The sequence below is a fragment of the Mustela nigripes genome, chromosome 3 (assembly GCF_022355385.1).
Source record: "Mustela nigripes isolate SB6536 chromosome 3, MUSNIG.SB6536, whole genome shotgun sequence".
NCBI classification, from domain to species: Eukaryota; Metazoa; Chordata; class Mammalia; order Carnivora; family Mustelidae; genus Mustela; species Mustela nigripes.
The window spans coordinates 163,423,899-163,495,987 of record NC_081559.1 but is presented as its reverse complement, the minus strand read 5'-3'; the positions used below and the strand labels follow the sequence as shown (position 1 = coordinate 163,495,987).

The 72,089-nt window shown below is 42.2% G+C and overlaps 1 protein-coding gene across 1 annotated transcript; it reads right to left on the bottom strand.

Moving 5' to 3' along the window:
* Positions 1-27,146: 27,146 nt before the first annotated feature.
* Positions 27,147-66,748, bottom strand: ATP6V1C1 (ATPase H+ transporting V1 subunit C1). Its single transcript, XM_059394965.1, has 14 exons — positions 66,568-66,748; positions 52,092-52,262; positions 51,027-51,094; positions 46,003-46,088; positions 45,279-45,373; positions 43,566-43,657; positions 42,453-42,551; positions 40,478-40,546; positions 32,989-33,081; positions 32,806-32,899; positions 31,090-31,187; positions 30,138-30,264; positions 28,474-28,565; positions 27,147-27,607 (listed from the first exon to the last, which is right to left on the bottom strand). The coding sequence occupies exons 2-14, from the start codon at positions 52,221-52,223 to the stop codon at positions 27,598-27,600; spliced, it is 1,155 nt and encodes a 384-aa protein (XP_059250948.1). The 5' UTR covers positions 52,224-52,262; positions 66,568-66,748; the 3' UTR covers positions 27,147-27,597.
* Positions 66,749-72,089: the final 5,341 nt, after the last annotated feature.

Here is a 72,089-nt window from a genome sequence, read left to right as displayed (position 1 = left end):
GAGGTCCTGAGGTTGGGTCTCTACAGGGAGTCTGCTTGTCCCTCTCACCCGCCCTCTGCCCTTCCCCCCTCTGTTTCTGGCCCTCTGTCCTGCGCTCCTTTTCCTTCTCAAATAAATAAGATCTTTTTAAAAAGAGAGTGAGCTGTAATACGGTACAAACAGAAACAAATCTTGGTTCTTTTTGACAGCTGCTGCCTTAAGCAACTGCTCTCTGGTTGCTCTTCCCTGTTCCAGGATACATTCTGAGAATTTAGAATTCTGAGAATTTAGTCTCCTTCTTCAGACACTGGAAAGTCCAGGTCAGTCTACCATTGAAGCTATAATCCCCCAACCGGTGTGAAACTTAGGACGGACTTGGGCTGAGGAGCTCTAAACAGAAGAGAGAAGCGTCGTGGACTTCTCCCCCACTTCTCACTTCACTCAAATACTGTTCTCAGAGCAGACTCCGAGCAGGGAGGGGACAGTGGCCAAGGGCAGCCAGCCACAGTCAGGTACTTGATCAGCACAGGCGGTTTCAGGACAGGACCCAGGGTTGTGGCCTGCCAGAACGCTTAGTCTCTCCCACAGGGAGCTCTTGCGGATTCCCAAAGGTCTCTCTGTGAGGGAATATTAGACATTGGGGATGTTCCTCGAGCTGCCCAGTTATAACTGTCCCTGGCCCCTGGTCTCTGATGTCTACCCCATCCTGAGTCACACTGCTGGGGTCACCATGCCTTACAGCTGGTCCTTCAGGCCAGTGTCCCTTTTAAGGTAACCCAGTGGCAGCTCTACCCTGTGGGGGCCTCACGCAGCTGTCAGAACCCTCTGAGCCCCATGGTCATGAGTGCAGTTACTGCCCTGTACCTCTCTCCTTGTCCTGCCACCATGAGCTACTCCAACCGGGCCCTGCATTCGTGGTTTGAAATGTGGCTCAAGTACCAGTCCCCGTATCCTTCCAACTCCAGAGAGCACCTGGCGAGCTTTCTGTGGGCACTCTGAAGCCAGGGTCTCACTAGGCTTATTGCAGGGACAGTAGAGGCCAAGGGGGAGAAGCAGTCCCGCCCCCCACAACAGCTCCCCCACTGAAGAGCTGCTCTCCACCTCTCTCGTGCTGCCCTGCTGCCCCCCAGCCTTGTCTTCTAGGGTCTCCAGGTCGGTGACATGCTGAAGGTCTCAGAGCTAATTTCATAAGCCTTACTGAGTCCTGCATAGATAAGCAGCTGCCTATTTCTCTTTCCCTTTGGGGTCTCTGCCGAAACTCTTGAAACAGAAGGTGCACGTAACATTCTGGTTCAGGGGTGCCTGGGAGGCTCAGTCCGTTGAGCATATGCCTTCGGCTCAGGTCATGATCTCACTGTCCTGGGATCGAGTCCCGCATCGGGCTTCTTGCTCAGCGGGGAGCCTGCTTCTCCCTCTGCCTGCTGCACCCCCTGCTCATGCTCTCTCTCCCTCTCTCTGACATATAAATAAATAAAATCTTAAAAAAAAAATCCTGGTGCATGAGATTCATAAGATGCTTTCAAACACAGTTTCCTCTGTCTCTTGCCAGCACCTGGAGAGATGGGCAGGCCAGGTGTTGTCATGCTTGTCCCCGCCATGTTCCAGACAAGCAAGGTGGAAAGGTGAGCTCCAGAGTGACCGGCAGCCAGAGGACATGGGCCCCAGTGCTCTCTCTCAATCTCAATGCTCAGTCTCTTGAATGGTCTTTCTGTGATAAAAGGTCAGCTTCGGGCTGCGAGACTCGTCCCCACACGCCGCCCGCAGCCCAGCCGGAGAAATGGTGGAGGCCTGCCTCTCACGTGTCACCTCGACCTAGATGGCCTTGCGACCTTTCTTCACACACGCCGGCTCCTCCCCACCAACCCCCCACGCTTCAGTACTAGCTTGTTCGGGCTTCCAGAACAAAGTAGCAAAAGCTGGAAGCCGAAGCAGCTGAGATGTGTCCCCTGCCCACCTCCTGCAGATCTGGAGGCCGGAAGGCTGAAATCAGGTGCTGACAGGTTGCTTCCTTCTGAAAGTCCATGCCACGCCTCTCTGCTGGCTTCTGGTGACAGCAGAAATCCTGTCCCCCGGCTTGGGGTCCATCACTCCCGTCTCTGCTTCGTCCCTTTCTTCCCCCAAGCCTTCCTTAGGCGGATGGAAATCTGACAAATTCACAGAAGCCTCTTTAAAAACCTCTGTAGGATCCCATTCTGGTATCTCCCAGCCTGGTGATGTCTATTTTAAAACAACAAATTACAATTCAGGCTCTTTTTCCCCGCCTGACCCTCGAGGGTGGGAAAACCAATCAGAGAAGGGCCACATCGCCTGTCTTTGCTTGGCCTGGCTCACGGATGAAGAGCGAGGTGGGTTTTCCCTCTGCATTTAGTGACCATGGATGGGCGAGAGTCAGGTGACGCCCCTGTGCCTACACTGTCTTGGTCTGAGGAAGGATTTGACTTAATTAACCCTATAAAACCTGATTGGTATGTCTCTCAAATGAGTCAGTGCAGAGGAGCTGAAATGACATTTCCAAAGAAAAGAAGAAGAAGAAAGAAAGAAATCTGAGGCGCCTGGGTGGCTCAGTCGTTAGCATCAGCTTTCGGCTCAGGTCATGATCCCCGTGTCCTGGGATTGAGCCCCACATCGGGCTCCCTGCTCAGCGGGAAGGCTGCTTCTCCCTTTTCCCTTCCCCTTGCTTGTGTTCCCTCTCTTGCTGTCTCTGTCTGCCAAATAAATAAATAAATTCTTTTTTTTTTTAATGTAATATTGAAAGAGAGAGAGTTTTCTGCTCCCCCCTCTCGTGGGGAAGGGAGCTCTTACTATTCCCCTCAGTGCCACAGGTGGGAACCACTGCCTTTCCTTCCCGCAAGAACACAGTCTCCATCAGAAACCCTCCCGTGGTGGGTCATGGGCTCTCCTGACAGCACAGCTGCCCCTGGAGAGGAGCTTGGGGAATACACCCCTACCAGGGGCGCGGTCCTGTGAGCTCGCCTCTGTTCGCAACTGTGCATAGATCGCACAACCTCATCGTGGGCTCCGAGCCTGTCCCGCAGAGGGGTAGCGTCCCAGCATCCTGGGAACCGGGTCGGTCATCGCTGCTGGGAAGGCAAACTGCAGTTGGGGCACAAAGAAAAATTTATTTTTTTAATAAACTTGACAGAATTTAGAGTTAATGACAGCCGTTTTATGCCTATAGTTCAAGTTTTGACAAAGGGATATACCTGTGCCTCCTTCACCCTAATCAAGAAATAGAACATATCCACCATCCCCAAAAGTTCCCCAGGTGCCCACTTACAGTCAGCCTCTCCCTCCCCCTCCCAACCCAGGCGTGCCCTGAGCTGGTTTCCATCGCTAGAGATCGGTTTTGCTCATTACAGAACACTGTGGAGGTGAAATCACATGGTGTGCGCTCTTCTCTAGCTCAGCGGCATGTTTCTGAGAGTCACTGAAGTCACTGCAGGGACCAGGGGTTGAGTGCAGTGGCTGAGGGGTAGCCCATTGTACAGATACATCGCAACTGGCTTCTCCATTCACCTGCTGATAGGCGTTCCAGTTGTTCCCAGGTTCTGGCCGTCACGAACATTACTGTACAAGCCCTTCAGGGGAAATACGCTCTTCTTTCTCTTACACATGCGTCTAGAAGGAGAGCAAATTACCATTTTTATAGATCTTATTTGTGTATTTGACAGAGAGGGAGCGAGCGTGGGGGAGGTCCCGGCAGAGGAAGAAGCAGATTTCCCGTGGGGAGTGGGGATCCCTATGTGGGGCTTGATCAAGGGACCCTGGGATCATGACCTTAACCAGCTGAGCCGCCCAGGTGCCCCGCAAGTTGCATTTTTAAGAATTCATCAAATGTGATGATGCAGGAACTTGTGAATATGTGAATATAGCAGATGTGAATATAGCAGATGAATAGAAAAGAAAATTACAGGGGCGCCTGGGTGGTTCAGTGGGTTAAAACCTCTGCCTTCGGCTCAGGTCATGATCCCAGGGTCCTGGGATCGAGCCCCTCTCTGCTGAGCAGAGAGCCTGCTTCCTCCTCTCTCTGCCTGCCTCTCTGCCTACTTGTAATCTCTGTCTGTCAAATAAATTAAAAAAATCTTAAAAAAAAAAAAGAAAAGAAAATTATAATATAACACAGTGAAAATCAAGTGGTGTGGGATCCTGGGGGCTGGGGGACACGGCCACAGATCTGGAGTGTCCTGGAGTAACAGGGAGTTAACTCTTCCTTACCTTTCTCCAGTCCCGTGAACTTGGACAATGAGCCTCTTCTGCGACCACCACCAAAGGAAAGTATTTCTATCAGCTCCTTCCTTCACTGAGCTTTAAAATCATCTTCTAGCAAACGTTTAGGTCCTTTTAGAGAACTTCAGCTATAAAAGGCCAAGGTTGACATATCTTGTACTTATAAATATGGACAAAGTGGGGGTGGCCAGACACGGAACAGACATGAGGGGAGACTGGTTGAAGAAATACTCTCAAAACCAAAATCTTCTCTCAACCCAGAAATGCTCTCCACAAAGGGAGTATGGAAAACAAAATCAGTTTTATTACTGAATAAGCACTAAGCCAGAGTGGGAAGGGCAGCCTAGACAACCCACTAGGAATGGCAGAGAAAGCAAGCTGGCTCACCCTGTCACGGACCCACACAGACTCCACCGTTTCATACATTGTCTCAAGATGAACCACTTTTAGTCCTCAAGTGAGGAGACTTCAGAGCACCACTAGTCACACACTGACTTTACCTGGTCATCGAGGACCTTTTGCGCTAGCTAAAGGGCTTTACCCAGAGGACAGACCACCTTCTCCTACCTCATAAAAGGAGGTTATTTTGCAGCTCAGAGGGACGTGCTCACTGGAGTTAGGCTCTTACCCTCCCACCTAAGCTCAGAGACAGAACACTGTCTCCCTTGATGTTCATGTTTCGAAGAGATAATGCCCAGGCCCTGGAGAATAACACTCCTGGGCCATAGCGCTGACAGAACACCCATCTCGTCTTCCAAGCCATCTGTGTATCTTTCAAAGACAAAAGAAGGTACTTACGGTGGCAAGCTTCCTAAAGTCAATGGTTGAGAAAAAAAGAGAGAGAGAGAAAAGCAAATCTTTTCGTTTATTTTTAGCAGAAAGAATTGAACCTGCTTTTAATTTCTATTGGTCCTGACAGTACACCCTGGATGTTCCTTAAAATGATGTACCCAGAATAAATCAGTTTTGGTCCTCACTCCCAGGCTGGAGCCTCTGACTTTGGCCCCCATAAAGCGGAGGGATGCAGCTAAAGGCTTCAAACCCCAGCAACCTTTGCCATGCTGGACTCTGTCGCCGGACTCTTCTCTCCAACCCTTCCTATCTCATTCTTATTCCTTAGGAGGTTGTGCCTAAGAAACCACCCTCCCCTCCTTCCCCCCGCCCCAGCCCAGGGGCTTTGATTTTTGTTGGGTCCCTGGGATCCTCCAGAAGTCCCAGTAAAGTCCCTGATGGACTCCTTGCCTCTGGGGGCGCCCAAGGTTAAGGAAACCAGGAGGCAGGGCGGGGGGCTGGGTGCCGTCTGAGCTCAAGGAATCAGCCTCCATGCAGGTCACAGGAGGAACTCATCAGATGCAAACTCGGCATGACCTGCACCCCCTTTCCTGAGCTGATCCCCCTATTGTTCTGTCTCCAAAGAGACATCTGACGCAGTCAATCCAATTACTGCAGTGTCTTCCTCCCTCCAATGCTAACGATTTCTAAATGTCTTTAACTGAATTTAGGCGGCTTCCCATTCTAATTATCTGCAGGGGCCTCTTGCCCCATGGTGGCAGCTGTAATTAGAGCTCACTTCACTCTGAGAGGACGGTTGAGACTTGGGGGGGTGTACAGAGTCACCTTTTTGTCACCCCTTGTTTATCTGGGCTTGTTTCGGGGGATGGGAAGGTCACCACTCAACAGATGCCCGTCTTCACCCCTGCGGCTCAGAGGGACACGCTGAGATGCACTTGGGTCCTTCCAGGCTTTTCGGTCTCCCACAGAGCGGCTGACTCAGCGGGGGTGTGCAGGGCTGAGAGTTCGTGTTTGGTGATGTGTGACACCGCAGGAGGAGGAAGACGGTTGATACTGTCATTATTTAAAATCACTTCCACCTACTGGGCTGAGTCACTGGCACGTCACTGCCTGGGATTTTGCATCAGTCTCAAAAATACCTCTCTGTGGAGCTCTGTCCCCTCAGCAGCGCGCCTGTTCCCGCACTCAGACAGCCTTAGAGGACGCCTGAGTGGGTCTTGCTCCCAGCCACGTCTCTGTCCTGTGCTTAAATGCTCCCTCTGCAACCTCCTGACAACAGTGACGCGACGTGGCACGTTTGTGCAACACCTGACCTTTCCGACTCGAGCTCTGAGGGCAGCCGTGTGGTCCCCCACTTCCCACGCAAGAAGGCTCAGTGTGGGGGCGGCTGAGGGGCTCCCCCTGGGGTAGCCGATCTGGGGCTGGCCGAATCCTGAACCAGGAAGAGAGGAGAAAGGGGCTTTGGGTCTGACAGCGTGGACCCCCAAAGGGCACCAGCGGCGGGGCCCAGTGAACAGGGACAAAAATCCACTTCAGCTGAAATGATCTGACCACTTGACATGTGATTTCAGAAGACAGGAGACCAGTTTCCGCTTCTTCCTTATACCTCAGACTATGATAAATATTCTGTCCCTGCCCCTCAAAGTCCAAAACAAGAGCTTTCCTCTCACAAGAGTGACTGGTTTCCAGAACCCTTGTGACTATTCATAAGGAAAACAACGATTTCCCAAGCAGTGAGTTCGAATGGTTCTAAGTACACAGTTTTGGGGCTGAAGCCAGCTTGCGTGGCTTTGGACAGGTGACTGTGGCTCTCTACCTGGTCACTTGAGATTATCATCATCACAGGGCTGTCGTGAAGGTGACAGGAGATAACTAAGCACAGAGTCTGGCACTTATTAAACTCTCGTAAATGCTGATGATAATGTTACACATTTTCAATAATTACCTCATGCTACCTATCTGCTAGATACTGGGTACTGTACATAATGGCCCAGTCATACTTTTAAGCAGTTTCTGCAATGAGAGTCCCTTAAGATCTCTTTAGGGAAGGATATTTAAGCATGCGTCTTAAACTCTGTCCAACATGCTACCAGAACAAGCTCCTATAATAAAATGTTTATTTTACATTTGTCCTATGGGTGACTGGAGCCACCTACTGTCAGGGGAGCCCCCAACTACCTGGTTTGTTGTTTTGCTTTGTTTTGTTTTTTATCCAACTTCCAGACAAACTGTTGGGAGCCTCCAAGGACTCCTGCCGTCTCAGGAGGGCTGGCTAACCCACGTGAACAGTTCCCACACTGCTAAGAACTTGAGAACCGCCACCCCTGCATAACAATGGGGCATGCTCGCCAAGAGTGAGGTGAGTTGGGATTTCTCGATGCTTCTTGAATAGTCCAGAGCCCCCTCTCCAGACAGGAAGCTCCGTCCTCCTCGTCTTCTCACAGAGTAAAGCTTCCCCTCGCTGGACCTCTGGAACCGAGGTGTTTTGGGGGTTCTTTGCTCCATGGATGCCAACCAGAACTACTCATGGCAGACACCCCATTGTCCCTGAGGAAGGAATGGGGCTTGGGAGCATCTCCCAGCCTCTGACACTTCAGAAAGGAAGTTCTAAAGAGGCAGCAGAGGGATCTAGTCACATGACCTTAGCATGGGTTGGTGCAGAGATGGGCCCAAAAGTGGCCTGCCTAGAATTCAGACCAGCGCTCCCACCGAGGATGAGAGACTGCTCACATGAAAAGTCCAGGTCCATCCGTCTGATCATTTGGGGACTAAAATAACAGAATCACAACAATAGACAGATTCATAGAGCACTCACTCTGGGCCAGACATGGTTCTCAGCACATTACATACATTACATTAACTCTTTAGTTCTGTCCTGAGGCCCCAGAATGGACAGAAGTCTGCATTCCCTCCAGGTCCCGGGGTGAGGAAGCATGGCAGGTGAGAGGGCTAGGAAAGGAGAGAGCTTTCTCTTTTCCCGAATATCTGCAAACTTGGAATCCCTCCCTTCCCATCTCCTCTGAGATGTTCCTGCTTCACAGAAATGCAGCCTTTCTTCTGTTTCGGAATTCAGGCATCCTCCCCAAACATTCCCCCGCCCTGCTCCCCAGCCTGCAATGCCCGGTCTCCCTCCCCAACACCATCACCAGACCACCAGGTGACCTGAGGTCACACGTGCCTTCTCTGGGCCTCAGCTTTCTAGATCATCACCAGCTTACCTACCCTAAGCAACGGCCATCACATCCTCTGGCCCCAGCAGAACATAAAGATCCTCAGTCCACAAGGGAAGATCCAAAAGGGACCCCTGAACTGGAAAGTAAATGATATTTTGGATCCTTGCAATACCGCTAAAGAAAAAGCCCATGAGTTTCTCCAGGGTTGGAATCTTTTTCTTTGGCTTTCTATCTCCTGCAGCTCCTGTGACCAACACACAGCAGGCACTGAATAAACATCTCCTCAGGAAAAGAATGAATGATAGCATCGTCCTGGTCAGTGCACTCGGACCTCCCTTCAAGAATACCCAGGTTCGGTATGTAGTCCACGAGCCACTGGTGGGCATGTCTAACCAGAACACGAGACTTGTAACCGAGTTGAGAGACTGTGGGGGAATTACAAGTTCCTTATCCATCTGCCGAGACCACGTGAAGGCACAAGTGTTCCTGATAGGGGCAGACACAGGCTGCCCTACAGAAGCCCTGTCAGCTCCAGGATTTTACACCAGGTCAAAGTTTGACGAGAGACTCCATGATGGGTCAGTAATAAATGGTGGGAAAAGATATTAGGCTTGAGGGGTGGCTGGGTGGTTCAGTCGGTTAAGCATCTGACTCTTGGTTTCTACTCAGGTCATGACCTCAGGGTCGTGCGATCCAACTCTGGCTCCATGCTCGGTGGGGAGTCTGGGCCAGAAGGAGCACTGCCCACCCCCAGCCCTGAACCCATCTTCTTCAGTCAGACCCCCCCAGCTGCCACCGACATGCCCATGAGAAAGACCCAAGGAAGAAAAGTGCAAAGGGAGAAACAAACCAGGTAGAAGGCAGCAGGGTTACCTGCACAATCTGTTCCCCTGAGAGGGAGGTTGAAGAGTCACCCGAAGGGAGCTCATGTAGGTAATGGATGCTTCGAGAGAGTTGAAGGTGCTGGAGGGGCCAAGTGCACTTTTAAAATAACTGATAATACATGAACAAATGTTGTAATACATTGATCAAATGTTATTTTAACAAGTTTTTAAAAATGCAAACTTCAGCTTCCTTTAAGAGAGTCCCAAATATTCAGTGTCATCTTGCCTTTGGGGAGGGGGAAATGTCGCTGACAAAAATGTACCAGGGCCTGAGTCCAAATGAAGCCAAACAAAATTCCACGGCCTGGTAGGTGAGGGTATGCTTTTTGAATTTTCAGGATTTTCCAGAAATCCATGCACATGCGCTGGATGACTTGCAGGTAATTTGAAAGGGAGTCCTCCTCCGCTTTGCTGTCTATCCCGGCACAGGACAACCCAGGCAGGTGGGGACCCCTGACAACCGATTACAGGACGCGGCAACTGCCAGCCAGGCATTCCGAAGGGCATCAGGAAAGAGGCACCGCTCCGAAGCGGGGCCCTCCCCCGTCTGGCTCCCGCGAGCTCTGAGCCGGGTCTGTTCCTACTTTCACCCTCCATCCCTCCGTTCCCGCCGCATGGACCTGACTGTCTTCATCCCGGCTGAGCCATCTCCTGCCTGAATCTCCTGCCTGAGCTGCTCCCTCTGCTGGGAGGCTCCCACCCCCCCGCATCCCTAGAGCTGGCTGCCTCCTTATCTCCTTTGTTCACATCTCTCTTTCTCAGGAACCCCGACCCTCCTACTGAAAACTACAAATCCCTCCCCCGATCTCCATCCTCTTAGACTCTCCGTTTTCTTTTATTGCCTGTGGCCTGTCCTCCCCGACTACATGTCAACTCCTTGAGGGCAGAGACTTCGTTCTTCCTGTACACTGACTGCTCTATCCCTAGCACCTAGATCTTGGCTCTGAAAATACCTCCTAAATGGATGAAGATTATGTATCAGATTTGAAGGTCACTTTGTCTTTTTGAGAGATTACAAAAGAGCAAAGTTGAAGAGTTTTAAAATATTATTCGTGGGGCGCCTGGGTGGCTCAGTGGTTTAAGCCTCTGCCTTCAGCTCGGGTCATGATCTCAGGGTCCTGGGATCGAGCCCCACGTCTGGCTCTCTGCTCAGTGGGGAGCCTGCTTCCCCCTCTCTCTGTCTGCTTCCTCCTCTCTCTGCCTGCTTCTCTGCCTACTTGTGATCTCTCTCTCTGTGAAATAAATAAATAAAATCTTAAAAAAATAATAATAAAATATTATTCGTGATTTTTTTTTACCCATGTCCTCCTTGAAATACTAATACTATGAGTGTTTATCACAAGCATCTCTAAAAAGGCTAGAGTTTTGGGATGCCTGGGTGGCTCAGTGGGTTAAAGCCTCTGCCTTCGGCTCAGGTCATGATCCCAGGATCCTGGAATCCAGCCGCGCATCGGGCTCTCTGCTCAGCGGGGAGCCTGCTTCCTCCTCTCTCTCTCTGCCTGCCTCTCTGCCTACTTGTGATCTGTCTGTCAAATAAATAAAATCGTTTAAAAAAAAGAGAGTTTTTTTAAATGGGTACAAGCCTTAAAATATTAACTAATACTGTTTTCTGTTTGTTTTTTTTCCTTCCTTCACGTGCCGCATCCTGTCCACCACTTCGCTCCACCCCAGTTCTGCCTTCCCCTACAACACATACACGTCCTTTTACAGGTTTCCCCCCCCATTTAAGTATCTAGACCATTTTGTAAAGTGAAAAATGCTACAGTGGGAGGAGAGTAAAGGAATATTTTTAGCTTTAAAAGCCTAGACCCTGAGAAAATTCAGAGTACAGAAAAATCAGGGTGAACATAGGCCAGATTTACATACACTCAGATTAGAAAAAGATTCTCCAGGCTTTGGGGGGCAGAGAGTAGGAGGGCAACAGGAATAGGGAGAAGAACCCAAGACATGGGGCCCTTGTACCTGACAGGGCCTTTGGTTGAGGAGCTAAGTCACCATCCTCAGCCTCTACCCCACTGGCCACCAGACACACCAGGGCTGGGGAGCTCACTGGATGTTCTTCTAATTGACTTCCTGTTACAATACTTCTGGCTGAAAGTAACGCATCTGTCTAAAGATAACATAACAACAGAGACAACTAATCATCTTATACAAAGTCCTAAGAAAGAAATCTTAAGGTTCGCTTGGCAACATAATGTTATTTAAAATCCAGGCTTTTTCTTCTCTTACCTCAGAAGACTGGGCAGTTTTGTTTTCTTTTTTTTTCTTTTTTTTTTTTTTCTTTCTTCCTTTCTTTTTTTTTTTTTTTTAGGCTTGTCACCTCATGGATGCAAGATGGCTGCCATAGCTCCAAGCATCATATCTCATACAACTGCATCCAAAGATATAATGCAAGGAGACAGGAGAGGAAGATTCTTCTGGTGTATATTTCTTTTTAATGGAGAGGAAAATCTTTCCTACGTGCTCTTCAGCTGACTTCCCTTTACATCTCGGTTATAGTGAGGACACTCGGTGGTCACAAATCCCACTGAACCCTGCTAAGGCCAAAAAAGGGAATTTATTGATATGTTATAACTTAAAAGTCGAGGTACACATCAGGCTTCAGAAAATTCTAAATCCAGGGTCTCAAACTAGGTCAGCTGAAATCTATTGGTTTCCATTTTTTCAGTCTGCTTTGATTTTCCAGGCTGGCCTCATTTTCTGGCAGGCTCTTCCCTCTCCTGCTCATGTCAAGATAATCACCTCTGTCTACGGGCGGCCATTCTATCCAGTCATCTGTCCCACTGGAAGGAGAAAGGCCTCCTGACCAATGGTTCCAGCAAATGTCCCAGGTCAGTGTCTCAGGGGCCTGAGGTGGGGCGGGTCCCCATCCCTGACCCCATGGCTCTTAAGCTGTGTCATCAGCTGGCCGGCCGGCTCTGCAGCGCCTCACACACACCGAGAACAGGGGCTGGAGGACCGGGGTATCGTTACCCAAAGGAGGAGGACCAGATCAGGGCTATGAAAAATGATCAACAGACACCTTACTCACCGTGTGGAGGATGAGCTGTCTGATACTGCAGAACAAAGGATTCTTTGGCAGACAATGACCACGGGATCGTCACGAAGGGGAACAACATTCACAGTGATATTCTAGGGAGTTAAGAGGGATGACAGGTGTCCCAGGCAGAATAAGGGCCCCTCAAAATGTCTGCACCATAGTCCCTGGGACTGTGGATATGTTGTCTTACAGGGCACAAGGGCCTTTATGGATATGATGGGTCGGGGGTAGGGGCAGTGAGAAGCTGTGCTGTCCCGTGGCTGGCACTGAGCTCTAGGGAGCCCCACGCAGGGACCTGAGACAGACTGCTATCTGCTCCAGGGGGGGCCCCAGTCAACAGCCAGCAAGAAAATGGGAATCTTAGTTGTACAACCTCGTGGAAGGAGATTCTGCCGACACAAAGGGGGCGAGGAAACTGATTACCCCCCAGAGCCTCCAAGACACAGCCCTGCAGACGTTTTGCTTTCACTAGGTAGGTGAGGCTGCGGCCGACTTTTGACCTACTGAACTGTAAGATGATCAACCCGGGTTGTCAAAACTGCTGAGTCTGCAGTAACTGGTTATGGCAGCGACAGAAAACTAATATAACTGGAATGGCCCTGGCTAGCGCCTCCCGGACGGGAAAGGCCTAGGGGCAGCGGAGAGGCGCAGGGGCGTTTTGCCCACCGATTCCCCACTGAGAACTGCAACAGGTGCCTTAATGATGTGATCTCACCCGAGCCAGGGAGGCCGAGAGGAGAAGGCAAACACTACTCACGAACAAAGGGGCTTCGTGCCAACGTCGCACGCCCCCGCAGAGGCTGAGTCAGGATGCAGCCCGCGGTGTGTGTCGTGGGAAAGCGCCCGAGCTCCTTCTACCACACCATGCTCAGCAAGTGCAGGAGAGACCGGAAATGGGCTGAAGACAACACACATGCCAGAATACACGCATCCCACAGCGGGGGCCGAGGGCCAAAGGAGGCACAGGGGAAAGACTTCACGGGGCAAGAGAGAGGTTCATTTGACCAGGCCTAGACGGAGCAGGCCCTTCCTAGGCAAAAGAGAAACATGCAGATGTGAAGGCGGCGTGGAGGCAGTGAGTCCTTCAGAGAGAAAGAGAGAGAGAGAGAGAGGGGGGACACAAGCTGGGGTGGGGTGGGGGGGAGGTGGTGAGCAGAAGAAGCAGGTTGACAGACAAGAGTAAGGCTGGAAAACGGGGTTGGAATCGTATTTCCAAGAGGCTTTGTAGGCCATGCTTAGGAGCTTAACTGTATGTGCAATGGGTATCCACGAAGATTCCTAAGCGGAGAGCGGCCTGGCCGGGCTATGTTTTAAGAGCTCCTTGGGCAGCACCCAGCAAGGGCTGGGGCTCGGAGACTGGAGGCAGGCAGGGGGGGCCCCTGCACCAGTCTAAGGTGGAAATTACCAGGCCTGTAGAGAGAGCCATTATTTGCTGAGTGTCCTGTCTGTGTCTGGGGAAAGTGCTTGGTACTTGCCACCAATTCCCACAATAACCCTATGAAGGAGTTACCTTATTTTTATGGATTGAAGAGACAGACTTAGAGAGGATAGTTAGCTTGCCTAAGGTCACACAGCTCCTAAATGGCCAAGTTAGGATTTTAATTTGAACTCCTGTCAAGGAGCCAGATGTTAAAACCTGAGCTTTTCACCACAGAAGAGGGAGCAGAATTAAGAGCTATTTTAGGGGTGCCTGGGTGGCTCAGTGGGTTAAGCCGCTGCCTTCGGCTCAGGTCATGATCTCAGGGTCCTGGGATCGAATCCCGCATCGGGCTCTCTGCTCGGCAGGGAGCCTGCTTCCTCCTATCTCTCTCTGCCTGCCTCTCTGCCTACTTGTGATCTCTGTCTGTCAAATAAAAAAAAAAAATCTTTAAGAAAAAAAGAAAGAGCTATTTTAGAAATAAATGGATGGAATTTGATAACCAATTAAAAGGGAGGAAGGCTGAGGTAGAAGCATGAGGTCTCTGCTTGTTTGATGAGGCTTGGGCTAGAATACAGGAGGTGCAGGTTGGGGGAACCTAGCGCTTCCCAACCAGGGGCAGCAGCACAGCCCTGGGGGCATTTGGAAATGGGCAGGGGTGGGAGTTGTCTAAGTGGTTCCAGTGACTGGGTGGAACCAAACATCCTTCCTGCCAAAGGACTGTCCTACTCAGCAGAGAACGGTTATATCCCAAATGCCAAAAGTGCCCTTCCAAGAAATACCAAAGACAATCTCAAGGCACATCTACCTCCCAGACCAGAAAGATGTGGAAATGCAGTCAAATGCTCTACCACTGAGCTATACCCCCAAGATGTGGAAATGAAAGACTGAACTTCAGAAAATCAATGACACCAGAATGCGTGAGATTGGATGACACTTAGGAGAACTCACAATGAGAGAATGTTCTGGAAAACCTGCAAAGTCAGTATCAAAGTGTGGTCTCTAGAGCAGCCGCAGCATCACCTGGAATCCGGTTAGATGCAAAAACCTGGGGCCTACCTAGACCGGCATCCCCGGGGTGGGGGCACCAACTGGGGTACCCTTGGGGTGATGGTCGTGCAGCCAAGCATGAGAACCGTGGTGGAGGGGTTGGGCAGAAGGTGGGGGAAGCAGAGGAAGAGCAGAGAAGGAATGAGAATTCCTGGGGGAAGAAATGGTCAGCAGTGACAGATGCTATGGAGTCAAGCAGAGCGTCCACGACACGGGACGGAACACGATGCTTTCCACGACTTTGCCAAGAATAGTTTCAGTGGATGGGCAGAAAGTGGCAGCAGCTTGGGTCTCAGCAGGCTGAGGACTGTTTGGAGTTAAAAATAAAGAATGGGGAGTAAAAGGAAGAGAAGGGATCAGTAGTAACTTGAGAGGGACACAGGGTCAAGGGAGAATTTTTAAGGATGAAACAGAATTATATTTTTAATGCCTCAAATATAAAGGGGAAAAATAAACAGGGGAGAAACGTATAGGAGTGCCAGAATCTGTGCACTGAGAAGTGGGCACTAGACAGTAAGATCTGAGCAGTGCTGAATGTGGAGGGGCAGGGAAATACTGCTTGGAACAGGGCACACCCTTCCAGAAATGGGAAGGACGGAGGCATCAAAGCTGGAGACATTAAGGAAACAAGGTCATTTAGCACTTGGCATAATGCCTTGTGCCCTGGGGGCTCCCAGGACTGACAAGGCCCATTGCCTCAAGTTCCATCTGAGTTTGCCCATTCAATAGCCCTGTGACCTTGGGCAAAGTAACAGACCTGTCCAAGTGTGTGTCTCCTGTCCATGAAAGAAGGGGCCAGATCTCATGCAGGGAACAGAGGGGCAGGAGTTAGGAAAAGACCTTGAAAAATGAGGAAACTTAGAGCAATTCCTGTGATGCACGAGAGGCCATTGACCAGCGACCAGTAAAAAGAGCGTGTATAAAACACGGTAAGAGGGTGCATGACCAGAAATGTAAGAGCAGAGTGGTGTCAAACTACAAAGTGATGTCCCAGCTCTGACCAGAGGCAGCTTCTGTATGTGTCCAACAACATACAGCTCCCCCACCCAGGAGCTGCCATGATGGTTAATTTTAGTGTCAATCTGACAGCGCCCACAGGGTGCCCACGGTTGGTCAAACACAATACTGGGTGTTTCTGCCCAAGATTAGCCTTTTAGTCGGTGCACTTGTGTAAAGCAGATTGCTCTCCCTAGTGTGGGTGGGTCTCACCCAATCAGTTGAAGGCCTGAATGGAACAAAAGGCTGACCTGCCCCAAGTCAGACAGAATTCTCCTGCCTCATGGCCTTCCAGCTAGGACAGCAGCTCTGGTTCTACAGCACTTCTGGCCTCTGGACTCAAACTGGGACGTGGATCCTCTAGATTCTGTACTTTCCAGATTCCATAATCCTGTGGACCAACGCATTATGATAAATCCCTTTTGTATATGCACACACACAGTTGATTTGGACTGCATAGATCCACTTACATGGATTTTTTTATAGTACAGTATTATAAATATATTTTCCTTATAATTTTCTTAGTAAGGTTTCCCCTAGCTTACTTTATTGTAAGGAATATAGTACATAATCCATGTAACATTAAAAAAAAGTGTTAGTCAACTGTTTATGTTATCAACAGGTTTCTGATCAACAGTAGACTACTAACTTTTTGGGGAGTCAAGGTTATATGCAGGGGGCACTTGGGTGGCTCAGTCAGTTAAGCCTCTGACTCCTGGTTTTGGCTCAGGTCATGATCTCAGGGTTGTGGGATCGAGGCCTGCATCTGGCTCTGTGCTCCCTGTGGAGTCTGCTTATCCCTCTCCCTCTGCTCCTCCCTGCTCTGCCCCCATCTCTCACTTGCAAATAAATTATCTTACAAAAAAAAGAAAAAAAAAAAAAAAAGCTATGCACAGATTTCCAGCTGTATAGGACAGGGGGTCAGTGGCTCCAACCCCTGCATTTTTCAAGGATCACCTGTATATCACATTGGTTCTGTTTCTCTGGAGACCCTGACGAATACACCACCTAATGCATGATCTTATCATTCATTCCCTCGGCTTATGAAAGGATGTGAAATGGCTGTATAGCGACATGAAGTTCCAGGCAACTCAGCTTTCTTTTCAACGGCAATCCTTGTAGGAGGAAGAAGCAGGTTCATGGGAAAGGGGTGTTCTGAACCGAAGAGCGAAGACAGAAGAAAGAATAAGCAGAGGAATTACCAAAGTGGGACAGTCCAAAGGGAGCCCAAATGTTAAAAGAAAGATTTTGACCAAACACAATTAAGAAGAAAGAATAGGGGGTAAAACCAGAAAACAACAAAAACAATTAAAAAAGCAACAAACAAACAAACAAACAAACACCAAAAAAACCAGTGGCATCAAAGGCAGGGGAGGGGGAAGAGAAGTCTAATCAACGTTGCTGTTGCCCTACAATTTTAATGTGGGGTTTTAATGAGTTTTTGGAAGCTGATGAAACCAGGACGACGCCGGGCACCGTAGCACAGCTGGAGAGTTCACTTTCCCAGGCAGTAGGAACTGTAGCTCTGTGTCTGGGTGGCAAGATAAGAGCGTTCCAAATCATTTATTTTAGAAAATAAATTCTCACTCAGGGGCAAGCAGCCAACTAAGTTCTGGAAAGCTCGGACTATGGAAAATTTGACACTTCCTTTCAGCGTAAGTACCTACGACACAGGCCCCGTTCCAGAACCAACACGCACACTTCCCAAGCGGTCCACGCGCAGGGCTCCCATCTCTCCAGAGATGTACCAGTTCCCCTGAGGAATGTGGGGGATCTGCTGTAGCCAAACGAATGCCTTGAATGACTGAAGAGGCAGAGGAAAGACAGAAGATAGAGCGGTGGCAAATCACGTGATAGATTTTCACTTCCTACATTAAGTTAGTGGATGGCGATCACAGCCTCTGGTCTCCTAGGAAAAGGCCCGAGCAGTCTGAAGCCAACAAAAGGACAACTTTTCTGAGGCACCTGGGTGGCTCAGTCTGTTAAGCATCGGACTCTGGGTTTCTGCTCCGGTGGAGATCTGAGGGTCCTGAGACAGAGCCCCACATGGAGCTCTGTGCTCAGCGTGAAGCCTCCCCGATAGTCTCTCCCTCACCATCCCCCTGCTCGTGCTCTCTCTAAAAGAAATGAATAAAATCTTAAAAAAAAAAAAAAAAAAAGAAGAAGACAATGTTCCCCTTGAAGGAGTGTGGAAGCAAGAAATTCAAATATTGGAAAAAATCAGTTAGAACCCAGAGCAACCCTTCCATCCCCAAAAGCTCTGCTGTCATGTTGGCTCTCAGCGGAGGACGACTCTGCTGCTAGTTACCAGGTGCCCAGTTAGCCAGTTATGTATCAAAGATGATTTAAAATGCCAACTTATTTTATAAACATGCAATGACCGTCATTCTGAAGACATCAGGGAAGCTGAAAAAAAAAATCAGTAGTAAGTGTATAAATTGTTAGGTCCTGGTATCTTCACGGACATTCGCAGGAGAGTATTAAGTATGTTTACGAAACACTCTTAAGAGAGTGACAAGGGGCGCCTGGGTGGCTCAGTGGGTTAAAGCCTCTGCCTTTGGCTCAGGTCCTGGAATCTCAGGGTCCTGGAATCAAGCCCCCCATCAGGCTCTTTGCTTGGCAGGGAGCCTGCTTCCTCCTCTTTCTGCCTGCCTCTCTGCCTACTTGTGATCTGTCTCTGCCAAAGAAATAAATAAAACCTTAAAAGAAAAAAAAAAGTGGTTTAAAAAAGAAAAAGACAGTGACAAGGGGTGCCTGGGTGGCTCAGTGGGTGAAGCCTCTCCCTTTGGCTCAGGTCATGATCTCAGGGTCCTGGGATCGAGCCCCCAATCGGGCTCCTTCCTTAGCGGGGAACCTGCTTCTCCCTCTCTCTCTGCCTGCCTCTCTGCCTACTTGTGATCTCTCTCTCTCTTGCTGTCAAATAAAATCAATCTTAAAAAAGAGAGAGAGAGAGAGAGTGCCAAGGTGAAGAGCTTTTGGGGGCAGCGTCGGGCACCTCTCTGGTGTGGCAAACACCCCCACAGGCCCCCCCACAGGATGAACCAGCACCTGCTATGAATGTGCCAAACATGACAGGAGAAACTGCGGTTATAAACACATGAGTAAGCCTGCTGCTGGCGTGATCCTTGAGAAACGTCAATTAGACCTTACAAGGGGTTCCCTTGTAGAACAAAGTCTCAGCTCACCACATTTGTACTCCCTGCTCCGCCTGCACGTGTTGCCCTTTTGACACCCCCTTGGCTCGGGAAGCTTCCGCCGCGATGACCAGCCATGTCGACTCTCTGAGCTAGTTCTCTCATGGGGCACTTTGCATCTGCTGTTTCTTCAGCCAGAGATACTCTCCCCCTGTTCTGGCCAGCTTCTCCCCCCCCACCATCTGCTGTAGCTCTCCTGACCCCCTCCCCGCCAGGTCACTCTCACCTCCCACATTCAGAGGTGGCCGGGTCTGTTGGCACCAGCCACCAGCAGGTGAGCTCCCCTTCCTGCTCACTCCTGCTCCTGTTCCTGCTCCGGCAACTGGTACTGAGCAACAAGAGTGGGCGGGGGGGAATGAGGACTGTACCCTCAGGAACTCACAGCGCCCGAACGCATCAGTAACTGGCTGTTGAAGGAAGGAGTGAAGGAAGAAAGGATTCTTTTATCTAGACAAGTCATCGGGCACATGTACGCTAAACCAGGCCAGTGAATGGACCTTTTCCTCGGAGACTACTGGAAAGGCGGGCTGAGCGCTGACACGGTGTCCGGTGACATCAGAGTTCCCTGAAGCAGCTGTGTACCCGCCCTGGAAACAGAGGAGGGCTCTGGCGGCTGCTGCAGCCTCGTCTCACTGGATAAAGAGTGGAACGAAGGAAAGCACTAAAGATAAACCGAGATTAACAGAAAGGAGACCATAAAACCTCCCCATGAATAGAGAGGCTATAGAAAGGAGTAAAACCCTAAAACAGCAAAGGGAATTCAAATTAATTTTAAAAACTACATTGACATAAACGTATGAGCCAAAAATTGAGAAAATTTGTTAAAAATTTGAGTTTGTGCTTTGTAGGTTTTTTGAAAAATAATACATAGATCATAATTTATTCTTGATAATTCAGTGACTTTTGGTATATCTACAAGGTTGTCCAGTCATCACCATTATCTAATCCCAGAACATGTTTATTCCTCCAAAAAGAGACCCTGCATCCATTAACAGCTGCTCTAAATTCCTTCCCTCTCTGCTCCCCACCAACCACTCATCTGTTTTGTGTATCTTTGGATTTGCCTAATCCTACCATCTCATGTGATGGGAATCAGACACTGTGTGACCTTCTCCCTGGCTTCTTTCACTCAGCACAATGTCCTCAAGGTTCAGCCATGTTGTGGCATGGATCCGGACTGCATTCCTTTTCATGGCTGAGTAATATTCCCTTGTAGGGACATACCATCTTTTGTTTACCCATTTATTCATCATAGGTGGATGGCCACTTGGGTCTCCACTTTTCAGTTATTATAAATAATTCTGCTACACACTTTCATGTGCAAGCTTTTTTCCTTTTTTTTTTTTTTTTAAATGGGCTCACAAGAGTTCAGGCCACATTTTTTTTTTTTTTAAGATTTTATTTATTTATTTGACAGACAGAGATCACAAGTAGGCAGAGAGGCAGGCAGAGAGAGAAGGGGAAGCAGGCTCCCTGCTGAGCAGAGAGCACAATGTGGAGCTGGATCCCAGGACCCTGGGATCATGACCTGAGCTGAAAACAGAGGCTTTAACCCACTGAGCCACCCAGGCACCCCCATGTACAAGCTTTTGTGTGAATCTCTGTTTTCAATTCTTTTGGGGAAACACACACACACACACACACACACCCCTTGGAATCTGCCCATCATAGCTATTATCCTGGTGGGTTTTTAATGAAGGAATTTGCCTTCTAAATTGATATAGTTAAAGGGAAACTAATTTCAATTCGCATAAGCTAGAGAAACCAAGAAACAAAAGAGAAACAAAAATCAAGCAGTATAAAAAATAACTACTAACAAAAGTGGCCGTTAGCACGTTGAACCCCCTCTTCGAGGCATATATCTTGTCAAAAAATCTGAACCCACCATGAGGTTGAACCCTCACAATATTCCTGCACCGTCACCCTCACCCCTCTGCTGTAAATGAGGAAATGGAGTCAGACCCAGGGTGGGAGGCTGCCTAGATCCCAGTCGGACCCGGCCCAGCAGATAGGGTCTGCTCCAAGGGGCCAGAAGAGAAAGGCAGACCGTTAGAGCACTCAGAACAATTACCCATGGTCTAAATTCCCCCATTGAAGAAACTGTAGACAGAATTAAAAACAAACATTGAACAATATCCTTTCAGAAAACACACAGAGAGGCTAAATTAAAAAGAAGGGAACAGCCCAATTTGAACAAAGGGACTTTCTTCTGTGGGTAAATGAGGAGGAGCTCTTCAGGCTTTGTGAGCAGTGACCTGACAGGCCTCTGGCAGCGGTGCGAGGTGATAGGAAGGTTAGTAGAGAGAGAACAAGGCCAGTTAGGAGGCTCTCAAAACAAGCTGGGGAGAGAAAGGCCTGGGAAGGGCAGACAGGAGAGGAGCTCCAGAAGGCCTGAGTGCCTGGCCGCAATGAGACAATGTGGGAGAGACAATGAGCACACAGCAGAGGCGGAGCCCAGGGTTGGGAGTGGGGCTGGCTTTTGACCACGCCCCCACCTCCTTGGGCCAGCTGTCCTGCAGAGCGCCGCCAGAGGCAAGATCCGGGCCAACACACCACCGACGAAAACAACCCGCAGATGGGTCCTATCCTTTCACATACAACTCTCCCCTTTCCGAGATTCCCTGTAAATTGTCACTCTTCTTGCTAGGGAAGTTTCTAGTAAGAGCTTCTAGCTTGGACCTCTTCCCTAGTCTATGAACTTCTTAAATTCCTAAGGGAGTCAACAGAGACGGAACAGATGTCGTTCAAGAACGTGTGCTGAGCATCTCCTTGAAGTCTCCCTACAGAGCCTGGCGAGCGAATGCCTTGCACACAGTGAGTGCTCAGGGAGCACTGACTGATGGGAGAAATTACATCCCCTTCAGAACCACACAGCTGTGTTTCCAATTCTGCGGATTCAATATTTCCCATCAGAAACAGCTTTTGGTCTTTCAATATTGCAACCAGTTTACCCTCATGCACATAAAGGCATAAAGTGTATGTAGTCGTCTCTTGTGACTGAAGTGAAAGCTGTCTGTGTAGCAATCTGAGCCCCATCAACAGTGATTCAGAAAGCAATCCCGTCCTCGTGTCTCAGGCTGGCAGGGAAATCAAATCTGGCAGTCAGGGTGAACAGAAGCCAGGCTGGCTCTTCCAGTTACGGGAACATATAAAGCCAAAGGACATGGGGCATATTGGGAACTCAAAGGCAAGGCAGCTCACGACTCAAACTTATGACCAGCTAGGCCTGTGCTGGCCAGTGCAGTAGCCACTGGCCACAGATAGTTATTTGCATTAATTAAAGATTAAGAACGCACTTCCTCAATCACAGCAGAGACATTTCAAGTGGACTACGGCCCCATGTGGCAGAGGCTACCACAGTGGGTGGCAGAGATACAGAATGTCCATCATCATGGAAAATTGTTTTGGACAGTGCTGAACCAGGCCAACTGTAGGGTTGTATTCGGGGCTGGGGAGGGAGGGTGTAAATAAAGTCTATTCTTCACTCACTGATATTACAGGTTGACTTTCTGGAAAGATATCCTCAGGGATGTTTTCAGACATCTGATTTCACAGGTCACTAATTACAGTATTTTTTTCTCATTTCCCACATCTCACTGTGCCTTTTAACTGCTCAGCATCACACCCCCAGTAACTGAAACTATGCCTGATTCATAGTACGTGCTCAATTTGCTGAATAAATGAACATAGGTGCACACAGATGGACAGACATGTCGATGTAGCCTTACTTTTTTCATTTTGTCTTTGGGGAAAACATCACTGGCTAGCACCAGTGTTTGGGTTCTAAATATTGCTTCTATGCACACAGACACACAGGCTGGAGTAAGTCACAATGAATAGAAGTTACCTAGAACTTTCTGAGAACTTTATATTAGTAACATTAATTTATAACAAAATATCCCGAATCAGAATACTATTTGGTGTTTGTGGGCTTCTCTAAATTGACTGTTTCATAACCAACCACGAGGGAGCGTGGGGGAATAAACTACCTGTTTGCTTCTAAGTGGCACGAGGGCGCCCTCTTGTGGTGAAATGTAGACCCACGAAAACACAATTCCTTTTTAAAGAAACAAGTTAACTTCATGCTTCTAGCAATTCATTAAAACCTGTACTCTGAGAATCAGCTCAAATATGCACCTAGTTAAATATAAAATCTGACAAGTTGTATTGGTGAAAAAGATAATTAAAAATGATCTGTCACAGGATTATCCAAAGAGGTCATCCACATATGACTAGAAAAACCGTGAAATACATCAAAGCTGCTCTTTGGATTTGATATTCTGGAGAGATTCTGTTCATACTCTGGTTTAAGAAAAGATGATTTGCAAGTTCAAATCTATACAGTGTTTCCTTTTTTGACCTAACATCAACAATAATCTTTGCTGCACCCAACCTTTTTCACTTTTGACTTAATACCCCTTTCTTTCCTCATGCAAACCATTCTTCGAAAATCTGCTCTTGTTCTTTTCCACTTTTATAAGCAAAATAAATCATACCCAAACTGGGTTTTCAAAAAAGGATAGGAATGTGATTTTGGTCACTTTAGTTTTTGCAAAAATTACAATTTGATATTCTACGGCCTTGCAAGGGTAGAGGACATCTACGCTGATGAGTTTCTGCTGAGGCAGAACTTTCTGGTTCTGTTGATTAATAATGTAGAATGCTTCTTTAGGTGGCAGAGCTGGAGAAGCTGATTTCTTCATAATGATCCTACTGAACGCCGCCTGTGTGAATGAGAAATCACTATTTGAACGAGACCTCAAGATGCTCCCAAATCCTAAGCCAACGACCCTATATCTGGGGGTTCAGGGGAAGATTCTCTCAAAGGCGTCTCATTTAACTGGCTTATCACCAGCATCTGAATCTTCTGGGTGTTTGTTTAAAAATGTAGGTTATTCCTTCGATCTACACAGGACTTACAAACCACATCCCTGTGGAGCTGGGCAACGAATCTGCATTTTTATTAAATTCCCCAAGTAAGAACCACTGTAGATCTAATCAATTTCAATTTTAAACTGTCGGAAAATCTGTTTGTGTTTGCTCATGAACTTCTTTGTTTTAAATTTTCTTCTTGCATTATCTTAACCATTCCCAGTGTGGAGGATGTTGTCCTGCTTCTCCTGTTTCACTCTCTTCTCCAACTAAACCATCGCTATTCCTACTGCTGATTACTTCCATGGTTTAACCTTGTTCCCTTTTTCTCCCACAAGTCATGGGGCCCAGATCCAAAACTAGTTTAAAGGTGAATGTGCTGGTAAATAAAAGTCTTGGTGGGCAAAAAAACCCCACCAGAATTACATTCATATATATATATTTTTTTAATTTTATTTATTTGACAGACAGAGATCACAAGTAGGCAGAGAGGCAGGTAGAGAGAAAGGGGAAAGCAGGCTCCCCGCTGAGCAGAGAGCCCGATGCGGGGCTCGATCCCAGGACCCTGAGATCATGACCTGAGCCGAAGGCAGAGGCTTTAACCCACTGAGCCACCCAGGCGCCCCAAAGACAGAAACTATTCTTTTTTTTTTTTTTTTTCTGTCAGAGAGAGTGAGCACAGGCAGACAGAGTGGAAGGCAGAGTCAGAGGGAGAAGCAGGCTCCCTGCGGAGCAAGGAGCCCGATGTGGGACTCGATCCCAGGACGCTTGGATCATGACCTGAGCTGAAGGCAGCTGCTTAAGCAACTGAGCTACCCAGGCGTTCCACATTCATATATTAATCTAAAGCTATCTAGGTTAGAAAAATAAAGACCCTAAATAAGTTTACATTACTGAAATGGGTAAACTTTAGATTACAGACAACTAAATTAGGGAAGTTTTCAATGCACTTCCTTTAGAACATAATACAGTTACAGACCTAGGATAAACCATCTTTCACTGATGTTAACAGAAAAAAGAAACACTTTTTTTCCTAGACAATAGCAAGGTTCTCATTATTAGCTATTCTATATTTGTATATGTGGTCTTTAACCAAGTGCATCTGACACTCTGATTTTTTTAAAGATTATCTTAGAGAGAAAGAGAAAGAACAGGGGTGGGTGGCAGGAAGGGGCAGGACGGGGGAGAATGTCTTAAGCAGACTTCACGCTGAGCGTGGAGCCCAGTACAGGGCTTGATCTCACGACCTCAAGGATCATAACCTGAATCGAAACCAAGAGTCAGAGACTCAACTGACTGCACCACCCAGGCACCCTGTTACTCTAAGGAAAAAAAAACAAGGAAAGAAAGAAAGGAAGGAGGAAGGGAAAGAGGAACGAGAGAGAGGGAAGAGGCAAGAAGAGAGAAGAGCTAAGAGGAGAGGGCAGAGGAGGGGAGAGAGAGGAGGGGAGAGGAGGGGAGTGATGGGAAAGGCAGAAGCAGCTGAGAATAAAAATAAAAATACAAACATCTAGATCAATTTATATTTTATTTCTAACATTTGGAGTATTTAAATTTGAAGTGACAGCAAAGAAAAGTTCATGTTTGCAGAGTACCTGTGATGCACAAAGTATTATTCGAAAGGTATTACTTGATATATGCTCGTTTGCAAAGCTACATGGGGGGCGCGTGGGTGGCTCAGTGGGTTAAAGCCTCTGCCTTTGGCTTAGGTCATGATCCCAGAGTCCTGGGATCAAGCCCTGAATTGGGCTCTCTGCTCAGCGGGGAGCCTGCTTCCTCCACTCTCTCTGCCTGTCTCTCTGCCTACTTGTGATCTGTCAAATAAATGAATTTAGGAAAGACAAGAAAAAAAGAAAAGAAAAACTACATGGGAGTCTTCCTCCCAGACCACACAGTGTCTGTCCAAGAGCAACTTCAGGAGGCAGGAAAACGCTCCAGGTTGAGGAACTTGGGCTCCTGAGAGTAGCAGGCAGCAGGTACATCATCACCCATCACCGACAAGAACATCTGCGCTCCTACGTTCCCTCCAAATACCAGCACAATTTAATATCTCATAAACCACATCTAGTAACTTTTCTTTTCTACATCACGGTCTTTCTTGGATTAAGCTGAAGGAAAAGTGTGAGGCTCACTCATACAGGACACCATAGAGGGCAAGAGGCATGATATGGACAAAAGAGCCCAGCAGTCAGAAACCATGGGTTTGAACACTTACTCTAACCGAAAATCTGTGAGAGCTAAGAAAAGAAACTCACTAAAGTCCTTTGCCCCTAGCCTCCACTAGTAGAGTGGGGACCACCAGTCCCCCCAATACAAACATGGGGAAGGGATGAGGCAATAGGTACTGAGAACACTGGCAGAATGGTCTCGAACAGATGCCCAATAAATGTCTAATGAATCTCAAACTGACCTGAGCCCCATCCTAGAGGAGAACCAGTAGACTCTGAACAAAGCAAGAAAAGTTGGAAGAGTCCCCTTTCAGGAACAGTAGCTCCCATTAACAATTTATATAAAAAATCCAACATGTACTGAAGCTCAGAGATACTCAAACTGCTTTAACATTATGCTACATCCACAAAGTCTACTCTATACACACATCACTTCCTTCTAACCTTCAAACTCCACAATGTCATGAATCTTGATGGTGAAAAGAAGCTGGAGGCACTCATCTAGGATTCTGAGTACACGCTTCAAGCACTCACCGGGCACCATTTCAAAGCACTACACATGCAAGTGGGATCTCTTTCGCTTAGCACAGCAGCCCTGTTGGGCGGGCACTCTGGTTACCCCCGTTTTATGAAGGAGGGCTGGGGCATGGAGATCACAGGGCTCCACAAGAGCTGGACGGCTACATCTCAGCCACTCTGCATCTCTGAGATACTACAGTGAAAGTCCTGACACACACTGGGATTTTAAACTTGAAGTGACCTTACCTACCCGCACTGGAACAATGTTACCATCCAGGTGAAACCCAGAAGTCACCACGCAGCCCACCAGCTTGCTCTTCAATGCCAAAAACATAGCCTCCAGCCCAGATTATGCCCACTATCCAGAGACGAAGACACAAAATATACTTGCAAAAAAAAGACAGAAAACTACAATTTTCTGACACCAAAACCAAAAATTTTCAGCTACCTCTTATCCAAAGGAAAACTGAAAATAAAATCTGCATCCTCAAAATGTCTTAAATTTAGAATTCTGATAGGGAACTTGGCAGTATGTGTCAAAACTTTAAATATGCATACCCTACGGCCTATGAAGCCTGCTTCCAGGGTCCCTCTGACAGAAATACTAACACATTTCCATACTAAAGATACCTGAAGAAGGAGATCTACTGCAGCAGTGTTTGTCAAGAGCAAAACCAAAAAATAACGCGAATATCCAGCCAGTCAGCTATCTTATAGCGGAAATACACGATGGAAAACCATGCAGCCAGTGGCGGGGGAAGAGGAAGCTCTAGATAGACTGCCATCTAGCGATTCTGGACATACTAGCAAGCAAAACAGCAAGTGACAGAATATATGCAGTCTGATCCTACATTTATTTAAAAATAAACTAGGTTTGCACGTGTGTGATATATACATAGAAAAAGGCCTGGAAGAATACATCAACTCCCTTGAGAAGAAATCGGGGGGGGGGGTGCAGGCAGGCAGAATCATCTCTCAGTTTTTACCTTCTAGAAGTCTGAGTATGTTTGAAGTTAATTTCTTTTGAAATAACAACATAAATTTGGAAGTAAAAAGGATTTGGGAGACTAATTTCTAGAAGGAATAGAATAGTTCAGAAATGCCCTTAAAACACTAACTCCCTTCTCCCATCCGCAGGCCTGGGAGTGCACAGAAAGGGAGCATGGTCACAGAACCTCCTGGAAAAGCTCCTTCAGTCGTCCAGTTCAGAGATCTTTACAGCAAACAATGCCTCCTTTCAGACGATGTCATAAATGATATACAGGTCCAAACGAAGGCTTGTCTGGTTAAAAAATCCTAGGAAGGAAACATGTAAAATCAGGACTTACACAAAACAAATGACTGAAGCCGCAAGGTTTCACTACACTTTATTCGAAGTTGGCCCTACTTCCTAATTATTCAAGGGAACTCAAAATCTAGTGTCCAGACGTAAATATCCATCATGTATTGAAAAATAATCTTTACATTTGTGCTGTGACCCCGAACTGGCACACTGACATCCTACGCAAGGCAGACACAAACAGTCGGCCCCCGGTACAGAGAAGAAGTTTGGAAGTGGCCCAGTAAGTGCGCTCTGCTCTCTTTTATAACCTCTCAATCCGGACCGTTATCTTGCGAAGTTACACACACCACAATACACCTTTGCACAGGTAATTTTATTCTCTCCTGTGGGTGTCAACAGTGCTCACAGATTGGAATTTGAAACATTCAGAAAGCACATACCTGAATATCATCACATTTTGTTACATCATGATTCAGTAACTACTGAACAGTTATGTCTACTAAATACAGTGAACAAAATGGTACAAACGTTTACCATTCCCTTGTAAACAAGGCTTTTGTGCCCAACAGTAACAAATGGAATTAATGCATACCACAATATCAATGAAGAAAGACCTTCTCTTTAAATAAACTATTCTGTTTATAAATAAACTCTGATTTTTTTTTTTAGTACACATTTACAGACCTGATCAATAAAAAGAAATAAGACATTTAAGAAGAAAATATTGAGAGATGGACCACTATGAAGAACTCACTAGGAAAAGTGGTCAGGAGCAAGCAAAGGGCAATAGGGAGTTAAAAGTACTGTCATACTGCAGCCTAGTTCTGTTAGATTACACCAACACAAGGACAGGATTGTCTGGGAAGGAGCTTGTTTTTACTTGAATTCCAGCAAGTTGCAATCAATCTTGTAGTACACATAGGGGTAGTATTCCTGTTGACTCAGGTTTAAGCCTGGAATATCCATAGGAGCCTACAGAAAAACAGGAAAGTTATCCAAATGAGTACTGACAGAAATCAAAGGGAAGAAAAAATTAAGTATTACCATTTACCTTCTGACTGAACACCTACGCTGGCACTAGGTGTAGATGTTTATGCTAATTTAATCCGACTTGGGCATTATTACTCCTATTTTGCCAATGAGGAAACACAGTGGGTAGTAAAGCCAGATTTAAGCCCTCACAGACTCCAAACCCTGTATGTGTTTAACCATGACCCTATGATCCTTTTTTATGCATAATGTATAAAATTACTTTTTAAATCTCAGGCTTGGGGTCTTCAGTTTACGGGGCATGTGGCTTCTTAAAATGTTGAATAGAAGAAAACCAAGTACGATTTTAATGATATCACTTACTAACTATGAATGTTTTAAGAATATATTGGTGGGAGGGGTGCCTGGGTGACTTGGTAGACTTGGGTGTCTGCCTTTGGCTTGGGTTGTGATCTCAGGGTCCTGGGATCGAGCCCCAAGTTGGTTCCATGATCAGTGGGAAGTCTGCTTCTCCCTTTCCTCTGCTTCTCCCCTCCACTCATGCTCTCTCGCCCTCTCTCAAATAAATAAAATCTTAAACGAAAAAAGAATATACTTGGTAAGGGAATGCCTGGGTGGCTCAGTTGCTTAAGTGGCTGCCTTTGGCTTGGGTCATGATCCCAGCATCCTGGGATCGAGTCCCACATCGGGCTCCTTGCTCAGCAGGAAGCCTGCTTCTCCCTCTGCCTCTGCCTGCCACTCTGTCTGCCTGTGCTCGCTCTCTCTGACATAAATAAATAAATAAATAAATAAATAAATAAATAGAATAAAAAACTGACCTGGATTAAAAAAAATATATATATATATACTGGTAGGAAATTAGGTATCAGTAGTTGAACCTCATGTATTTTCTTGACAATTACATGAAAATGTAGAAAGTAATTTCCTGCATTTACTTCTATCAAGAAAAACTGGTGTGTCATGGGTTCTAATTAATGTAAATGTAAGGTACTACCATCCTAAAAAGGAAAAAATTCAAGATTATTTGAAATAAAAACCCACTACAGTTTTAAACATCAGCAAGAGTTTGCTTATACTGTCTGAAAACACACTTTGCTTACACCCACCGTCTGAAGTAAGATAGAAACATACCGGTTTAGAAAAATGGTAGCTCCCTTTAAAATACTCCTATACTGACTTTGCTACTTGTCCCAAATACAACTGAATTACCTACTTATTATCTTCTTCTCTGAAATTTATTAACTTTGGTAAACAAGTAGGATAGTATTGCTGCTTGCTTCTTTACTTCTGCAGCTATAAACATCTGATCTATAGCAAGACAATGACTGGCGTAGAAGCAAAAGCACTGCTCTAACTAGTATAAAACACAGTAAACAATGTCAATTACCTGCTGTGTTTATCTAACAAATTAACTGAGGACCTCAAAGTAATAAAAAAAAAAAAAAAGATTTAATAAACAATATTTACTATCCCTTTTCCATTTATCTCCTTCCAATAATTTTTTTCTGAAATTCATTCCAGTTGCTCCTCCAAGGCACCTAAATAAGTGCTTACATCAATAATGGCCGCCGCGCTGCTGTCTAGATGTTTGTACAGTTCGTGTAATACTTCTCTTAGTTTCTTCACTGTTTTCTTATTGGGCTGAAGGAGCATTGCTTGGAAGTTCACTGGCAAGCCATACCTTTTCAGGAAGCAAATGTTCAGTACGTAACACAAGTAAACATATAAAGAGATTTTCTTTTCAAAGTAAATATTCTCGTATATTCTCGTAGTCTTCTTTAATCAGTTAATAGAGAGAAGGTACCTCATTTTAAGGACAAGCTCAACTAATATACAGAGAAACTCAATCTTCTCTGGTCCTCACTGTCCACTAGAAATCTTACCTTAAAATGAGAGCCCACTGCCTATTAGAATTTACTTTTAATTACTCTTCGATTTTTAATCTATGAATACCCTCGGCAATAATATGTACGCTTAGGAGACACCTTCATGATAAGGAAATAATACAATTACATCTTGAAAAGTCAATGAAATTTACAAATGGCAAATACAGCTACAGATTAACTATTTTGAACTACTTTTAATATGAGCAAAATATATAGAGGATCATAAGATGATTGACATTTTTAAGTATCTCAAAATGATAAATGACTCTAGGTTAATATGAAACAGTGATTTCAAATAAACCATTAGTATACCAAGTACCAAACTACATGTAAAGTATGTGAAAGATCTTTTAAACAAATATTAGCTAAATACTTTATAATCTACTTTTAACTTTACACCAGCAACGAACCAGGGAGTATAGTAGTATGGATCCCTTTTTCCAAACCTGGCATCAAGGACAAGACTAATATGAAGGTAGGATACTGACAATCTCTCTCTCATGGTTGTCCTTTTGGTTTCTCTCCATCAATTTCCTATTACGACTGTTGTAACAAAGAGGTCTAATGTAAAGGGATCCATAAACCCTTCATTTCCAAGTTTCTTGATCAACTTTCTTTACCTTAAAACAGACTCAACAAAAACCCTCAATGCTTTCACATGAATCCACGCAATAAACGCCTCACTGAAATTTACTTTCAGCCACCGTACAAGTGGTCCCTATAAAAAGGAAAAAGAAAATCACCACAAATTTGGTCTTGAAAATGGCAATTAGAAATAAATAAATCAAGTATTTTTAAAGGAGTGACTATCCAGTAAGAATTTAGAGGAGAATTAAATCACATAATAATTCACTTTAAAAATGTTTCAAACACTTCACCTTAAATAAGATTAAAAGGTTAGCCACTACACTATAACCTTAGCAGACACCAAAATTCATGGAATCTATTTCAGTACACAGAAAAAGGCATAAATTTTAATGAAAGCAGTTTAAACTGATATACAATATAGGTATGTCCTAGACTTGAAAACCAAAATATAAAAAACTTAGTGCAATACATGCCAGACATTTAAAATAGGATTCAACTTATAAACAACTCCTCAGGGACAGGATAAATAGTGACTTATTAAGTTATTTAATACATATCTCTAGGTCTTAATTTTTTCATACAGTATCAGGCCTGTTGATCTAGATCCCTTAAACCTCTTCACATTCTGAATTTTTAATGATTCTATTATGTAGGATAACTTCTCTTTGAACTTAAAATATTTGGTATAGTTTCCAGTACTAAATAAAAACACTCCTTTAAACAGATTTTAAAATAACTTAATACTGCCTTTCAGTACATAAAAGACATACATGATCAGTTTGGCTGAATTATTTAGTGAACATCGTTAGTTTCATTTGACGTACCAACCAATTAATTTAAGCAAAAAGGACAAGACAATGTGAAAATCTTTGGTTCAAGTATCTGTTCTTTAAAAAGGCTCCGGACCTTCTTAATAAGTTGGTTCTACTGGGCATTACTTGGTTAGGGTTAGTTTTCTCCAATGGAGATGCTATGGTTTATAAGTACTTAGGAATAATTTTAAATGGGATTTGTTTTTATTTTCTCTTGCCTTACAAGAGAAAGAAATTTTCACTTATCACCCCTTTCATGCAAGCTTCTAGTCTTCACAGTAATCCAGCACTCAAAGATGACAAGAGAGTTGACACCACCTTCCCTTGTCATTTCTCCACCTCCCTTCCCAATTCTGCCTCAAACATAGAAACTCTCCAGTGGTTTAAAAAGAAATTGCTTCAGTATCATATTGCAGCATTAAAAAAAATTTGCCACAAGGAAATGAAAATTCTTCCTGAAAGAACTACTACTTAGTTAAAATAATACCTCACTACATTGCATTTAAAATTAATTCCTGATACAGATTTGGATGGAGTAATTACCTTTAAGGCATGGATTTTCAAGATCTAAGTTTGCTTAGAGAAAATTCATTTTGGTTAAGAGAAAAAGTAACTAAACTCAAATGTCTTAAAGTAAAATCAGTTTTCTCTTTTAAATAAAAAGGAAATAGCAATACTGTCTTTTCTTCTGCTTAACACTGATAATACTAAATATTAAGAACACATATGGAGCACCTGGGTGGCTCAGTAGGTTAAAACCTCTGCCTTCAGCTCAGGTCATGATCCCAGGGTCCTGGGGTCGAGCCCCCATCGGCCTCTCTGCTCAGCGGGGAGCCTGCTTTCCTCCTCTCTCTCTCTGCCTGCCTTTCTGCCTACTTGTGATCTCTGTCAAATAAATAAATAAATTCTTAAAAAAAAAAAAAAAAGAACACATACAAACTGCTTTTTCTTGTCGGTAGAAAGCCTGTTCATTTCTTCTTTATCTGCTTTCATCTCCTCTTCATTATACTGGAAGTCACGAACAATGAATCTGAATTTGGAGTGGGGGAGAAACAAAATTGTCCACACTGTGTATATAGGAGATCCAACAAATTAAAAAACAAAAAATAATAATCTTACTTGTTCTCCCTGGCTTTGTGTCTGAAGTCATCAACTGCCTTCCTGAACAAGGTGACATTACAGAGATAACTGTCTTGGTCCTCGGAGAGAACACTATGGGGAAAAAAACCCAAAAAAGTCCATTTAAAGCTTTATATTGATTGCTCTCTTTCACACTGAGGGCAGAATTCACAAACAGGAGGAGGAGGAACAGTAGGGTGTGGCAGCCCTTCCCAAACCACCTCCAGGCTAACTACTTGTACTGCCCTAGACACTCTGGGCACTCCATGTTTATGATATGTAACTTTACAAAGCCTTAACAGCCCTATGCCATCTGCCTCTTCCTAACCCAATGAACTCCAACATTTAATCAAGTTAAATGTCCAAACTCTAAAAACCATGCTTTCCCATCTATCAGTGCCAGGCCAGATGTGGCAAAATCAGTAACTACTTTATTCCAGAGGCTCCCTGCTTCCTTGCTAATAAGTACGTTCTTCTCTTCTGGAAACCAAATTCTCTCTACCTCTCTCCAGCCCAGCCCAACCCTGCCCAGCCCATGAAGGCCTGGCTCACCTTCTCTACACTGCCAATACCTCCTACCTCAGATCCTTCCTTCCCCGCTGCCCCCAACATCCTAACTCAAAAACAGACAAAGGCAACGGTCTAAATATCCTTTGACAAAACACTTTTCTGCATCTCAGGGCTTTCTCCTAGGCTCTAGAAGAATCCCAGCGAGGTGAGAACTTCTATCCAGTCATGGGTCTCACGGACATCACTGGAAATACTTTCCCAGACATAACTGTAGGGAAATTTTAACTGTCATATAAATTCCTATGGGGAAAAGCCGTTTGGAAAGGCAAACCATACTGTTCGTGCATACCAGGACTCCCGCTTGGCTTTCAAGTTACCTACAGCTACCAATGTAGAGAATCCCACAGGCAGGGTCTACAAAGCCATACACTGAATTGTTCAACAGTGATGAGGCTGGGGCAGGAGTATCACTTAATTTTATATGGAGGGGTCTCTTTTCCCTTCTACTTTCCAAGTATTAGGTTTTTTTGTTTGTTTAGTTTTTATTTACAATGTGGAACTTCTGAAATCCCCAAAAATAGTATTTTACAAACCTGAGTGCTTGTGGAATTCAAAGATACTTTACTAAATATGAGGGAGAAGGAAAAAAAAAAGCAAGTTTAGTTTTTCCAAGAAGTCTAAGAACTGCCTGGTTAGCAGTCAATTCAGGTAAATTCAGGAGGCAGTGACAATACTTAATGGCAGAACGGCTGTAAGAACGGAGGCAACCTGGCTCTTGGTCTACCTCTCCAGCAGCAGGACCGGCACGTGCCTCTGGGAGGACTGATCACTGGCATCGCTAACAGAGAGAAACTCAGCTACTCTGGATCTGGGACATTAAAACTTCCTTTTCAAAGAGGTGCCCTCTTGGGCTCCTGTGTGGCTCAGTCAGTTAAGCGTCCAACTCCTGATTTGGGCTCAGGTCACAATCTCAGGATTGCCAAGAACAAGCCCCCTACTGGGCTCTGAGCTGCGAGTGGAGCCTGCTTAGGGGTCTCTGGGTCCCTTCTCTCTCTTCCTCTGCCACTTCCCCGCTCCCTCTCTTAAAAAAAAAAAAAAGAAAGAAAGAAAAAGAAAGAAAGGTGTCCTCTCTGGCTGGCTCTGCCAGCAAAGCTAGAGTGTGTGACCCTGGATCTTGTGAGTTCAAGCCGCACATTGGGTGTGGAGAGCATTTAAAAATAAATTATTTTAAAAATGTAAGAATTAGGGTGCCTGGGTGGCTCAGTTAGTTAAGCATCTGCCTTCAGCTCACGTCATGACCCTGGGATCCTGGAATTAAGTCAGGCGTCAGGCTCCCTGCCCAGTAGGGAGTCTGCTTCTCCCCCTGCCTCTGCCTGCTGCTTCCCCTGCTAGTGCTCTCCTTTACTCACTCTCAAATAAAATCCTAAAGAAAAAACAAAAATTTAAATTTAATAAATAAATAAATAAATGGTGCTCTCTCAAAACTGTTACCCTTAGTTCTTGCTCCCGGTGCCTATCAAATCCAAGGCAAGGCAGCTACCAAGCGGACAAAACTCAGTAACGAATCTTTCATGATCTTCAGGTCTCCCAGGCTTACCTCCGTAAAATGCACACTGTGATCCAAAAAAATCCAAATCCAATCTGACAGGTGAGTGCAGACCCCTAACAATATTCCTCCACTACCATAGTTATCTTCTAAATTCACACCGTACTTTGCCGTTTTAAAGACCATTTGAAAAGCACCTGATGTCTGCCACAGCTCTGTGACAATGAGCAGCACAGTCTACCATGTAGAGACCTGGGTCACAGCAAAGCTGTTTGGCTTATTCAAAATCCTTATGGTGAAGAAGCCAAGATTAAAAATTCAGTCTTAGGACTAAATCCTGCTATGCTACCTTATTAAGAAAAAATAAATGGGGGTGCCTGGGTGGCTCAGTGGGTTAAAGCCTCTGCCTTCGGCTCAGGTCATGGTCCCAGAGTCCTGGGATCAAGCCCCGCATTGGGCTCTCTGCTCAGCGGGGAGCCTGCTTCCTCCTCTCTCTCTCTGCCTGCCTCTCTGCCTACTTGTAATCTCTGCCTGTCAAATAAATAAATAAAATCTTTTTTAAAAATAAATAAATAAAATAAAAATAAATAAATAAAATAAAAAATAAATGAAACCATTTGCTTTTCTTTCTACCCCCAGAAAAGATATTCCTTCAAACATTATAAAAAACAAACCATGAGTCCTTGGTATAACGGACTTTCAATCATTTAACATGTACTGAGCCTCTATAAATGTGACCGGCTCTTGTTACGTATTGGGAATAAAACTAAGACAAATTGGTTCACGGACCTCAAAGCATGGGTCTAATCCAGGAAACAGAAATAAGTAATACAATACAGAATTGCAAATGTTACAACAGAAGATATATGTGACATATTAGGGCAAAAAGGTAACTGATACCATCTCAGGGGAGATCAAAGAGTTTCACAAACACAGTGATGCCAACCGGAAGCGGGAAAGGCAAAGGAGAAAACATGCCCGGAGAGCCCCCCACGCAAAGGCACACGGGTGTGGAAGAACCCGGCGCATTTGGGGCTCTGCCAGAAACAGCCACAGCTGAACAGAGTACAGGGAGGGGTGTGTGTGCATGCTTGTGTGCCAGTGATAGACTGGTACACCACAAAGGGAGAACGGCACCAAGGCAGGAGGCTGCTGAGAGGGAAGAGAAGAGCGGAGACAGAGGGGACGAGCTGACCGCAATTCCAACAGTCCAGGCCAGAGATGGAGAAGCAGCGGCTGCAGCTGGGGGCGGGTGGGGGGAGTTAAAGTCAGTTGAACCGTAAGAAGTTGTTGGTACCTGACCATTTTTGACCTACAAAACAGCAATTTTGTATGAGTCAACCAAATGCGACTGGAGGTAGAAATAACACGGCTGTTAGACTGGGTCGTGGGAGGGCAGGTCGGGAGGGAGAGATACGAGTCCAAAATGACTGACTACCATGGTCTGGTTTGGTAACTAGGCACATGCTGCTGCCACACACTACAAGAAGGGGGGCGACTGAGGCTGAGATTCGGGGGGATAATGTCCTATTCACAGTTACGCGCCTATTCATGGCGCAGATATGTATAGTGTCCAGGAGGCACCCAGGTGTGAGAGTGAAACTATGGGGTCAGCCAGGCTACGAATGGAGACTTCACAGTCCCAAAGCTGCAGGCAGCGGTCAGAGCCCTGGGTGTGGCTGAAAAGGCGCTGACAGAAGAACAGGCCCTCCCACTAAGACAGAAGAGTCCACGTCTAGACTTGCCAATACTCAGGGCTACCAGATTCTCTCGAGCTCACTCAGGCAATTCACGTGTAAAAGCCCGCAGGCTGCATTACAGAATAATTCAGGGAGGGAATGTGCAGGAGGTCACAGGGGCAGAGATGATGGTGCAGGCAAGACAACAATAGCTAAAGTGATCACTAGAGAGTCCAGGCTCAGCGGGAGAGGAAGCATGGCTGGAGGAAATCAACAATGTCAGAGCAAAGGGATAGGGACTAGAGATGTGGACAAGGTCAAAGAGCAGGTTCTGGGACAGTAGGAAAGATGGAAAGAGGGCTCAGGTCATGATCCCGGGGTCCTGGGACTGAGTCCCACACGTCAGGCTCCCTGCTCAGCGGGAAGCCTGCTTCTCCCTCTGCCTGCTGTTTCCCCCGCTTGTGTGCTCTCTCTGACAAATAAATAAATCAAATCTTTTTAAAAAAAATAACAAATAAATAAACGACGACAACAAAAAACTCAAGGGGAGGTGATGATTTGTGAGCTGCAGGGATCGGGGAGACGAGAAGCCAGAAGCTGGAGGCATTTCAAGTCAAGCCAAAACCAGCATGACCTTAAGTGACATTATGAAATCAAGGCACAGAAACAAAATCAAAGCCAGAAGGAGAGGAAAGAGTTAAGAGAGTGCCATCTTTTCATCTTGGACTATGCCTGGAAGGGAGCTTAGTTTAGCTTAACCGAGGCTGCACCAGTCTTACTAGGTTCAAATAAATGACCCAAACGCACTGCTTCCTTTAGTTCTGCTGTTTCACAGTAGGAGCACTAACCTCACGCAGGCGTAACCAGGCCTTAAGGAAATGGCCATGTCTTCCAGACATTTCACGGCATTTTCAGTCACCCGTGTGGGTAGCCTTGCTTCTGGAGCTCAGCGCTCTACCCGCTGCTTTGGACTTCTTAGCTTGGTCCTAAAACTCAGAACTGCCATCTTCTCTGCGCCTTAATTAATCTATGTCACTGCCAAGGCATCTCTCCTGCCTTTCTTCATAAAAGTTATCTTTGGGGGCACCTGGGTGGCTCAGTGGGTTAAGCCTCTGCCTTCAGTCAGGTCATGATCTCAGGGTCCTGGGATCGAGACCCACATCGGGCTCTCTGCTCCGCGGGGAGCCTGCTTCCTCCTCTCTCTCTGCTTGCCTCTCTGTCCACTTGTGATCTCTCTCTGTCAACTAAATAAAATCTTAAAAAAATAAAAAAGTTATCTTTGCAATCCCTGCTCTGAAAGACAGGGAAAACTTTTCTTTGCACTGGCAAGTACAGGTTTTCGTAGGCTTTTGTAGCTGGGTTCCTCTAGCTCCCTCACCAGAAACCTCTGGGGGGCACCAATGCATCTGTGGTACTGTATCCAATAACACAGAAAAGGCCAAAGTTAACTAGTCATCGGACCTGGTCAGACTACCTTCACAAGGAAAAACACAAAAAGGAAAGTGGCAATCCTGAGTACAAGTGAAAAACATCTGTCTCTGAACAGTTTTTCCAACAAGAAGCAGAACAGCAGCCCAGCCTCCACTTTCTTGGCCATACCTGTGCACAGCACTGACACACAGCCCCGTGCTTCTCCATACAACAATGCTGGGAGTTCAAAAGTGTCCAGTGATTTTAAGACTTAAGTAGAATACTTTACAAATAGCTGGATTCTAAGCATTTTTTAAGTGAAATTATCTCCTTCAGATTTGAAGACCGTATTTTTCAATTCATTCTTCTACCTTGCAATTTCACTTTCATCTTCACTGCTCCCAAGAGTAAGGACTCAAGTGCCAAAAAGCAACAAGTGAAAGTACTACTACTTACAAGTGACTTAAAAATGAAGCACTTTAAATAATTACTAGCATATAGAAGCAACTCAAAATTGTTAGTTATTATATAAGCTAAAAATCCAGCATCAAGTCTTAGAGATGCTTCCTGAACAGTGGACAAAATTCCAAATTAACCCACCCCAGCCTGTCACAGGGCTAGGGGAGCTGCTGCTGTTCTTGTGGACTAAATTTAAACAGCTGAACTTCCATGTCAGTGGTTCCAAGTGTCTTCTGAATGGAGACGCAAGCAAAACAGAGGTTCTCAGAGACCAGTGGTCAGGGAGCACTTACCCATCATTTAAAAGATGGGTGCTATCTACACTGAACTCTTACTGGTTGGGATTTCTTTCCTTTAAGCTACTAGAGTAATATTCAAGAGATGCAAATCTCTGAAGTAATATATTTAAAGCCCTTCTTTCAGAGTAAATCTGAAACTTATCTACACACCACTCCCCTGGACTTTGGGTCTGGCATATATACAACCTTCTGTTTACAATTCTTCTGTAAACACCGGGTCCTTGGGTCTCCTCCCTCCCTGCCTCTCAGATATAAAGTCGACCTCTATGGCTTTAATGTTCTACAGAGTACAAAGGTATAAGAAGTTGTCATCTGTCAAGATAAACAGCTTCAGTGGGAAACTAATATGAAGATTAAGGCTTTCCCTTAGTCTTCAGCTGGTGTGAACTGAAGGTATCCCCCAAACTGGGGGGGTGGAAATTGTGATGGGCAGAGGTTTGTGGTTTAGTTCTCAAACAAAAATCAACATTTGTGAAACTACAACAATCATATTACCTTATATTTTATATAACTTATCAAGCCTTAAAACAGTCTCATCATGTGTACTGGGAAGGTGCTATGTGCATCTTACAGACAAAGAAAAATGAGGCCCAGAGAAGGTAAAAGACTTACCCCAAGTCACACAGCAAGTTGGTAGCAGAACCAGCAACAGAACTCAAATCCCTGGATCCAGCACTCTTTCCATTATACTAAGCTACCTCCCATATGACACAATGAAACTGGAAAAGAAAATATTGCATGGGCCTAACCTTACTAATACCACCTCTTTACTATCTGCTATACCTTTTTCTCCCCACATGTTGCCACCTCTTGAGGCACAGCCATACAGAAGAACCCTGGGGGGCTGCATATACACTGTATTTAATACTTTCTCAAAGAACACCTCACAGTATAAGATCCAACATTAAGAAACCTGACTTTTAGTCCTAATTTGTCATTGGACATTGGCACAGCCAATGCAATCAAATACCTTGGGCAACTATTGAATTCTTCTGTATTTTTACTCCTTTATCCACAAGAATAACTGACCCAACTCTTCACAGAATTGTAAATATCAAATTAGACAATGTATATCAAGCCATAAATTTAAACACTTAGTACAAGTTTTTCTTAATGCAAAATAAGATTAGGTAGAATCCACACTCACTGGAAAGTGAGATCAACATGATACTCTAGCAGCCATTTTGATATACTTCCTTTGCAAGAGAAATGAAGAATTATAGACACGGAGTAGATATACAATAAATATTGAACAAAGAATTTTCAGAAGGTGGCACAGCAGAAACAGTGACCTGGGTTCTAATTCTAGCCCTGCCATTAATGAGATGTGTGACTCTGGGCAAACCCCTTCACAGCTGTGGCCTCAAACTTCTCCATCTATAAACTTATGACAGTACAGATTAGACTGTACAAGGTCCTTTCCAGAGGTCTGTAACTGTGATAACTAAAGTTAACTTTATAAGGTGAAAAAGATGATCCTGAAACCACAATTTACAAAGAAAGATAAAGCTATTTCCTAACCCAACATCCCAATTATAAAAAGGAATTCTAGGAAAGAAACGGGTTTTACAAAGACTACTACTTACTTGCTAGACCTTGGAACTACCATTTCAGCTAGTGTTTCGTACTGCTTAATCCAGTCATTGTGGTTTAACCTGCAGAAAAGATACAGTAAGTAGCGGAAAAGAAGAAAAAATCCCTGCCACATCCAGAAAGAGAAAAAAATATGGGACAAACCGGAAATTCAATTAAGTATACCTCAAATCTATGTAACCAAAAATAAAAAAAAATTTTTTTTGAGTTTTATACTGAGAGTGAATTTCAAACACAGTGAGTGGTGAAGCAGGAACTACAGTTCACCACTCTTACATCCAGTAACTATTGCAAAAGAGGCACATCCTAGAACTAAGTTTGGAAAGGAAGTAAGCAAAGTACAGATTTTAAATGACTTTCAAACTTCAGAGTTAATATGCATTACCTTATTAAAAATAAACTAATTTAAAGGCCATATTGAAATCTCTATCATGTCTATTCACTCGCTGCATCAAACTGTATTTACTAAAAGCACAGCGTACCAGGAAGAATTGAGTAAATTAAGTGACAGCAAACCATGCTGTACACAACATTGTGCAACAACCCTTCATAGAGACCAATGGTTTTGGGTGTGTGCAAAAAGACAGTTATGTTTGCAATTTAATGAACTTCAGTATTTGTAGGTCACAGAGTGAATAATTCAACATGTAAGGTATCCTAGGTCCTATGTTTCAATTACAATGTACAGAAAACTAAAAATTTCTGATCTTAAACACAAACTTTCAATAAAGATTGCAGCAAATCTTTCACCCAAGCGTTATTTTCCTACACAGTATAAAGACACAGATATACATAAGTTTATTATAAATAATCAGTGCTCTAGTATTCTGCAGTAAAAGGAGAAAAGCTGATGTCAGATAATATTGCAGACATGGTAAACTGAATGCAGGTGCTTTTTCCCAATAGTCCCAGTTTCCTAATCAGATAAAAAATGCAGAGCAAAGCAAAGGATGAATTTGTGCAATGACACTATGAAAAATCCCCAAATCTCTCACCTCAGTTCAGATCCTCCAAAGATTTCCTGACAGCAAGACTTTAGTCCAAGTCAGAAATGAAACCATTAACAGTGTTTCTTTCTCATACACACACGTGCAGTGTGCACAGAGTTCTAATCCTTCCTATGAGTGTCCAAAGGTTTCATTTTACCAAGATTAACTATGATCAAACACTAACACAGAAGACCTAATCAATCTCAAGATTTCAAAAGGTTCTCTAACCTAGCAAACCATGCCCAGAGCCTATGCCTGTTTTCATAAAGACAGTTTTCTGGAAACACAGCCACATCCATTCTGTAGGTACTGTATATGGCTGCTTTCAGCTACAACCAACTAATCTGAAGATTTCAAAGGGTTCTCTAACCTAGCAAACCATGCCCTGTTTTCATAAAGACAATTTTCTGGAAACACAGCCACATCCCATTCTGTAGGTACTGTGCACGGCTGCTTTCAGCTACAACCAGAGAGTTGACATGGCAGAGTTGAACAGCTGTTAAGAGACCCTTGGGCTTGCAAAATGTAAAATATTGACTATATGGCCCTTTTAAAAATAAATTTTCTAACCCCTGGCCTAATGCATCCTTTGTTTCTTAAAGGGTTTAATTCATCCTGACCAATCATGAAGATTTTTCAGAAAAACAAATACAAAGAGCTTCCTACTTTGAAAAATCTAAAATCTGTATTTTTTTTTAAATCCAATAATTTAGCATTATTTAATTTTTAAGTAAGCCCACTCTACTAACCTGCTAACTTGGATTAGAATCGCAATTTGTAACTGATGTCTCCATTACCAGATTATGAACTCAATTCTACTGCGTGTGTCCTAGGAATACATGTTGGTTCACAGAATGAAGGACAATGTAATAGTCCCTTTACCACTGGGTTCTAGCGGACAATTCAAATTCCAGTATCAGATACTAACATTTTTCTTATATTTTAACAAGTAAAAAAGCTTTTGTAATTAAAAACATACTTGGGAACTACAACCAGTAACGTGACGAGATACTCTGAATCAAGAACAAAGTCATCCTTCTTCACAATTTCCGCTAAACTTCTAGTTAGCAAACTTCCTCTGAGGAATAAGAAAAAAATAATCAGGCTGATAATGCCTCCATAACACAAGTAAAGAAAGAGCAGGCTAATTACATTCACATATATATACTATACATACATCTTGTGAAATGGATTAATCTTTTTAATGTCTTTACCTTGTAAGAAGTCAAAATTTAACTATTTCCCACCCCCACTGTTAAAGAAATGTCAACATTTATCAAAATTTGCCTCTAGTATCTCCCTTTGTATTTTCTTTAATTATTATAACTCAGTTCTTCTCTTGATTACATATATAATACCTCGACTGGGCAAGTGTTATTCATTATATGTCAATTAAAGTCTATTTCACGATACTTACAAAATTATATCATCTAAGGACAACCTCTGATTTTCCTCCCTCTCCCTGGGTATCATCTGATACTAGGCAATTTTGGTTAGTTAACCCAATAATCAACTCTTTCAAATCAGTCTTCATTCGGTCTCCCAGTACGTTTCATAATGAAAATGACTTGCCCTGTTTGTACCACTGATGGTATCCAACCAATTTTCCCTCTGGAATATGAACATGTAACTTGAATAGTTAAATGCTTAAAGCTACATTTGCAGTAGTCATAGTACAATGAGATCATGAAAACATGTTCTAGTTTTTAAAAACCTAACATGTAAAAAAGCTGAATCTGCAAAACAGAAAAGCACATAAATTACACTGTAAAAGGATTCTTCAGTAGAATTCTTTTAAGCAGCAGGTAATTGTTATGCAATTAAACTATGATTTAATTTAAAACAATTTCAGACAGTTTTTCAGTAAAAACTCAAATGCATAAAGGGATAAACTAAACAAGTACAATAAATCAACCTCGCATCTGTTTTGACTAGCCGGAGTTAATAAACTTTTCTCCAGAAGTAAACAAACACCATTCTGATTACAGAAACAGCATAAACTGGAATTCACTAAACCCCAACAATAGCTCATTCAGTGCATGCTAGAGTGCTTCCCTAATTCTTAATATTAACATATACTTGATATACTTACGCATTCTTCCGTTCCAAATTCTGAAGATTTCCTTTCAAGTTATTATATGCGGATGCTCTAGATTTCAAGTCATTGTCAATTTGAGTCACTCCCTTTAAAAATGAAAAAGAAAAATAGGCAAAATTTTCCTAAATCTGCCTATACTAACACAAATAAAGTTAGCCATACCTCAATATTTACTTTAAAAAACACCATCACTGGTTGCTGATGTAAGAATTATCATTTTAAAAGCACAACTTTAAAAGGTCATTTTAAAATATAACCTACTTCATTTTTAGAAAATTTTTTTCATTTAAAAAGAACCTACTTCATTTTTAATAACCCTGATAATTTCCATATGAATTTCTTCTACCAAAGATAAAGTTTTAGTCCACATATATTTTAATTACGATTATGACATTACCTCTTAAAACATGCAAATGAAACCTAGGCCACTGGGTACACACAAATTATTAAAAGGCTTAACTTCACAAGGCTGAAGGATGAATTTCCCAAAAGTAATAAACCACACAGTTTTGTTGTTCACAACACCAGTATTCTTACACAAACTATTTTTGCAATTAAATTACAATTGTGGACGAATATATTTATAAATGTTACAGAAGCTGATTGTTCAAAAAGAGGCCATTTCTAAAGCTACTAACAATTTAGGAAGAAAGTACAAATCGCAGATTTAACATTTGAAGAATTAGTTTCAACTCAGCTCTACTATTATTAGCTGTGTGGCACTGGGGTAAGTCAATTCACCTGTGTGAGCCTCTTTCCTCTATATACTTCTATCAGATAATGATGATTAGATCCTTGATAAGGATCAAAAGAAAATAAGGCTCAGTCATACTAAGAGCACCGTATTATATAATCTAACTATTCATTTTCATTAAATTAAAATGATGACTTCAGTTTTAAAATCCTTAATAACCTACTCATTTATATATTTAACTATAGAGCATACTGTTCAAATAGTCATTGGGAGCCAGGAAAAAAATCTGTCCAAGTGATTTAAACCACAGTTTTCACCCAGATTATAACAATGTTGACAATTAAAAGGGCACTATTTGCCCTGTTTATAGCTTCAGGTAAGACTTTTACGTTTTCTCTCAAGTTCAAGGACTACAATATAAAAGGAACTCTTAACTTGGTGAGTTCATGGATGAGCTTTACAGATCTGTGCACGCCCTGAAACTGTACATAAAATCATGTGTATGCAAATACATGCATTTTGGGGGGCGGGTAGAGGACTGATATAGTGAATGTCAAAAGGTGTCAGAGAACCCATAAAGTTTAATGTCTAATTCAGACTATACATAACCATGCTAAAGTAATCATTGTCATCTACCTGAATGACTACTAAATCTTTGATTCCAATTTCCTGTTCTACACAATCTCAATTACCCTTAAATTATAAACAATAATTAAATTATAAATAATAAACATTGAATTTTAAAGTTTACTTTCTTACGTAAACACCGTTGAATACAGTATTTAAGTTAACCACTTGAGTAAGTAAACACCACAACTTGGATAATGTACATAGCAAAAGTGTTATATTTTAACATCTTTCTTTTTTGGTAAAGTTGTACTAAGGGTAGCTCCCATTTGCATCAATCATGTATAATTTAGCTGCTTTGTCAAAGCCTAAAGAGAATTTCCCAGCTAAATAAATAAAGCCATTATAAATCAATGCGTCCTACCCGTGTCATTTTTTAATCTTACCTTGGCAATTATTTCAGAAATATTTTTCAGGGACTGCTTGATTGGATACTTAGCCATGTCCCACTGAAACCTTGTTATGTAAGTAACCAAGTCAACTGAAATAAGGAAATAAATTAATTACTGAGAAGCAACAGACTGTTTATAGTTTCCAACACAGCAGTAACTTTCTAATGTTAAAATTTGCTTTGAGAAAATCAGTAAAGATGTCATCATTGCTGGAGAGTCCTGATTTCAAAAACATGGAACCATATTAACTAACATGGATTAATCAACATTTTTACCTTATAATCTGACTGAATCTCTTCTTACTCAAAATTCCATATTTTTATATACACGTGTATGTGCGTATTAATGCTCCTTCTAATCTGATAGCTTAAAAAACAGAAAATGCGTATACCCATGATATGTCTCATATGTAGGAGAAAGAGACACAAAGATAAGAAACGACTGCAAACTGTCTCCTCAATAAGCAGAATTTGACAAAAGTATGTTCTTTCTTTGCCAACTTACTCCAAATGAAACTAAATTTTTTAAAACCAGGTGATAATTGTTTCTAGGAGTCTAAACTTCAACAATCTTCAAAACACAAACCCTTCCACATTCAAATGAAAAAAATAAAAAATGCAGAGTCAAAGAAACCCTCAACAACTATTCCCTGTTTTTGTAGCTAAGTCATTCATTCACCTCATGTAAGTCAGTATCAAATCCTGAAATATTAGCTTACCTCCATTGGCCAACAGATTCTCTTGAACTTTATCTTTACTATCCTCTAATACATCAGCCATGTACTGAGCCACTTTTTTAACCACCCTTGGGAAGGGAAAGAAAAAAAATCAACAACCATTTTCAGGAAAAAGACCTAAATTCCATGCTATACAATGAACATACCTCATATACACATGAATCTGACTATGTATGTTCCCATTATACCTATCTGTATAATACAGAACAAATGAGTCATAACTTCTATAAAAAGGTTTTAAGGATAAAAGGGACAAAGATCAACTGAGCAACTGTAGAATTTTAAAGAGACTACATGCAGTATGTTTATTAAGTCTAGAAAGAAAGTAATAACAAACTAGTGAGAAAAATACATTATATGACAAAAATGGGTCCATGAATCTGACTGCAAGGACCAACAACAAAGGACGGTGGCTGGGAGCTAGCATTCACCACTTAAGTATTTTCACTTAGGACAAAAGAGATCTGACAAGCAACAGAATACAAGCAACAGTAATGATGAGCTGCTGTATTATTTATTCATTATTTATTGAGCATCTACTATGTGCAAGGAACAATGTTAATGCCCTACTACTGAGGCACCTAGATATCTCCTTGTCAATCTCTTCATTTTATGTAAGTAAAGATGCCAAGATATAAAGAAAACGAATGACAATCAAAAAAAGTCACAAAGTTACAAAACAAGCTAATGGCAGAGCTGGGAGTAGAAACATGCTGTCTGGACTTTGGTGTTCTTTCTCCAGTTCCATGTCTGCCTCTAGCCCTGGTTGGGATACAAAAAAGTAAACAAGACAAAAAAACAAACAAAAAAACCACACAAACACACACATAAAACCCCCCACTAGTTTCATACTGCTTAAATCAAAATGGAGAGATACCAAAAGACACAAATGACTAAATACAAAGCAATCTATGGTTAAGTGCCAGCTGAGAATACCAGATTATAGAGAGAGAAGCATAAAGGAAAAAGGGACCACTTCCAACTACTGTAATCAAGAAAAGCATAATGACTCATGAGCAGGGCAATGAAGGACAGGAATGGTTTTGAAAAGGTGATCAGATGGGAAGAAAGTATATTTTTGCTGAAGGGCATCCTCTGAGTCAAGATCAGGAGGAGAAGAAAAGAAAAGGCATTCAGAGGATGACAAGGGATCCAGAACTGCCCCGAGTGCTGTGCTGAGAAGGGAAGTTAGGCTGGCAAGGAAGCCTGGAGCCGGACTGCAGATAGCTAGCCTCTGATGTCAGACTTTAGAAAAAAGTGTCACATGGTCAAAACAGGGCTTTAATCTGAGGACCACAAGTTCAATGGCAGGGAGGGTAGACAAATTAAACTCCTGCAAGGGAAAGGGCATCCTTGTGGCTCAGTCAGTTGAGCATCCAACTCTTGGTTTCGGTTGAGGTCATGGTCTCATGGGTCCTGGGGAAGAGAACCGTGTCTGGCTCCGTGCTCAATGGGGAGTCTGCTTGAGAGTCTCTCCCTCTGCCCCTCCCGTAACTAGCACACATGCGCCCTCACTCCCTCTCAAATAAATAAATCTTTAGGGGGAAAAAAGAGAAAAGAAAAAGAAACTCCTGTAACATAAACCAATAAGGGCCAGAAAAAATCTTATGCTAAATGAACTCAAATCTAATCAAGTACAACTACAGAAAAAATTATGTAAGCTGCTAAATCTTCAACACATTCAACTTGGGATTTGTACATCCACTTGGCTGTGTCTCCAAAATTCATTTATCCCGTTAGAGAAGACAAGCCATTATTCCCATGTAATTTCACAAGCATCTTTTAAACAGAACCATTTGCTATGAACATGCAAAAATGGTCATATGTTTACCACAGAAATAATTCAGAGTGTAGAAATGCCTTGTGTCAAATTTATAAACTGAGTGTGTAATTCAGAACGTCCCAATTTCCCTGTGCATCTCTACAAGAGTATCTATGTCAAAGTACACATGGTCACCTTGAAAACTGCTCTGATGATTAGATTACTTGATAAGTAAAAACTGTAATTTACTCCACGTATTACAGTGTTCAGACTTTAAAAACTGGAACATTTAAGTCATTTAGCTACCATCTGTCAATTTTACCAAGGTCTAACAACTACAGGATTTTTAAATTCCTCATACGTTTCAGAAAAACTGACAAAGACAAGATTGCATAACAGTGCAGAAAAGAAAAGCAGACAAACTACATAGGTATCTTTTAATTCCACAACCAAATGAGCTACATTTAACCTAAAAACTTTCCAGATTCCTTCCCTAAAAAATGTGAGCAAACCTTACACTCTATTCAGGACATTGCAATGGTGACTTAAAGACCTACAGCACCACTGAGGTGATTAATAAGGATCCAAGTAATGACGTTCTCTGGGACCTCCCTTCCTCAGTGTGATGAGGGGATGGGAATGTAGGGAAACTCATCAGCTCAGAGATGACAACTACAAAGGGTTCCCCAAACTTTTCTCAACTAAAAATGTCGCATCAAGAAACCAAGAATGTTCATACCATCAATTATTTTCACATTTGCCCTACAATGAATGCATGGACTCACTAACTGCAAAGTTACTTTTTCATTCATCCTTTCACTCATTCTTCTTGCCAAGTCCCTTGTCTTATTTTAGGCTTTTATAATAATATATAATAAATTATAATATCTCCTGCTTAATCCACTGTATACCTGTCTCCTAACTAGCTTTTTTGCCTCTGATATTAAAGACCATCAGTACATCTTTAGGTCTGCTTACTTACTACACACTGCTATGTTCAAAGGTCTCTTTGCAACATCAGCCTCTATTACCCAGAGACCTGGCATTATGGTGGTTCTATCAGAAAAGCCTAAGAGCAAACATAGGAAACCCTTCCAAGCAGACTCAAGAATAAGTTCCCTTAGAGCGCCAGTCAAATATACATTTCTAAGACTCTCCAAAACTCCGTATCTTACAAAATTGTACTTATTTACTCAACCCCTAAGTATTTAAATGCTCCATATCCCAAGAGTCAAAGGGATTGCAGACAAAGGCCAATCAATCAAAATGCAAAAAGTGATCAAGGATCCTATTTCCATCTTCAGTTGAAATAAAGATCAAGTAGGTATCAGGAGTGACTAAAACTGTAGTTTAGAAAAACTCTTTTACTATAACTGAATTTTAAAGACAAGAGTATCACTCCTGTCTCAACACAAGAGTATCACTCTTATCTTTAAAATAAATGGCATAACATTTTATTGGGTCAAAGACTTAAAACTGTTAGGATGCCAATACTCCCCAAACTGACCTACAGATTCAACACAATCTCCATCAAAGTTCCATCTGACTTCTTCCCAATAATTTTACATGATCGTAAAATTCATGTGAAAATGAAAGGAGTTTAAGAACAGTTTAAGGAAAACAGAGAATTCATACTTCCTGATTTCAAAACTTACTACAAAACTGCAATAATAAAGAAATGTGGTGCTGGCATAAAGACAGAAATAAGGATTAGAAAGAAATGTAGGGGTGCCTGGGTGGCTCAGTGAGTTAAAGCCTCTGCTTTCAGCTCAGGTCATGATCCCAGGGTCCTGGGTTCAAGCCCCACATCAGGCTCTCTGCTCAGCAGGGAGCCTGCTTCCTCCTCTCTCCCTGCCTGCCTCTCTGCCTACTTGTGATCTCTGTCTGTCAAGTAAATAAATAAAATCTTAAAAAAAAATTTATACACAAATACTCATATCAGCATTAATCTTATTAGCCAAAAAATGGACATAAACAACCTAAATGTCCACCAACTGATAAATGGATTAATAAAATATGGTATGTCTGTACAATGGAATATCCTTTGGTAGTAAAAAGAATTATCGATACATGCTATAATATGGGTAAACCCTGAAACACTATGCCAAGGAAAAGAAGCCAGTCATAAGAGACCACATATTGTACGATTCCATTTATATGAAATGTCCAGAATAAGCAAATCTTATACATATCTCAGAAAATAAAATAGCAGGGATGCCTGGGTGGCTCAGTGGGTTAAAGCCTCTGCCCTCGGCTCAGGTCATGATCCCCGCATCGAGCTCTCTGCTCCGTGGAGAGCCTGCTTCCTCCTCTCTCTCTGCCTGCCTCTCTGCCTACTTGTGATCTCTCTCTGTCAAATAAATAAATAAAATGTTAAAAATATATATATATTAAAAAGAAAAAAGAAAAGAAAATAGCAGACAGGGAATAAGGGGGACAAGAAACAGGAGGTTTGTGATGGTGGCAATGGGAGAGTGATGAAAATGTACTGTACTGACTGTGGCAATGGCTGCACAACTCTTTGACTTTAACTAAAAATCACTGTACAGGGCGCCTGGGTGGCTCAGTGGGTTAAAGCCTCTGCCTTCAGCTCAGGTCATGATCTCAGGGTCCTGGGATCAAGCCTCACATCTCTGCACAGCGGGGAGCCTGCTTTCTCCTTCTGCCTGCCTCTCAGCCTACTTATGATCTCTGTCAAGTAAATAAAATCTTAAAAAAAAGCACTGTACACTGTACATGTGAACTGCATGGCACATAAGTTATATCTCAGTATTAATATTAAAAAGACTGTCACCATTTTCATACTTCAAACAGCTGTATTTTATTGTACATAAATTGTACCTTCATGGGGTGCGTGGGTGGCTCAGTCAGTTAAGCCTCTGCCTTCAGCTCAGCTCATGATCCCAGGGTCCTGGGATCAAGACTAACACTGGGCTCCTTGTTCAGCAAGAGGGCCTGCTTCTCCCTCTCCCTCTGCCCCTGCTACTGTGTGCATGCTCTCTCTCTTTCTCTCAAATAAATAAGATCTTTAAAAGTAAAAAATTTTTAAAAATGTTAAAAAGAATCTCCATTAAAAAAAAACAACTATACCTTCATAAAGAAGATTTACAAAGAAAAAAAAGTCCTTATTTTCTAAAACCATTCCAATAAGCGAAGTATTACATGTGATAATAAACCCAATGTCCAGGTAGCCTGATAACAGTGACCCTCATGTGGCTCCAGTCTACGCATACAAGTACATTACCCTTCTACAAAGGCATCCAGTTTAGCCAGTTCATCCGACAAACCAACCAAGACATCCAGTGTGCCAACCTAGAAGGGAAATATACCATTTTACTACCCAGGTTTCATTCCCCCACCTTTTGTTTTACAAGGCGATACAACATCTTGATTTAGAGACTACAAATCTTAAGTTTTCCATATTTTAATTTCATAATGTGCAAGTGTGGTTAAGAAATGTTTGTCAGATGTTTCAAAGCTATTTATATGTATAAGATAATCCTCTAATTCATGGGTACAACCACTATTTAAGATGTGCAGTTCCATAATGGGAGGCCTATGCCTCTGCCTGTACTGCCCAGTGACAAGTGGCTCACCTGAGGTCATGGTTACAACAGCAGCACTTAAATAGGGGTCCATGACTATCAGTGTCCCAAAGGAACTTATAACTCCCCAAATATTAAGAATTAGCAGTTTTAAGTATTTCTTAAATGAATATGATGTATAAACTGGCAGGGGCGCTAAGTTAACCTAAGTTAACCAGCAAAATAAAAATATTATTTTTTCCATTCTGTAAAATTACTGAGAGCCTGCTTCCCTTTGAGGCTGTTAGGTTACAGACCTTCAAGAAATGTTAAATAAATTAACTATGTTAAATAACTAGGTGAGATTTGCCAAGTATGATTAAAGAGGTTCAGTGTTAAAACACATTATTGAATATTTTATGAATTCAATTAACAAAACATTGAGTTCGCTGTGAAATTTAATATATATTACTGAGACTTTTCACTTCTGAAGATCATATTTGTAAATGTATCAAATACTTTCATAAGATTTCGCATCACAATTACAATTTAGAAAAGCACAGAAGTCTTAAAAAATGTCCTCTCATTTTGATAGTTTGCTTCTAAAATCTTAATCTCCTCATTATTTAAAAACTGAAGATCAAAGAGACAAGTTTTCAATTATACCAACAGCTAGAAATGAGCTTTTTTTTCTGAAGGAACCCAGACATCTCATTTCTTTTCAAAGGTAAGCAGAGAGCTCTTTGTGATGAACGCAAATGCTATTCTGCACCATGCAGTTTTACCTTTAAGTCAGGAATGTTAAACTTTGAAGCAAGAGCAAGATTGTTGTTCTTTGTAGTTGCAGCGTGCAGTTTCTCCCAAGTTTGCTGACATGTCTTCTCTCCAGGAGCAGATATAAGCCAGAACTCAGTCATATTTGTTACCAAGTATTTTTTCCAAAATCAAGAGTGACTCTGAAAGACAAAACAAAAAATACCTTTAATACCATTTGTTTCTAAAGTATTTCAGAGTCACAGGATAAGATAAATATTAACCTGTTTCAAAATTAATCCAACACTGGCAGATGATCCTAAGCAAAGTCAAATTTACTTACCTAGAAGTAAATCCACATGTATGGTAGAGGGAGATTTATTTATGATACTAGAAAAAAAAATGACAGACTTTACACATGAAATATCTAATTTTTTTAAAATTACAGAACATCTAAAATGGGAATTACTCAAAGAAGTGAAACTGAAAATACCAGCTACCAACAGTTTCATTACACTAAAGAGGTAGAAAAGTCACAAATTTATAGGTTTATCTTAAACTTTTAAGATGTAAAACCAAAACAGGAAATTTAAAAACATGCGTAAGTTTTACCTTTGAGAAGGTAACTCAAGGTAGGTAACTCCTTTGAGAAGGAATTGAATCACTGCATTTGAACAGTACCCACTAAATAAATTTATCACATCTGGCTTAGCAACTCCTACCAAGTTAACAAAATGGTTGTTAAATTTAATCCATATTCAACCTAAAGGAACCTCTTCAAATCCCTGGCATATACCTAGTAGCCATCAAACATTTATAAATTTGCAAAAAAAAAAAATCTTGCAATTGCCTCACACATAAAAAAAAAAGGGTGGGGGGGGGGGGGTAAGGGGTGGGGTGATACACCACCCCTGGATCTGAGTGAGAGGCTATGGATCCCCTTCCAAAAACTCCATTAAGACACAACGAACCCTCGGGTGCTTGGGTGGCTTAGTCAGTTAAGCTTTTGCCTTCAGCTCAGGTCATGATCTCAGGGTCCTTGGATCAAGTCCCACACTGGGCTTCCTGCTCAGCAGAGAATTTTTCATTCAACCTGTTTTCTGGGATTATTCATGGTGATCCATACATTGTAGTTCATTCATTTTAAGAGCTATAAGGTATTTTATGAATAACCTAAAATTTATTATATATTTTCTTCTGGAAGGATAGTTACATTTTACTTTTTTGGCTATTATAAACAATTTGCAGTGAACAGCCTTGTGCATGTCTGTTTTTGTGAAAGAGTTTCTCCAGAACAGAGAGAAGTAAAACAGCTGAATTGAGTATGATAATATGGTAGACCGTCTTCAAATATGGAGGTGACAAATCTTTCCATGCTTCAATACAATGTGACTGCCACTCCTCCCATCAAAAGGTGGATTCTATTTCTCCTCACCTACAATCTGGGCTGGTCTTGTGACTTGCTCTGACCAACAAAACTCAAGGAAGCCATACTATGTGAGTTCAGGACCCAAGCCTCAAGAGGCCTTGCAACTTCCACTTCTGTTTCTTGGAAGGTCCCCAGATCACCATGGAAGGAAGCATGTAGTCTAGTCTATGGGAAAATAAGAGGCCTCATGGCAAAGAACCAGCAAACGCTGTGAAACAGCTGAGTTTCTTGAAACTTCCAGCGTAGTGAATGTTCCAGCTGAATGCAGCCCTATCAAGCCCAAATGAAATAATCAGAAAAAGCACTGAGAAAACCCAAAGAATCAGGGGAAATAAAAAATCACTGTTTTAAGCCACTGAAGTTTGGGGTCGTTTGTTATATAACATGAGATAATGGACAAAACCATCATCAACTTTGCTGGGTACTGTCAAACTGTTCTCTGAAGCAGTTACCAACTGAAGTTCCCACACAAGAGTATACACTGTTCATAAATAGATATTTCAGGAAAATAAAGAAACATGTAAAGGAGAAAGGTACATCAGCTATGTATTTAAGATTTCTTTAAAAAAATATCTGGGGCAAATATGGCAAAATGTTAATACCTGTCAAAAATCTGAGTAATGGATACATGGATGTCTGTTGATGTGAAATAGTTGAGTTTTTCTAAATACTTGAAATATTTCAAAATTAAGCATTTTAACTGTTATAAGAACATAATTACCTTATGATAAAATAAAACAATACCTAGCAAATTTATAAAAATTAAATTTTATTAAACTTTCAAATGGAATATCCAGAAGAATAAAGTAGTCTTATTGCTATGTTAATCCTCTGACCACAATTTTGTTTTAATACTAGTAGATGCTTTCTAACCTGTTTATGTTATGACCAGGCATAATAATATACTGAGTAAAAACCTTTTTGATGTTCTGGAATTTTTAAAAAATATTTTAGGGTCGACATATTCAGCAACTCTAATCACATAAGATTGTAAGGTAAGAGCTTGGGCTACACCTATATTAACTACAGGACCCATTTCAGTTAAGTTGCTTTTTAAATTAAATTCTTGATGAAATGTTGTGGGTTAATCTCCTGCTTTCCTGTCATTGCCTAATCCTGTCTTCTATTGCCTAAAATCCTGGGTCACCTCACTTAAGCTGCTCCAAACCTTGCTATCTTTTCACTTGTCTTTGGCCACTTCAGCATTGGCTTTTCCCTATCTCCTCCATCTAATATTCTCACACTGATCAAATCTAGCTTTTTTAGCCCAAACACCAATTACAGGACTACCTTGAATTTTAAAATTCTTGGTTGATTAGAAAATCCAATAACATCTTTCAACCTCTTTTAATAATTCAGATCTTCTCCATAACAGTAGTTTTTGGAAATCTGAGGTTTTATTGTAATTATTTATACAAATGATTCAGTTAAATTATATCTGATGACATTTTATACATCCTCTCCCCTCGAAATGTAGGTGATTAAATTCTTCTTGAGATTTTAAAATTATCCAAACTGCAGCTTCTTCAAAGACTGTAATAAAATGAGCTATTACAGTAGATGTCACTATCATACCATTTAGAGTTCTAGAAAATCTCTTTCATCCAATAGGTTTCCAAAGTATTTCAAGAAATTAAAAAAAAAAAAAAAAAACCCATTTCTTATTTAGAAATACCTGTCCTGCCCTATTTCACTGAGCTTTTATCAGGATCAAATGAAATAATGTCATGATAATTCTAAGCCAAAGTAGAGTCCAGTATTGTCTAGGAAAGGGGTACCTGAGTTTGAGCCCCAACTGAGATTACTAAAGAAAAAAAGAAAGAAAAAAAAAACACGTTAACAAAATGTCTAGGGAACTTACAGAAAGTATTCTAATTCCATTTTTCTTTTTTTTTATTTTATTTTATTTATTTATTTGACAGAGAGAGAAAGATTGAGATCACAAGTAGGCAGAGAGGCAGTCAGAGAGAGAGGAGGGAGCAGGCAGTGAGCCCGATGCAGGGCTCGATCCCAGGACCCTGAGATCATGACCAGAGTCGAAGGCAGAGGCTTAACCCACTGAGCCACCCAGGCGCCCTTTAATTCCATTTTTCAACTAGAGCCCTCTCTGGGGTCTTTCTGGCGATGGGGAGGAAGAGGTGTCCTCTGTTTGGTACTGTTATACACATCTCCTATACTATCTCGTTTAATTTTCAAGACAGCCCTACGAGCTAGGCAATAATACTTGGGAGAGGTTACTAATTTACCAAGGTTACACAAGTGGCAAATGGGGTTCAAATCTCACTGTGTTTGAATGTAAAGTCTATGTTCTTTCTATTGTGTCATGCTAGAAGAAAATGTTCTGCACTCAGACCCAACTGAGCTCTCCTATTTGGAGAGATCCACTTGTAACCTTAAACCCCTTCGTCCTGTTTCCTTCCAGGCTCCCAGCAACCTGTAGGCCCAAGGAATTCTGCTAGATAAAGGGACCTGATTTGAGCTTCCTTTCCCTTTTCGTTTCAGCAGGATCATCACAATTTCAAAAACAGCAACACCTAGCATCCCAAACTATCCTAGCTGCTCGAAGAAACAATATCTCCAAACAGAAAAGGGAAGTAAAATAAAATATTCAAAAGACCTAGAGATAGAATTTAAATTAAATTTAAAAAGAGACCTGGGTTTGAAGTCCATAATAGTTACAATCTTAACTTTATCCATTCTCATTAGTTTCCTCATCTGTGGAATACTACAAATCTCTTCACACAGCTGCTGGAAGGAGTCAACAAAATGATGAATGTAAGAAATGCCCATGAAAACAGCATCAGTAAGTCTCCTGCAAAATCCTCTTTTCTCTGTTTCTGATCAATGTCTACTGTTATCCTGTGGACACAAGTCACATAAAAAATTTCTCCTTGCGTGCCTGGATGGTTCAGTGGGTTAAGCCTCTGCCTTCGGCTCAGGTCATGATCTTACAGTCCTGGGATCGAGCCCTGCATCAGGCTCTCTGCTCAGCAGGGAGCCTGCTTCTCCCTCTCTCTCTCTGCCTGCCTCTCTGCTTACTTGTGATCTCTCTATATATATCAAATAAATAAATAAAATCTTTAAAAGAATTTCTACTTGAGGGGCACCTGGCTGGTTCACTTGGTAGAGATGTGACACTACATCTTGGGGTCACTGAGTTCAAGTCCCAAGCTGAGTGTAGTTTACTTAATTTAAAAAAAAACAAAAAACAAAAAACAAACTTGAAATTTAAGAAACTTTAGGCTCAGTTCCAAATAAAATTTATCTTTGCAGACAAATACACATACATGCTTTTTAGATCAGCAAATGAAATCCATATTGCTGAACACCTTTCCCCTTTTATCTCAGCTGCATGGAAACAATCAAAACCGGGTGTCCACTGGTTATCTTCTCATCACAACCTAGACACTTCCACCTCCTCTGTATGCTTCAAATGACTTATGTTTTTAATCCTAATAATTTCCCTTTATGTCACTGAATATACTGGAAGTCAGGCATATATACAAATTGTATGTTAAACAAAAGAGAAAATTAAAAAGCTCTCCAATCAAATATTGAGCTCCTCAAGACTAAGATCTAGGTCTAAGTCCTTCTGCTCTATGTAGGTATAAAAAGGATACCTGGGTGGCTCAGTCAGTTAAGCGTCTGACTCTTAATTTCAGCTCAGGTCATGATCTCAGTGTCGTGGGATCAAGCCCTACAATGGGCTCTATGCTCAGCTGGGAGTCCACTTTTCTTTCTCTGCCCCAAATTCTGCTTGCATGTTCTCTCTCAAAAATAATGTTTCTTAATCTTTAAAAAAAAAAATTTTTTTTAAATGTGTGTATAGTTTTGCTCTTGAAGATGCTATCTATACTCAAGGGAATTCTAGGCTAGATGCTAAACATTCTCCCCAAATTTTTATCTCCAGCCCAGGCCCTGCATTGCCTCGAGAGCTATACCCAACAAGCCTCCTCAACTAAATACAAAATGTCTCCACTTGGATGTCTCAAAAGCACCTAAAACCCAACATTTCTAGTCAAAACTCATAATCTTTTCCCCAAAACCATGTCCTACTCCAGTGTTCCCTGAGTGAGTCAGGTGTACCCCTGCAACACTGGACAATTAGAATTATCAAATGTCATCAAGGTAACAGCCAATACCTATTGGCCACTTCCTATTTACTAGCACTAGTCAAAATCCTCCATACATATGAACTCATTTCAAACAAGCTTATCAGTAGTTAAAAATGAAGAAACAAAGGCACAGAAAGTGCCTCATACATTAGGAGATAAATCATATAATATGTATCGTGATTTGCTAAGATGGTATCATATCATTAAATGCTAAGAATGAAATGTATTTTATGTTTTCATAGCACCTTCTTTTTAGTATTTCCCTGAGGAACACTTTTTATTAATATCTTTCTTCCAAATAAATTGCCCCTTCAGGTAGGTGGTAGTTTTTGCTCACAACTCAGTATCCTTCGTACCTAGCACAGAGGTCAGTATGTAGAACCTCAAAAAGTATCTGGCGAATACTCTCTTTTTTAAGGATTTTATTTTTCTGAGAGAGAAAGTGTGCACACATGCACTCATGAGTGGGGGGAGGGGCAGAAAGAGAGGGACAAGCAGACACCCCGAAAAGCAGGGAGACCTACACAGGGCTTGATCTTGAGCCCTGAGACCATGACCAGAGCCAAAGTCAGATGCTTAAATGACTAAGCCATGTAGGAGCCCCTGAATATTCTTGAATGAATAAATCACTATGTGGATTAAATGAGATAACACAGTTCAAGTACCTGGTTTATCACTGGTTAACTCCCTTCACTTCTCTGGTATTTTTAAAAATCAACTTTATTGAAATATACTTCATATACATAAAATGCACTCATTACAAAGGTACTGTTTAACGAGCTGACAAACGTACATGCTTGTGTAGCCACCACTGCAACCATGATGAAAAACATTTCTGTGATCCCAAAGCCTTTCCTTACACCCAGTCCCAGTCAATTCCTATTGCACTGCCAGCCTGGACAGATGGTGATCTGCTGTCATGCTACAGTTCTGACTGTCTAGAAATCATTGCAAATAGAAAATATATTATATATTCTTTGCATCTGACTCCTTTTGCTCATAAATCTTTGACGTTAATACATATTATATGATGAGTAGAAGTACACCGTTTCATTGCTTATACTTCATAACATGAATGTACTACAGTTTGCTTATTTATTTGTCTGGTCATGGACACTTGGACTGTTTCTGGTTTGGGGCCTTTCACAATAGAGGTGCTATGAACATTGCACTACAAAGCTTCCTTTGAAAATGGACTTTCACTTTTCTTGGATAAACATCAAGAAATGGAATTCCTGAGTTGAATAATTAGCATATATTTAACTTCATAAGAAGCTGCCAAACTGTTTTCCAAAGTAGATACGTTAACAAAGTATGCAAGTTCCAGCTGTTACACGGGCTCACCAACACTTACTGCTGTGAAGCTCAATTCTGCTAATTTACCAATTTCTTCTTTTATAAAAATGCTGTGGTTTAAGAAAAATTTGCCTACTCTACAGCTTGGACCACACTGAGTTTCTTGAATCTATGTTTAGTTTTCATCAAATCTGAAAAAATTTCATCATCATTTTCAGGTTATTTTTCAGCTTCCCTTTCCCTTCTTTTGAGACAAAATTCACATGTAAAACTACCCAATACTGTCGCACAGGTCAAAAAACTTCTATCCTTTTTTTGAGTTGCTTTTCTAGGCTTCAGTTTGGGTACTTCTGGCTCCCTCCTCTAGATTGCTGAATTCTTCTTTACAGTATTCTGCTATTTGTCTCACAAAGTGAATTTTTCACTTTAGGTGTATTTTTCAGCTTTTTAAGTTCCATTTTTTCTTGTAAAGTAGGCTTCAAAGCAGGGCTTGACTGTAGTAATACTGTGAGCACAACAAAAATGTATTTCTTTGGTAATAAGGGGACAATTGTTCACTTTTATTAAAAAAAAAAAGAACAGATAGAGCTTGAATAAATGCCCCACACATTCATACGTGTTATTAATTTAGAAATATATAGCATGGTTACATGACGGATAAAATATAAATTCATTTTAAAGCATTAAAAAGACATAATTTGCCAATATTAATGCTAGTTCTATAGTACAGAAATGATTTTTGCTCTGTGGCACTGAGAAACATACATTAACCCACTTTTTCGAATGCTTTCTATGGCAGGTTATAAACTTAAAATGTGAAAAGCAGTATGAAATATGGAATGAGGTACAGAACAAAACAAAATCTGAGTGAACTCTTGCTGTGCTCAAGAAACGCAAATTCTTATTTAATTTTTGAAGGACAGAACACAGAGGATTTTAAATACCCTACATAAACATAGCAGGTGGCTTTGTGACCACAGTGTACAGAGTTCTGATTCATTGCCAAAACACCCCCTTGAAAACTTTTTGCAGCTCTAAAAATATTGGTAATAGGCTTAACAACTCACATAAATGTACACTCCTAGTTTGTTTTTCTTGGAAGTAAGACTCAAATCTGCCTGTCCTCACTGTCATCACGACTAGTGTATTTGTCAGTTTTTCTGCCTTACCTTCACAATCTTCCTGACCTCTAACAACCTTGACCTCAGGCCTGCCTGCCTTTAGTTCTCTTCCTCCTTGCCTCTGCTCAGACAGTCCATTTTGCACAAAACTTCTCTTCTTGTCTAAACCAACTCAAACTTCCCTTAACAAAAAGATTTTCCCAACTAAGCCTAACCATGTACTAAATCCACTATTATAATCCCAAACTAGTATATTCCCCTCAGTATGGTCCCTCCAACCCATTTAAACCCATGTAATTAACCACATTAAATAAAGCAGACACCTATTTGGTGTTTTGTCTCACATCTCTTGTTGAGTGTAACTGTTTTCAGGGTCATATCATTCATGTCACCAAATGTTGTGGGTGCTTAAGTTTTCAGAACTGTGATAGGATCTAAGAAGCAAAACAAATGAAATGCACTGCCTTTCTTGAAGGAACTTACAATCATGTACACACAGGTCTATATGAGCAGGTATGTCTGTGTGAGCCATTAGAGGTAGGAGGAAAACTCAAGTGACAAGACAAAAAAGAAAAATCAGGCAGGATACATTGGAAGGGTGCCTGAGTGGCTCAGTCTATTAAGTATCTAACTCTTGATCTCAACTCAGGTCATGAGCTCGGGCACGTAGATCAAGCCCCGAGTCAGGCTCCACGCTCAGGGCAAAGCCTGATTGCAATTCTCTCCCTCTCCCCCAACCCCGCCCTGCTGCTTGTGTACATCCACACTTTTTCTCTAATAATAAATAAAATCTTAAAAAAAGAAAAATACATTGGAGCAAAAGAGAAACACAAAAGAAAAAGAAAAAGGAAAACCTGGGTACAAAGCTCTGAGATAGTTTATTTACTGTGCCAACCCACTATTGGGAATTTGAAGGCTGTAGATTATTTTCCTACCATAACTGATGTCAATATAAAAAAACAGTAAAGCAGTAACTATCATAACAACATAAAGGATTAGGATAATAAGTTCAAAGAGAGACCTGCTGTCATGTCTTCTTGAAGGTGTGACCCTGACCCAACACAGGGGCAACCACAGAAAACAGTACAGCACCTCAGAAGTGTTCCAATACTTAACTGATTTCAATGCTTTCAACAAACCAATAGTCTCTGAAATGCAACCACTTTCCACAGTAAATAAAATTTCTCAACAACTTAAGACTGAAGGCGGTTTACATGCAAAACAACCTCCTTTTCAGTTCTTGAAAATACCAAGTTTACTAAGTGGCTATTGTTTACAACAAGTGCAAGAAGATACACCTCAGATGTCAGCGAAATATCACACAGCCTTCCAACTGTGACACATCAACCTTTAAGAGAATTCACCAGTGCAAAAGATTTACCACCATCCATTCATTTTTTTAAAAAGTGCCACATCCTACCCCAGAAACTGTTAACACCATAAAAATAAAAAGTAAGAACAACTGTTTCCTCTTCAAATGTTGAAATTCTACCCTTCAAAACAGAAGCATTGTAATTGAGATTGTGGGAAGGGTTTACTGGTAATAAAACTTGTTTAAAAGTTTCCAATAACTAAAAGGGGAATTTTACCTTTCAAGGAGTAATCTCATGATTCATACAGAAAAAAACTTAGAAATTGTCAGAACATACACTTTCTTCAAATAAATCTTAATCTCTTTTTGTTTCCAACTGCAATATTTAAAATTGCTCTATAATCCCATTACAGATTACCTGAATTTCATGCCAAAAATACATCTAAAGATGGAAGACAATTTTATCTTTAACAGACATATTTTATAAACTACCATCTTTTTTGGTATGAGCAAATAACCATGAGCAAGAGCAAGGGAGCACATGAGCAGGGGAGCAGTGGGGATGGGGTTGGGGGCAAGCCAGGCAGAGGGAGAGAATCTCAAGCAGACTCCCAGCTGAAAGCAGAACCCAAAGCAGGACTCAATCCCAAAACCTACCAGATCACGACCTGAGCTGAAATCAAGAGTTGGAAGCTTAACTGACTAAGCCACCCAGGTGCCCCTAAACTACCGTGTTCTTATATCACAGTTGGCTAAAAATAAATTTGTAAAAGCCAAGCCTTAACTTTTACATAAATATCACTTATAAAAACTGAAATGTTGGGGGGTGGGGTGTGGATTGTGCTCGGGCATTTTAGGGAAAATTTCTTGCAATTTCTGGTAAAGGTAGGTGAATTGGTAGACATGGCAGGAGGACACTGTATACCTATTACTGAAAGCAATCATCAGGACCTTCTGAGCTCCCAGAGACTTCCTCTCTGCCAGAGGCAACTCAGCAATGACCCAAGGAACAAACAATTCCTTCCATGTGAGGGGAATCCCTGAATCTACACTCATGGCTCCCAAAGTGTTACTTCCCTTTCATTTTGGGCTGGTATTTTGTAACACTGATTGGACCACAATACCACATTCCACCAGAAGGTGCTTTTATCTCTAACACAATGTAGCCTGAAACTCACCAAGTTACAGACTTTCAAGTTAGTTTTTCCCAATTCATCACTCCAGTAAGCTTGAGATTCTGTTTGATAGCGACAACCACTTACTAAATCACTTACTATGTGATAAGCACGTCAATATGCTATGCAATTTTGCATTTAAATTCTTCAAAGATGTTATTATCACCCCCAGCTGTAGATGGAAGAACAGTTAATGAAATCATCTGTCCAAGATCACATGACTAGAGACTATACATATTTTACAGCTAGTTTATTAAAATACTATTCTTAACTTCTATACCCTCAACATCTAACAGAGTATCTGTCCCTTAACAAGCACTCAAATTTCTGTCCGACGAACAAATGTGTTTCATAACCAAATGGTACATCTCTCCTCCAGGAGAAATGTATGGGAACATTTTAGGTTGTCCCAACGTGGAAGCTACTAACTGCATTTAGTGGATGGGGACCAAACAACAGACCATCCTGTCCAAAATGCCAGTAACACCCGTATAGAAATATTAAGCTATAACCTGGTTCATAAAGAAAACCTTCATGGTAAAGTTAATCCACCTGCTAATCAGCTTAATTTACAAATAACTTCCTATTCACTGATAGCTTGCTTCCAATATCTTTAAAACTACACCAGCTTCTTTTTATAAAACACCATTTTTTGCACCTACCGGGCATTTTATTTTCAAATATACACACACCCCATTTTAGACAAAGAGCTAATGCTCTTTTACCCACTGATGTAACCAAAGCACTTCTCTTCCACAGCTCACTTGGCTCCTTTTGGAACTCAATAAGTGTACAGCAGATTTACACTGTGATATAACATTAGAAGTAGATTACCACTAGAAAATAATTGTGCTTCATTATCAAGAACATAGTTTGAAATTTCTTGTTCCAAGAGTCACTCGTGTCAATAAGAAATTTTAGAATGTCATGGGTCCTGACCCAAGCTCTTTCCAAGGTCACTGTATTAATAGTTTCTATTTCTACTACGTCTTCAAAGAGTTGTTGAAATGGGACTCTAACATGAATTAGTTTACATCTGAAATAGCATATAATTCCACATCCAGAGGGTGAAAAAGATTTACTTCTGCAGACAGATCAAAATATACACAAGAACAAAATTTAACTAGGAGATACTAAGTCAAAACTGTAGCTACCCCTAAACCAACTCAAGTTCAATAGGAAGATGCTTTGGAACTGGTGGACTACAAGGAGATCCCTCTGCAAAGGTTTATTTTGGCATTCCAGTTTTGCTCTTTGGCCAATGGAATTATTTCACAAGTTATGCAAATAATCACAGAATAGTATTTTTGAAGCCCTAAATTTTTTTTGGTTGTAAAAGCCAATGTCAATGAGGTTCCCTAAAACTGATATGCCAAAAATTAAAAACAAGCATCTCCTGCCCAGTTCTAAAAGCAGAATTACACTACCTCTCAGCATTTGCTTCTGTCAGATCCCGAGTACTAGATTTTATCTAGTCCCTGCAAGATACACCAAAAGAGAAAAAGATCCGGGAGTTCAGAGACACAACCCCAAGGCTCGGTCTTCGTCACCACTCAAGACTTGCTTGTTGCCAAAGAACTGTGATTGACAACCTGAGCACAGTGAGCTCCACTCTGCAGCTCTTTATCTCTTCCAGTGCAACTGTAAATTGACTAGCTTGACCCAAGCTTACAGAAAAGCAGTTTTGAAAGCAATGACCACCAATGCCAAATCCCTTGAAGGTGTCCTACAAGAAAAAGTTCACCAAAAGTGCTAATGTGCTGTATCAGGAAATTCATACTCTCTAGATACGGCTGTGGTTAAGTATTATGTAGGTAATCAGCAGGAAAAGTACACCAGCAGTCAGCACCCTGTGAAAGTTCTGCCAGACTGAGACAAATCTGTTTCTAGTTCCAAGGGTCTGGAAAGGTTCCTATCTATAAAATGAAATGCATTTTCATCTACTCTCAAAGACCTGTCAGGACAAAATAAACATGAAAGGTAACAGACTCTACCCTGTTACTACTATTCAATAACAGGTATTCTGGAGGAGTAACATTACCAAAGGGTAAGTCTGGAAGGCCAAAACAGATTTTGGCAAAGGAACCTTCAGTCAACCCCCAAATGATCCAGCTTCCCCTGTCCTCAGGACTGCTTAGGGGGTAGTTATAACTACCTTCAGTGAAGGATCAAAATAGAATCTAATCATTCTTTCCCTTCCCAACTCCTTAGCTCCTCTAAAAGTGAATATGGTTAAACCTTCTCCTTAATTCCTTGGTGGAAAGAGAAATTCCACCTTCAAATCCTTCCGTGGCTCTCCATTTCCTATGGGAGGAAACTACTAACTTGCCTTACCATCTCTTGGAATTACAACAATGTCCTCCTGAAGTGGTTTTCCCTCATTCAGTTTTGCGCCCTCCACATTCTCACTAAATGTTATTTTTAAAAACCACATCTAACTCACTCTACTGCCTATCATCTTCACTGGCTTTCCTTTGCTTTTAGGATAAAAAGTCCTGCTGGGCCCGATCCCAGCCTTCCCCAACCTGCCTCTCTCACGCATTTCTCTCCGGATTCGACCCTGCTAGTCCTCTTACTTTTCAAAAGCTTTATTCTTCTTCACATCTCAGGGTACTGACATATGCTGTTCCTTCTGTTTTGAACGTTTTTTACTCACACTTTCACACCCTTTTTAGCCTCTTTTCAGATATCAGTTTGAAAGTCATATGCTCCAAAAAGCCTCCTATGAACTTCCCCTAAAGGCCATGTCCCTTACAAACTCTTTCACACCACTGTTATTCCTCCCAAACACATTTCACACTTGCATAATTATTAAGACCCATCTTCTCCACTGGACTGGAAACTCTATGAGTGTTTTCTAAACCTTCTAAACCTTCCTACCAGCATAGTACTTGGTATATAGCTCAATATATATCAGTAGAATGAATGAGTAAATATTAAAAAGTCTTCAGTATCTGACCCCACTTTATTTCTCACTTCTCTGAAATTCAAAATCACCACAAACCTGGACTCCCCTAGAACCACTCTTTCATTGCATCTTCAGGCGTTCAAACCCTGCCTAGACGGCTTTCCCTGCCTAGAGAGTTCTCATTTCTCTCCACCTGTTCAAATCCCACTGGCTTGCAGAGATCCAACCCCTGTTGCCTTTCCTCCAGGATATTTCCTGATAGTGTCAGTTCATCCTTCTGTCCCTGCTCCATAATTCCAAAGCACTTAGCAATTTTTTTGATAATTACATACAGCTTCATTGTACTTCAATGTGTCATGTGTGTGTGACTTATCTCCCCAACATCGGTTCGAACTCCTAAGGCTGGACTGTTTACAGCCCCGTTCCTGCACTCCCAGAGTAGTGCTAAGTACTGAGTTCTCGCTGAAACATTTGATTTTTCCCTATCATACCAGAATTTTCCTCTGAAAAGAGTATCTGCTTCTCTTTACCCGTTTCTTGGGTGATTCAATATGCCTTACGTGATTCCCCCCTCAAGTTCCTTTCCAGGGGTTTCTTGCCTATCTTTCCCCCATCTAATAAAAAGTTTGAGTTCTCTGGATTCTTGTTCTTTCCCCTGCCTACAAAGGCCCTGCATCCTCTGGGAGAGTCCCCTGCCTGTAGTGAAGGGTTGCTAGGCCCTTTAAACTGCCATCTCCCTACTCAGAAGCGCGTATGCCCAGTGAAGACTCTTGAGCTCGCTGTGACCTCACACACACAACCCCAGATCCTCATCTGGGCCACTCTGTCGCTTTTCATCCCTCTAAATCAAGGGGCGTGGATTCGCTCCCCTCACCCCTTCCAAGGAGAAATGTCCCAGACCCGCAGTGTTTCTCCTTCCTGTCTCGGCTATTCAGTACCCCCTAGGGCCATTTCTTTTTCCCTTCTTCCTCTTCCTTAGAAACAGAACCCACGCCCAAGGTTTCAACGAACCAACGCCGAGAAACCCCACACAACGATGCAGCCAGCTGCAACGCCACAGCCTCTGCCCCTGCACCCACCCCCATCCCTCCCAGACGGCGACCGCAGCGCAAGGTTCGGCCTGGCCATCCGGGGTAACCATCGCTCACTGACCCAGGAAGGTGTCAAACGACGAAGTGGCTGCACTAACAGGTACGGAGGCGGTCAGCCTTGCAGACGTTAACGGCTCAGCGCTCCATCCCTGCCGGACCTAAGCTCCGGCCTCCCGGCTTTCCCGACCCCAGCGCCTACAGAGCAAGTCACGTGCCAGCCGGAGCAGTCAGCTGACCGCGGCGCGCGCCGCTTCGCCTACGCGCGCGCCACTGCGCAGCCGCAGCTGCCGTCGCAGCGGCGACCTCCCCGGAGGGGCGGGGCCGGGAGGTCCTCCCGGGAGCCCGGGAGACCCGGGAAAGTTGGCGGAGGTGATTCCGGGGTGGGTGGGTTTTGCCGCCTCTGCTAGTGTCCTGACGCCGTCAGGTCCGCCTCTTGTGGACGTCATCGCCACCATCCCTAACGTTATCCCACTTTTTCGGGTTTCTGTGGGTCAGACTTTGTCTCCAGCCCCCTACACAGGCTGCTCCACTCGGGGTTTTCTCCGGGCAGTCCTGTTTTCTGAGTAGTACCCTTCACAGTTTACTTTAGCTGATTCACATTTTCCTTCCAGTCCATTCCAGTTAATTCCGTAAATGTTCGTGGAACATACTGTGCACTAGGCATTCCGCTAAATTTTTTTAGGATTTATCTACCAGAGCGAATCACTCCTTGCCATGAGAGGGCACGTTATCTACTTCAGGAGTGTGTGTGGCGCGTGATGAACATCATAATAGTTGAAACCATATTACATAATGAGAAGCCAAAAAAGGTTTCAGAACAAGGGTATGGACGGGGGAAAAGCATGTTCTTTGGGAGAAGGAGGTAGCAAGCCGCTCTTCTGAACCCTGCATATTTCATTGGCTTGGGAAAATAAGGGGGTATTATTCTAATTTAGAACACAGTTTTAGAAATGGTGGAAAACTTTGGAATTTTCTAATTTAGTCCTTTTAGATTTACAGATGAGGAAAGTGAAGAACCAGAGGTCACAGAGCTGTTTAGCACAAAAGCATAAACATGCCTCCTTGTTAATCCTCGTTCTACTACTATCTGTGTGACCTCAGGCCTCTAAAGTTCAGTTTCTTCCCCTGTGAAATGGTGGTAATGATACACACCTTTTAGAGGTATTCTGAGGATTGACGAAGTATGCATTTACCACCGTAGCTGGCACACAGAAAACACCCAGTAAATGATCACCAGGATTACTGTACATTACGGGACCCAGGTTTTCTGAGCTATCTCATACCTTTCCTGCTCCTGTGTCCCTGTAGAAATTCACCCCAAAATTTCTTAAAACCTCAGTATTAAATTGGACAAAGTAACAGCAAACAAGGCTATCCACAACCTGATTTTTTTTTTGCTTGCATTTTTTTTTTTTAACCAATTCTGGATGAAGTTCAGGCAATTCTGACAACCATTTCTATAACACAGCTTTGGAAACTGGTCAGGAATTCCAAAAGCTTTATCTGTGATCACAAAAATGGGCCTAAAGGCAGTATTTTGTTGGTACTGTACTGTCCAATAAAATTTTCGTCCATGATAGAAGTGTTATTCTGTGCTATGGATATGGTGGTATCCTTACGTGGCTACTGAGCCCTTGAAATGTGGTTAGTGTGACCAAAACTGAATTTTAAATTTTATTTCACTTTAATGAAATTTAATTACACACGGAAAGTTAGTAGTAACTGCTTTAGATAGTGCAATTTTAGGGTCTGCATTTGAAATCTTTTGGGGTTTTTTGTTTGTTTGTGGCCCTGAAACAGAATTCGCATCTCGGTTTTTTAAATTTTAAATTCAAGTGCATCCACTTCTGACCTCCTGACACTTTCCAATGTTTTAAATACCATGCTATGCTTAAGAGACAGTGTAATGTAGTCAGCTCTAACTGTTACTAGATCTAGCATATCCCATTCCAAAATTAGCAAGCATATTTAATATAAACAGGGTATGATTGCTTTCTAACGGCTTCTAATAGCAAGATAATGTGTTTTACAGAAAGAGAAGAAGCTCACTTTTCTATATGGTACATAGGAGCATGCTAAGTTTGTCGTGTGTATAGCAGACATGCCATACTTTTCACTCCATTTCCAACTATCCATATACTCCCCACCAGGAAGTACCTTTTAAGCTTAAAGTCACCAAAAAACTACATAGAGAACATCTATTTTCCCTCACAATTTCTTCAAGGGAAAAAGATAAGTGTTTTTATTAAACAAAGTGGGAAAAGTATTTGAAACTAACAGCACAATAGAAATCAAAATCACTTCGTCCTCCTATAATATTAAAAATATCTTGAAAGTTGGTACTGGTATTCTCCTGGGAAAGGAGATGTTCTTGCTTAGGAAAACACTTTGATAAACTAGCAAAATGGAAGATAAACAGAGCTTGGGTAAATGGAGACAAACCAAGACATAACTAAACTAGTTTCCGGATTGGAAAGAAACAGAATTGGAGTGAAGAGGTGGGAGGAAAGCATAGGGAAGTGAAGGGAAGAGAGAAGAGAAAGAAAGCAACATGGTAAAGGGCTTCCAAAAACAGGATTGCTGAGAACTCCATTTGAGATTGCTGGCATGTAAATCTTCTGCCATCTGCCCCAATTTTTGATAAAGTCTAAGTTCAAATGCTTCATATAAGCTTTTACTTTGTCGAAATTTCTGCCATCAAGTTACATTACATAAAGAGCTCAGACAAATGAAAAACAACAATCAGTAAGATCCCAACACACAAATGAAGAAAGACACAAACAATTAGGGAAAGAAGAAACCACTGGCTAAAACATATAGGAAAATATTCACCCTTACTAGGGTTCAAATATATATATAAGACAAGGGTGCCTGGGTGCAGTTGGTTGAGCGCCCAACTCCTAGTTTCAGCTCAGGTCATGATCTCCATGTCCTGAGATTGAGCCCTATGTGGAGCTCTGAGCTCAGCATGGAGTCTACTTAGAGTTTCTCTCTCCCTCTCCTTATGCCCTTCCCTTCTACGCACTCATGTGCTTGTGCACTTTCTCTCTCAATAAATGTCTTTAATATATATATATGACAATATAAGTATCTACAAAAATATTTATAAAGGAGAACCTTTATTAGCAAAGATAGAAATATATACATAATAGCCAATGCTGCTGAAAACGCCGTGAGATAGACTCATACTGCTAGCCGAAATGTAAACTGGTACAACTTTTACAGTCAGTAATTTGACCTAATTTGAAGGTGAAAGTTTAAAAATGTTCATTTATTTGCTCTACATTAGGTTGGAAGTAGTTCACAAGATAGTAAAATATTTATGCAAAATATGTACATTATATCATAAAGTCTTATTTTCACCAACAACAACATCAATTGAAGACTTAGTCGAAGACCTAAGTCCCCTATGAAGGTGAAGTGTTGAACATGGTTTGAGGTTTACATCTTGAATGTTTGAAGTTTAATATTCATAATTAATGAATAGAAGACACTAAACCAGTGGTTCTCAATCAGAGGATATTTGGCCATATCTGGAGACATTTTTGCTTGTCACAACCTGTGAGGAAAGGGATATTACAGGTATTTAGAAACTAGGAATGTTGCTAAACATCCTACAGTGTACAGAACAAGTCCCACAGCAAAGAATTATCTAATCCAAAGTGTCAATAGTGCTAAGGAGTGAGAACACTGGTACTAGACCCATGATATTCTCAGATTCCAAAGGCTTTTTTTCTTAAAGATTGATTGATTGATTGACTGATGTTAGAGAGAGAAAGATAGAGGGCATGGGGGGAGGGGCAAAGAGAGAGGGAGAGAGAAATTTTAGCAGACTCCGTGCTGAGTGCCAAGGCTCACACCATACTCAATCCCATGACCCTGAGATCACAATCTGAGCCAAAACCAAGAGTTGGACGCTTAACCGAATGCACGGCCCAAGCACCCCCAAAGTTTTTTTTAACTTTTATTTTTTTAAGTAATCTCTATGCCCAATGGAGGGCTCATACACATGACCCTGAGATTGAGAGTCACATGTTCTACTGACTAAGCCAGCCAGGCATCCCATGAGATTCCCAAATTCTTGATTACCAACATGATACATAATACTCTCGGTTTTTTGTCTTTTTGTTTTTGTCTTTTTGATACATAATACTCTCAGTTTTTTACGACTTTAATATCTACCTCTGCTTTTGTCATAAGAATCTGGGGTGCCTGGGTGGCTCAGTGGGTTAAGGCCTCTGCCTTCAGCTCGGGTCATGATCTCAGGTTCTCAGGCTCTCTGCTCAGCGGGGAGCCTGCTTCCCCATCTCTCTCTCTGCCTGCCTCTCTGCGTACTTGTGATCTCTGTCTGTCAAATAAATAAATAAAATCTTTAAAAAAAAGAGAATCAGGGACGCCTGGGTGGCTCAGTTGGTTAAGCAGCTGCCTTTGGCTCAGGTCATGATCCCAGCGTCCCACAGCAAGGAGCCTTGCTTGCTCATGCTTCTCCCTCTGCCTCTGCCTGCCATTCTGTCTGCTGTGCTCACTCTCGTTCCCTCTCTCTCTCTGACAAATAAATAAAATCTTTAAAAAAATAATAATAAAATAAAAATAAAAATAAAAAAAGAGAATCAAATGGAATCATCTAATAAATTATAGTCACATTGCCACTTTGGGTTATCAACCAGGCTCACTCACCCGCTAAGAAATTGGTTCCCATATGCCAGCCTCATAGTGAATTCTGGACTCGTCACAGCGACAAATTTCTATATACCATGCCCTGTGCTTGAGAAGAATAGAAACAGAAAGGTTTTTTTTAATCAACAAATGCCAACTATTTAATGAATAATGGCTTTCTAAAAATAGATTACATTTATTCCTATTATAACAATTAGTAGATCTTAATTATTTTTCATAATTAGGAAGTATAGATAATCAAAAAGAAGATGAACATCACCCATCATTCCACAAAGCAGGGAAAATCAATTTGGTACATCCTTCAAGAATATTTCAATTCAGATGCGTGCACATACGCAACCTTTGGCGTAGATTCAGAATAGCAAGTGGGGAGTGTCTGTGTCTGATCATCCCCAGAGCAAGAGTCTAGGACATCCATTCTCCTGGTGCCTCAGCTGGGCTGTCAGCTGAAGGATGTCTGACATTATCTCCATTCCTTCCCTGCTGTTAACCAGGATCACCTGTAATACTTCCTCATTCATAAAGTTTTTTCTGAGTCCCATAATCATACCTATAACAACAGCAATTAGAGCTGGACTTCTAAAGTGCTTAGTTTTGTGCCCAGCACTGTTCTGTGTGCTTTGCATAGATTAATTCATTTAAACCTCAAAACAACCCTTTGATGCAAATATTATTATTAACCCCTTTTTACATATGAGGAAACTGAGGCATGAGGTGATAATGTAATTTTACTAATTAGTAAGGAGCAGATCTGAGTTCTGAACCTAAGCTGTCTGGCCTATGAGTCCATGCTGTTAACCTCTGCAACATAAAGCTTCTTGCATTGTCTCTTAGTTGTATATCTTTTACACTCTGAATTCTCATGGCATTCTTATGGAATTTAGTTATTTCACTTGCATTACAATT

What these genes read in the sequence shown, in the direction of transcription:
- ATP6V1C1 (XM_059394965.1), bottom strand. Translation starts at nt 52,223, where the DNA reads ATGACTGAGTTCTGGCTTATATCTGCTCCTGGAGAGAAGACATGTCAG. An exon ending in CACAAAGCCAGGGAGAACAA is followed by an intron (nt 32,900 to 32,988) that starts GTAAGATTATTA and finishes CTCCAAATTCAG; the next exon opens with ATTCATTGTTCGTGACTTCC. An exon ending in TTTGTTGAGTCTGTTTTAAG is followed by an intron (nt 30,265 to 31,089) that starts GTAAAGAAAGTT and finishes CTTCCTGAAAAG; the next exon opens with GTATGGCTTGCCAGTGAACT.